The 72089-nt window shown below is 44.4% G+C and overlaps 3 protein-coding genes and 1 long non-coding RNA gene across 5 annotated transcripts in view; 1 reads left to right on the forward strand and 3 right to left on the reverse strand.

The window, feature by feature from the left end:
* LOC130117195 (rho GTPase-activating protein 42-like) overlaps window positions 1-8393 on the forward strand; it is a 32397-nt gene extending 24004 nt beyond the window's left edge. The window contains exons 12-24 of one of the 2 annotated variants that reach the window (XM_056285366.1): window positions 634-673; window positions 805-867; window positions 995-1069; window positions 1214-1298; window positions 1387-1445; window positions 1655-1760; window positions 2772-2931; window positions 3021-3171; window positions 5465-6187; window positions 6821-6980; window positions 7143-7214; window positions 7409-7488; window positions 8305-8393. In XM_056285366.1, the coding sequence (XP_056141341.1) occupies window positions 634-673; window positions 805-867; window positions 995-1069; window positions 1214-1298; window positions 1387-1445; window positions 1655-1760; window positions 2772-2931; window positions 3021-3171; window positions 5465-6187; window positions 6821-6980; window positions 7143-7214; window positions 7409-7488; window positions 8305-8393 (1863 nt within the window). The remainder of the gene's footprint in view (window positions 1-633; window positions 674-804; window positions 868-994; window positions 1070-1213; window positions 1299-1386; window positions 1446-1654; window positions 1761-2771; window positions 2932-3020; window positions 3172-5464; window positions 6188-6820; window positions 6981-7142; window positions 7215-7408; window positions 7489-8304) is intronic. The other variant, XM_056285367.1, reaches the window with a different exon arrangement.
* Window positions 8394-10406: 2013 nt separating this feature from the next.
* trpc6a (transient receptor potential cation channel, subfamily C, member 6a) lies at window positions 10407-59025 on the reverse strand. Its single transcript, XM_056285365.1, has 14 exons — window positions 58766-59025; window positions 23107-23435; window positions 22474-22606; window positions 21353-21653; window positions 18990-19175; window positions 18388-18552; window positions 17377-17632; window positions 16982-17209; window positions 14057-14321; window positions 13505-13700; window positions 12156-12356; window positions 11786-11842; window positions 11606-11681; window positions 10407-11289 (listed from the first exon to the last, which is right to left on the reverse strand). The coding sequence occupies exons 1-14, from the start codon at window positions 58903-58905 to the stop codon at window positions 11162-11164; spliced, it is 2661 nt and encodes an 886-aa protein (XP_056141340.1). The 5' UTR covers window positions 58906-59025; the 3' UTR covers window positions 10407-11161.
* LOC130117196 (uncharacterized) lies at window positions 36920-45907 on the reverse strand. Its single transcript, XR_008810625.1, has 3 exons — window positions 45862-45907; window positions 38408-38487; window positions 36920-38247 (listed from the first exon to the last, which is right to left on the reverse strand). It is a non-coding gene; the product is annotated as an uncharacterized LOC130117196 (long non-coding RNA).
* A 5101-nt stretch (window positions 59026-64126) lies between the features above and the next one.
* The window catches only part of angptl5 (angiopoietin-like 5), a 21436-nt gene continuing 13473 nt past the window's right edge, over window positions 64127-72089 (reverse strand). Inside the window, exons 5-8 of the mRNA XM_056285326.1 lie at window positions 65257-65360; window positions 65006-65126; window positions 64672-64857; window positions 64127-64569 (exon numbers count right to left, since the gene is read on the reverse strand). Of these exons, the coding sequence (XP_056141301.1) occupies window positions 64250-64569; window positions 64672-64857; window positions 65006-65126; window positions 65257-65360 (731 nt within the window). The 3' untranslated portion in view covers window positions 64127-64249. The remainder of the gene's footprint in view (window positions 64570-64671; window positions 64858-65005; window positions 65127-65256; window positions 65361-72089) is intronic.

The raw sequence follows: 72089 nt of genomic DNA on the forward strand, positions 1-72089 counted from the left end.
TTCTTTTCACCTGACAGTGAGTGAGGAGTTTCGGCAGGGAGACGTAGCATGTGGGAGGATCACGCTATTCCCCCACAGTTCCCCCTCCCCCTCGAACAGGCGCCCCGACCGACCAGAGGAGGTGCTAGTGCAGTGACCAGGGCACATACCCACATCCGGCTTCCCACCCGCAGACACAGCCAATTGTGCCTGTAGGGACGCCCGACCAAGTCGGAGGTAACACGGGGATTCCAGCTGGTGATCCCCGTGTTGGTAGGTAACAGAATAGACCGCCACGCCACCCGGATGCCCGAAAGTATTTCATTTTAAATAGCTGATCACTTCATGGACACCCAAGGCTTCTCAAATCCAGACAAAGAGACACAGTGATGCAAATGTGACACCAAAATCAAAATTAGATTCCTCTATCCAGAGCTAAAGGTTCTCGTGTGCTCATTTCAACTTAGAATCTGTATTTAAGGGCAGCATTTTCTGAAATAAAATTCCCGTCTTCCCCTCTTGATTTAATACCTGCATGTTCTTTCAGAGTTGCATTATCTGTTCTTAAACAGTCAACGTTGTATTTTCCGATGTATAAATCACTGCGGTGCATAAAATGTTTGACAGTCTTTGCTCTTCTCTGCCTTTTTTTAGATCTACACTCTACCTTCTTTGCTCAGTAAGAAAGAGGAAAGTAAGTATGTTGATTTATTCTCCCCTTGACAGTGGTGCTTTTGTTGGTTCAGTACAATGTAGCTCTTCAAATCCTATGTTAGTTTCTCATACTGTATCAGGAATGATGGTAGATCTGTATGTGTATTTCAGCATTTCTTAATGAGGCAGGCTTCAACTTTGTCAAGAAGTGTATTGACCTGGTGGAATCAAGAGGTAGATTTCATTTTTGAATTATAAATGAATCTGATTCTGATTGAAATGCTTTTGTCCTTAGTGTTTAATTTGATTCAAGTTGATAGATCATGATTGTTACGATATTTCTTGTCTGTGAATGTGATAGGAATTAACACGCTGGGATTGTACAGGACAGGAGGGGTCAATTCCAAAGTGCAGCGGCTGATGACCTCTGTATTTGGTAAGTAACACACACTCCCTAGCCTCACTATGATACCACACCCTGCAGAGTCATCATCATGTGGGTGTAGATGCACCAGTCATTGGTGACTGGTGCATCTACAGTCTACACTCTACACTGGTGCATCTTGGTACTTTCATGCAGGAGCCACAGCTTCCCCTGATGCAAACCTGGATCCAGAGACCTGGGACAACAAGACCATCACCAGCGGCCTGAAGAATTACCTCAGGTGATATTTACAATGGAAGTTTTAAACAAAACTGGTTGTGAACAACTAACTTTGGCACAAGATGCTTAGAGTTTGTAATGTTACGCAGGTGTCTGGCAGAGCCTCTGATGACCTACAGACTTCATAAAGATTTTATCAAGGCTTCAAGTAAGATCCCTTTTTCCATATTTAAGATAATAATACTCCTCTGAGCTAAGCTCAGAAAAAAACACAGGCATTAGATTATCAGTTTAACATGCAGTCATACAGTTGCAAGTCATATTCACTTGTTATATTCCAACTCATAATGGATTTAGTGCCTAATCCTGTATCTGCTGCAGAAACTTAACTGGACCTGTATGCATTTTGTTTCACAGAGTCTGACGATCACGGATATCGCGTGAGAGCGATTCATGCACTTGTCCACAAACTACCAGCTAAAAACAGAAAAATGTTGGACCTCTTAACCAATCACCTGCTCACGTATGTACCTTAAAACAAATTAATTTGCTTATATTTATTGATTCTTGAAAATTTTGTCCGGCCACTCTTGACTTTAACCAGACTTTGCGTTTGATAAAAATGTGTTTTTAAAAAGATGTTCCTCTGTCCTTTTTCTTCGGTGATGCAGTCAGATTAGACTAAAACATCAGTTACCTAGTTATTTAAACACTATATTCACTATATTCACTATATTCAAAGCAAGTTCCACCTACACAAAAAACCTCCATGGAGATTCGTAGTAGACACTTGATACCAGAATCAGTGGTAGGTGTAGAATTGTAAATCCTTCAACTACAACCTAAATTGAAACGTTGCGCTCACACCAAAAGTTACATAGAATCCCCCCCCCCCTTTCTCCCCAATTGTATCCAGCCAATTACCCCACTCTTCCAAGCCGTCCCAGTCGCTGCTCTGCCCCCTCTGCGGATCCGGGGAGGGCTGCAGACTACCACATGGCTCCTCTGATACATGTGGAGTTGCCAGCCGCTTCTCCTCACCTGACAGTGAGGAGTTTCGCCTGGGGGATGTAACGCATGGGAGGATCACGCTATTCCCCCCAGTTCCCCCTCCCCCCCAAACAGGTACCCTGACTGACTAGGGGGGGCGCTAGTGCAGCGGCCAGGACACATAGCCACATCCGGCTTCCCACCCCGCAGACACTGCCAATTGTGTCTCTAGAGACGCCCGACCAAGCCAGCGGTAACATGGGGATATGGGGATTCAAACCGCTGATCCCCATGTTGCTAGGCAACGGAATGGACCACTACACTACCCGGACGCCCAGGATTTTTTTTTTTTTTTTACATAGATAAGAGAGCCTTTGGGGTGAACTATCATACCAAAGATCACAATGAAATGGATTTCTGTCACTGTAAAAATCCTGAAAGCCAAACTGTCTTGAGATTACTGATTTGTTTGAGCAGCTGTATCAGTTTGTCCAAGTTATTCATTAATCTTACTGTATGTAAAAATATGCATGCCTTTGTGCAGTGTTTCCACTCACAGTGACCAAAACCTGATGACTGTTTCCAACCTGGGAATGATCTTTGGTCCTACATTAATGAGGTCACAGGAAGAAACAGTGGCAGCCATGATGAACATTAAGTTCCAAAACATTGTGGTGGAGATTATCATTGAAAATCACCATAAGGTAGGTGCATATATACGTATATGGCATACACAGGTACATACAGTTACAGTTACATACGTGTTATAGAGATTTGTCTGTTGTCCTGTCAGATCTTTGGTGAAGCCCCGGACCTCTCAGTCCCTCTACCCCAGGCCCCTTCATCTCGCTCTGCCCCTCGGCGAAGCAAGGCCATCTGCCTTTCATCTGGAAAGAGGAAACCCCGCCTCTACCCTCCTACCCTCTGTTTGGCTGACAACGACAGTGAGTCCTGCTGCACCACAGAGCCTCTCGAGCCTATGTGTCTCGTTTAGTCGTGAAGACCAGATTACCTGAATTAAAGTAAACGGTATATAAGAATTGCTAAGACATAAAGAAGGTATAGCCACAGGAAATACCATGTTTCATGCCTTTGAACTCTGTGGTTCAGAAGCGTTAGAAAGGAAACTCAGAACTCGTGCAGCGACAACTCTCTTGCCCATTGGCCACGGTTGTTAACTAGTCTGTTATTTTTATTGAAAGACAATCATTGAAAGAGTCCATGCTCCCTGAGGACTTGCACTCTCTAGTCTTCATCACCTATATGTTTATTACAGTTTTTCTTAAGACAAAGCGGTGGATACGTGTGGAATTATCAGCTGAGTTTTGATAGTGGTCACTGCCCCATTGTGTAAATGGTACTTTTTAGTTTTTGCTCATGTAGCCCCAGACCTCTAGAGGAGATGTCGAAATGTTTAGACTTTAGGGTATCAATGGTGAGGAGGGTATTAGGGTTGTTGCTGTAAAGCCCCTTGAAGCAAATTTGTAATTTGTGATATTGGGCGCCTCCGCGCCTGCCACCCAATGACTTGTTTGGATCATGGATGGATGGATGGGCTATACAAATAAAATTGACTTGACCTAACTTGACTTAGGGTTTAGCATAGGTCTGGCATTTGCAAGGACTATTGACTGAATATATGAAAAAAAAATCTGAAGTTATTTTTTTTCCCAAGTTGATATTTTAGAATTGTTAACACATCAGAATATAAAGCCCAAATATTTCTGAAAAGTCAGGGAACTATAAAAAGACAAGAACATTACATTTGTAATACAGGTTTAGTTTTTATTTTAAGGTCTTGGGGCCTTCACAACTTTCTTTTGAATTTTTAAAACTTTTAATTTTCTTTTGCATTCCCACTGGAGGAAGACAAGGATCTGTATCATAAACTTTAACTGTTACCCCATATACATTTTTCTAGCTCTATTATAACACAGAATATGGCACTGAGTCGCAGCAGCAATGGCCGCTCCATTTTTCAATGAATATAATGCAATGCATTTGAGTTTCAAAATGGTCTTATTGCGCAACTCCCACGAGTAAATAATTCCGACTGAAGCTCTGTGGTTTAGAGATGGTTATGAATAGAGGCATTATTTGTAACAGTTGATTTTGAAATTTTTGCAGTCATTTCTCTAGTACAATGGAAAGGGGAAACACTGCAGGGGGCATGTACTGTATTTTCTTCTTCTTTTTTTAAAATGTTCCCCCCTTTTCTTCGCAATTGTACCTGACCAATCACCCTGCTCCCTGAGCCATCCCAGTTGCTGCTCCACCCGCTCTGCTGATCCAGGGAGGGCTGCAGACTACCACATGCTTTCTCCAATACATGTGGAGTCATCAGCCGCTTCTTTTCACCTGACAGTGAGGAGTTTCACCACGGGGATGTAGTGCGTGGGAGGATCACGCTATTCCCCCCAGTTCTCCATCCCCCCCGAACAGGTGCCCCGACTGACCAGAGGAGGCGCTAGTGCAGTGACCAGGATACATACCCGCATCTGGCTTCCCACCTGCAGACACGGTCAGTTATGTCTGTAGGGATGCCCGACCAAGCCGGAGGTAACACGGGGATTTGAACCGGCGATCCCCATGTTGGTAGGCAATGGAATAGACTGCTACACTACCCGGACGCCCCCCATGTAGCTTTATTTTCAAATGAAAATGATACTCTTTGGGACTGCAAGTGAACTTATGTTTAATTTCCTATTAAAAGTCTCCCCTACTTCAGGGCCGCTCTGGTGGCCGAGCGGAATAAACCGCCATTCTTGCAGTCCACTCGTCATGTGGCTGGGAGGTTTGTATCCCAGACTCGCCGTAACTGGTCACGGCCAGAGCGTCCATGGGGTAAGGCATTCATTAGGCCACCCTTACCCGAGGGATAGTGGGTGTAGATCGGTGTAGTGTTCAGGGACTCGTCATTCTCCAGTGAACCCTCTGGCCCATCCGGGTGCCTGCAGCCAAGCAACCGAAAGCATTCTCCCTACATCTCCTTCGTGGCCTGAAGGTAATGCAATCCATGCGAGGCTTCAGCGTGGAAAATAGCGAGAGCAGCCGACACGAGTTTGATGGTGTTACGACTATCTCCTTCCTGTGGAAACGTGAGCCAGGGGAGTTATTCAACAAGCGTTCCGGCCATATGCCATTGGGTTAATCGGGTGGGATAAGGGGAGAAATTAAGAAAAAAAAAGTCTCCCCTACTTCTGCATTTCCCTTTTCCGTGTCTGTCTCTCATTTCAGGTGACACATTCAGCAGCAGTCCCAGCACTACTCCAATGGGCAGCCAGGAATCGCTCTCTTCCCACTCCTCTGAAAAAAATGGATTGCCTAAGCCCCAACCCTCCCTCTCTCCTGCTGCTGCTGCTCCTGCATCCTCCTCCTCCTCCTCCTCTTCAATCCCACTCGTATCTCCTCCTGTGCCTTTCTCTTGCTCCAATTCCTCAAACGAGGAAGGGAAGAACAGACAGACGGACAGCATTGCCACTGCTCAACATATGCCCTCATCCTCCTCCCGGGTCCCTTCCCATCACGACTTGGCCCGACAACCCTCTTCTGTCCGTTCCTCCACATCCTCCCTGCACTCGGCAATAGAGAGCAGTCCGCCTGTGAAAGGAAACTTTGCTGCTGGTTCCCTTTTGTCTGTGAAGGAGCCCCGAGTGCCCTCCAGAGCCTCCTCCTGTGCCTCGCTGCAGCAGCCTGTAGCAGTAGAGCGGGCCTCCTCGCTCCGGGAGAGCAGACCCATTCAGCGAGCGTCCTCCACCTGCTCCCTGAAGAGCGATCCCTTGGCAGACAAGAGAGCCTCTTCCGCTGTGATGGAGGCGACAGCCACAGACGCTACCTCCTCTTCTGAGAAGCACAGGGCCGCCTATAGAACGGCCTCTTCCTCCTCTTCCTCTTCTTCGTCCTCGTTTCGCTATGGGTTTTCCACATCATCCTCTCTCACCTCTCTACACATCTCTGAGGGTGCGTACATTCAAAACATGGTTTATCTCCTCATGCGCCTACAGCACTTTGGCAAAAGGGGCGACTGAAAGGATGAGCTGCATTTGAGTCCTTGTAGAGGGTTGAAACATTGGTCACACTTCAACTTTAGAAAATAACACAATAAAAATTAATTACAAAAAGGGAAAAGAAGTACATCACTTTAAGGGGCCGTGTGTAATTTCTACCTGAGTGTCGATCTCTATCATTCAGCAATGTGAGTATCAATATTAAAATAGGAACGACAAACAATTTAAAAAGTAAGGTAGCAATTCTATGGCATGTTTTCCGATAGCTGCCTTTTTCTATCATTACCAGTAGATATCAGTTTTCTCTGATTGCTGCATAGTTTGTGGGTGCAAGCCAAGTTTTTGCTGGGCAGGGCGTCAAAAAGCAACTCAAGCCCAAGTTTGGGGAGTGGGCAAGGCTTAAGACATCTGCTTTGCGCCAATCACTCAGCAACCGCCTACTGACGTCTGTCTACCTTAATGCTTCAGGGAAGCAGGGATATTACACATAGCCCCTTTTAAAGCAAGTTGACAAAAATCAGTTTTAAAGAAGGGATTAAAAACTGATACTCATTCTGATAGCTTGTTTACCTGTGTTTTGCTCCAGATTACAAGAGCTGCCATGGTTCAGTACAGAGTCTGATGTCACAGGAGCCTCAACACACAACACTCACACATAAAGGGTCACACACTCGCAGCGGCTCCGATCTGACCTCTAAACACACTGCATCTCCAGCTAGTAATGGCTACCAGAGACCTGGATCAATGTAAGTGCCAAAGTGCCGATTGGATTTTTTGAGAATTAGCTTTAGGAAACGTGTCTGTTGCTGAAGAACTGTGTGTATGTGTGTGTTTGTGTGTGTGTGTGTGTGTGTGTGTGTGTGTGTGTGCGTGCGGCGTGCGTGCGTGCGTGCGTGCATGCACTGCAGGCTTTCAACCAGAGCACCACTGCGTGAAAGTGGAGTATTTTCCTCAGCGCTAGATATATGTGCCAGAGGAAGGTATGTTCATTCATCAGAGATGAAAAACGATAACCACTGACCCATCTGTCATGCTAGTGTGTCGTTAAACATGGCAATACACAACAACTTTAAAAAACATTAAGACTACATGTAATCTCCCAGCACTCTCTTGCATTTACACAGTCTTTGTTTTACCTGGTTTTTTTGGGGTTTTTTTTCTCCGTTTCTCTTAGGGAAGCAAAGGCCTTGTACTCTTGTGAAGCTGAACACAGCCATGAGCTCAGTTTTCCTCAGGGGGCATTGTTTTCAAACGGTGAGTACAGCTCACACACACACACACACACACACACACACACACACTCAAAAGCCTCATTTGTTGCTACTACTACTACTACTTTCGGCTGCTCCCATTAGGGGTCGCCACAGCAGATCATCTGTTTCCATCTCTTCCTGTCCTCTGCATCTTCCTCTGTCACACCAGCCACCTGCATGTCCTCCCTCACCACATCCATAACTTTGGCCTCCCTCTTTTCCTCTTCCCTGGCAGCTCCACATTCAGCATCCTTCTCCCAATATACCCAGCATCTCTCCTCCACACATGTCCAAACCATCTCAATCCTGCCTCTCTTGCTTTGTCTCCAAACCGTCCAACCTGAGCTGTCCCTCTAATATACTCGTTCCTAATCCTGTCCTTCTTCATCACTCCCAATGAAAATCTTAGCATCTTCAACTCTGCCACCTCCAGCTCCGCCTCCTGTCTTTTTGTCAGTGCCACCGTTTCCAAACCATATAACATAGCTGGTCTCACAACCATCTTGTAAACCTTCCCTTTAACTCTTGCTTGTACCCTTCTGTCGCAAATCACTCCTGACACTCTTCTCCACCCACTCCATCCTGCCTGCACTCTCTTCTTCACCTCTCTTCTGCACTCCCTGTTACTTTGGACAGTTGACCCCAAGTATTTAAACTCATACGCCTTCGTCACCTCTACTCCTTGCATCCTCACCAGTCCACTGCCCTCCCTCTCATTCACGCATATGTATTCCGTCTTGCTCCTACTGACTTTCATTCCTCTTCTCTCCAAAAGCCTCATTAATTGCTGGATTAGTTTATTTGCTTGTGTTTGCAGTGTACCCATCTGTGGAACCAGGGTGGCTTCAGGCTACATTCAATGGCAAAACAGGCCTCATACCTGAAAACTACATAAAATATATCTAACACTGTGCTGATGATCAAAGATGTAAGTTATTTATCATAGCAATGTAATTGTGATGTTAGTAATTAACATTATATATGACTGACTACTATGACTGGATATGTATGAGCATAGATATGTATCTGTATATCTGGCAATTGTATCTGTAATATGACTGTTAAACCAGCTATAAAAGTAGACATTGTGGTTAGCACCACAATCTAGCATTGGTGCCTGACAACTTGTCAATTCAAATATGTTTTTATCCTTTTGTCAGTTTTGTCTTCTCTGTTTGCCATATTTTCCGGGTCCCTTGGACTAGTAGGATAAGTACCCAATATTAATGGTGTTCCATAGTAAGTGGTTGTTTCTATGACTGTAAACCATGTACATACATCAACGAAATTGCAAGAAAGCAACATTTTCTGTTAACTGTGGCCAGTGTGTGTGTTTAACAACATTAAATGAATCAGTTTTGTATTTGCGTTTTCCAGAGATGATATATTTTGTTAGAAGAGCTGTCTTTAAACTCACATATTTTTGCTGACCTGGGATTATATCTTTCCAGGATGTTCTCCCCCTACCCTCCCATGTTTCCCCTCTGTCTCCCTCTGTCTCAATAAAGGATAAACACCAAGGAGAGTGGACTAGCCATTCTCCTTAAAAAAAAAAAGAAAAAAGAAAACCGCTCCTTTTTTATCGGTACATCGAGTATATGTCGTATAACTACGCGGGATGGGAAATTTCCTGCCTTTCTGCCTATTTTGGGTATTACATGAAAAGAATTTGCTGGTCAAAGCAAGTTTGCGTCCAGAATGTTAGAGTTTTGTTTTCTGGACGTTCTTGGAAAATTTGGTTTCAAAGGTATGTGAGAGCCACTTTTTCCCCTCTTGAAACACAGCAACATGCCCTGAACAACGCACCTAGACCTCATCTGTTTTAGCATTAAGACTATATGAACTGGTGAGTAAAACCAGAACATTATATTTCAACATTGATTCTGAAGTTTGGTGTATTGGTGATTGTGGGTGCATTTTGTGTAGTCTGACAAAAATAGGTTTGATTTTAGACTCATGGAAATGTGTTAAAAAGATCTGCACTTGAACACCAAACTCTACCCTACATTTACATTCCTGTATACAAACAGCGTAGATATTACTCAGACACACATTACCAGATTATGATATACATCTAAGATTTGGGTTGATTTTTCAAGTGTTACATTTGCAAATATTAATATCCAAGTGCAAGTAACAAAATACAAATGAAACTCTTTTTACTTAGACATTTGTGGGTGATATATGATATCTCATCTTAATATGTTTTGTATTGTGATAGCAATTTAACAATATAATGTTATTTGTGAAACCTACCTAAGGTACTTACAGCATTTCATCTCTTATTTTTCTCCCAAACGTAGAGATGTGAATACTTCCATCAAAGTATTTATGTGGGTGGCAAAAGTTCTGCCTGGAAAACTTCTTGCTGACCACTGATCCAATTGGCTTCAGCCACATATTAACCACACAGCAATGGCAAAGGGTGTGCTATTTACCTGCAGGAAACCAGCTCTCATTCACTGTATGAGAGAAGGTTTTACTTCATTTTCTTTTATTTTTTATTTTTTTATTTTTCCCCCTTTTTCTCTCCAATTGTACCCGGCCAACTACCCCACTCTTCTGAGCCGCCCCGGTCGCTACTCCACCCCCTCTGCCGATCCGGGGAGGGCTGCAGACTACCACATGCTTCCTCCGATACATGTGGAGTCGCCAGCCGCTTCTTCTCACCTGAAAGTGAGGAGTTTCATCAGGGGGGCGTAGCTCGTGGGAGGATCACGCTATTCCCCCCACTTCCCCCTGAACAGGTGCCTTGACCGAACAGAGGAGGTGCTAGTGCAGCAACCAGGACACATCCCCACAGCTGGCTTCCCACCCGCAGACACGGCCAATTGTGTCTGTAGGGACGCCTGACCAAGCCGGAGGTAACACGGGGATTCGAACCCGAGACCCCCGTGTTGGTAGGCAACAGGATAGACTGCTACGCTACCTGGATGCCCTCTGCTTCATTTTCTTGATATATATATTAGTGCAGTCTAGCTGCAGAGCTGCAGCATATTAGCAGATCCATTCACTACCCAATTTCCCCTTGGGGATGAATAAAGTATTTCTGATTCTGATTGCCAAAGCTAAAAGTCATCTTGCTACTCAAATGCAATAGCACATATTTTCCAAATACACAAGCTGTCCTGACGGCACTGATAGATTAAGACACCACGTGTAACTGAGAGGGAGCCCAGCGATTATGAACAAGCCTGTGAATACACAATTCAGTCACTTCTCATGGCCACAGACATGAGAATAATAAACATGAAATATATTAAAAAAAACACAAAACGTTAACATACAACCAATGAGCTGTACTCTAATACTACACTTTTTTAAACATTTGGCAGTTTTTTTTTATCATGCTCATATTTTAATCAGTATTGTTTTTTTTCTTAAGTTACAGAGGGGGATGGGAAACTTAGAAGTGACAATGCCTTGATGCCTCCTCGATAATGTAGGTGTTGAATCCCAGGAAAGTCGAATCGGTTTATCTGGAGACAAGGTTGTCCAGATGAACTGATTCAGCTTCCCTGAGGTTAGAAGTGAAGAGTTGTTGGGAGGTGTACAGGTTTGTGTGTGAACGACTCTTGAGGCGTTGGATAAACAACATCAGAGAACCCGGTATTTCTTCTGATAGGTAATGTCCTTTATTTTAAGGTGCACACTGGAGAAGGGTGGTCGCTCTACTATGAAGATAAATTCATCCCCCCTAGTCTCCTCAGCAGTCCCTCGAGTGTCTCGGCGTTTTGGGATTTTTCCTCCAGCAGTTCATAGCGCAGACTGGAGATGTCTTGCTTGATCTCCTTCAGCTCCCCTGGAGGAAGAGACACAAAGGCTGTAATAAGTACAAGTACAAATATTTGTTTGACAATGACAAATCCACTATTTGAAAAATGACATCCACAATGATAAATGATTTCTGGGCTGAGACAGGTAATGTGTGGAAAATAACATAATTGCTTAAAAAAAAGAAAAGGGGGTGTCATCTGAAGGCCTTTGCCTACTAAGCAGTTCAGTTTTTAGAACAAAGTAGAATTAACTGTGTTTTCTGTAGTATGTACACTTGCATTGTATGTGGGATGAAACCACACAAATACTTCCAAGTTAGTTTGGTCATATTGAACTCGTACCTTCGGTGATCTCGTCGCTCTCTTTGTCCGCCTGGGCTTTGATGATGTACCGCTTTATCAGTCGTTTCATGATTTTCTGCAACGTACCATTGTCAGCAGCTGAGTATTACATCAATCAGCCCGATAATGTGTACTGACAACCGTCTTGATGCACAAACAACCACATGTACATTAATTTACCTGATAGCGAGTAGGCGTCGAGGAACCACTGTATCCTGAATTTTTAACCTCACCAATCTAGAAAATAAGGCGATTTTAACCTCAGTGAATATACTTCAGGACCCGTTTGATATTGAAAAAGGCAAAACTATCAGCAGCATCCTGCAGGACCGTGTGGCGCAATGATATTACCACCGGGAGGTGCTCAAATCCTGTCTGCCACAACAATGGTACTGGCAAATTAAGATATTAAGAGAGGCCTCTTGATGTCTAAGTAATAGTGGTTGTCTTGACAGGACAACTGATACTTTATGAATTGAGTTGGAAGATATTCTGTTCATAGGTTGTGAACGCTATATGGGATATGTATATCGGTGCTGTTCAGTTGTACCTGGTTAAGTTGCGCTCCATCTATGCCATGGCCATGCCCCGCTACGTATTGCAGCAGCAGAGATTTGATGGCGGTAGACACTCCTAGAATAGCCTTAGGACTGGGAACCAGGTTGAAGGGCACAGGGAGCGTCCGGCCCTCCTCAAAGTAGGAGAACCACAGTTTGGCACGAGCAAACTTCCACTCAACATCAGCATCGTCCTACCGCAAGGAGGAAAAGATAACAACAGTTGAGAGATGAAGCAAAACCACAAATTTATTTCACACATTTTCACACACCGCGGTAGATGTACCATGCCTATCTATGGAGAGCTCCACTTCAGTATACACTTTTGTTCATTTTAATGTCTCTCCGAAATCTACACAAAGAGCTCCAGCCTTTAAAATGGAAAGTAAATTGAAAGACATATTAAAGGAAGGCATTAAAATTTTAATAATAAAACAACTTCTTTTTTTTGGTGGATTTTTCCCCGTTTTTCTCTCCAATTGTACCCAGCCAATTACCCCACTCTTCCGAGCCGTCCTGTTCGCTGATCCACCCCCTCCGCTGATCCGGGGAGGGTTGCAGACTACCACATGCTTCCTTTGATACATGTGGAGTCGCCAGCCGCTTCTTTTCACCTGAAAGTGAGGAGTTTCACCAGGGGGACATAGCTCATGGGAGGATCATGCTATTTCCCCCCAGTTCCCCCTCCCCCCCAAACAGGTGCCCCAATCGACCAGAGGAGGTGCTAGTGCAGTGACCAAGACACATACCCACAGACATAGCCAACTGTGTCTGTAGAGATGCCCGACCAAGCTAGAGGTATTCGAACCGCCGATCCCCGTGTTGGTAGGCAATGGAATAGCCCGCTAAGCTACCCGGACGCCAATAAAAACAACTTTCAAAAGATTTGCTTCACTTAGGCCGATACTCATAATCCATATCAGTGGTCTACTTTAATGGCGTTCGCGCTGGTATTTTCTCCCAAAATTGGTTTTATTTATACATTTCTTGCTAGCAAATCTCAAATCTGGTCGCTCAATATCTATTTGAATCCACCGGGAAACTGGTGGTTTATTACTTTTCACAGAAACTCTAGAAACTTATGATAAATGGCATAATTGTAGCAAATTAGCTCGAATGAATCAAGAGGATTTACGTTTTAAACCCAGTTTTTTTTCATTATTTTGATTTTATACCTTCACGTTAACCCCTAGACATTCCTTTCGGCTTTAGTTTTGCATATTTCTCAAAACACAGGGCAGAAAACGTCCAGGTTGAGTTGAGGGAATGTGTTTAAAGTGAATGCAGCACATTTGTCATCTTGACTATCTAACCCGGGTGGTTTGTAATCTGAGTGACGCACCTCAATCTCCTGGAAAGAACTGTTGATCATGGCAATGAGCATGTTGAGTAACACTATCACCATGGTGACGTTGTAAACTCCATAGAGGACGTAACCGATGTTCTCGATGAATTTGTGTCCGTTGTTGATCACGACAGACCTGACCTCTGACAGGCCAAATATAGCCCAGAACAGCGTCTTGAAGCTCTCCTCCAATCTGGCCAGTGGCACAGATGAGGACATGTCGGCAACATTAGGGGAGCAGAAAGGAGGAGAGGATAGAGAAAAAGTTATTTTTAAACTCAAATGGAAACAAGTCATCACTGTAATTGTGAGGCTTTTGTTGAGAGGGAGGCCACTGTGATGAAAATGCACGTTCAGGCGTACAGATAAATTCTGTGCTCGTGCATCATCATGAAATTCAAGTTTACAAAGTGTTACAATTCTGTACTTTGCTTCCATCTTGTGACTCTAGAAAATTAACAAAATGCTGAAAGTGTTTACTTGAGTGAATGTGCGTGGATGTGTGCACAGGTGTATAAGCATATTTGCGTGTGAACACACGTGTCTTACGTGGTGAAAGCATCGTTCTGTTTGGCTCCAAGGTAGTAGGAGTAGAGATTGAACATGCCAATCATGAAGGCCAGGAAGACCAAGATGAAGATGACCATAAACTTGAAGATGTCCTTGACCGTTCTGCCGAGGGAGATCTGCAGGGGACCGAAGCTCTCATTGGCTGGGAGGATGTAAGCAATCCGAGAGAAACTCAGCACCACTGCCACTGCATATAAGCCCTCAGATACAAGCTGAGGGTCCGACGGCAGCCAGTTGATGCGAGCTGCAGGACGAGAGCATGTATCAGTAGGAACTATTTTACCAATATGTCAGTAGAATTCTACATACGTATATATATATATATATATGTGTGTGTGTGAGTGTGTGTGTGTGTACTGTATTGTTATAGAATTCTACATACGTATATATATATATATATGTGTGTGTGTGAGTGTGTGTGTGTGTACTGTATTGTTATTTATATGTACTGTATATTACAATATAGTACACATACAGTGCTTCCTGATTTCCTCTATTTTTGCATATTTGTCGCACTGAATGGTTTCAGATCTTCATACAAAATATAAGAGAAGGCGAACCTAAGTAAACACAACATACAGTTTTTAAACTATCATTTCATTTATTGAAAGAAAACAGTTTTCCAGAATCCAGATCACCCATTTGAAAAAGTAATTGCCCCCCCCCAAACTTTAATAACTGGCTGTGCCACCTTTAGCAACAACAACTGCAACCAGACACTTCCTATAATTGGAGATCAGTCTTTCACATCGCTGTGGAGGAATTTTGGCCAACTCGTCTTTGCAGAATTGCTGCTATTCAGTGACATTGGAAGGTTTTTGAGCATGAACAGCTTGTGTAAGTTCCTGCCACAGCATCTCAATGGGGTTCAAGTCAGAACTTTGACTTTGGCCACTTGAAAACCTTACTTTTGTTTCTTTTGATCCATTCTGAGGTGGACGTACATTTGTGTTTTGGATCATTGTCCTGCTGCATACCCTAATTATTCTCCAGCTTCAGCTCATGGACTGATGACCGGACATTCTCCTTCAGAATGTTCTGGTAGAGAGCAGAGTTCATGGTTTCTTCATTGATGGTTGAGTCTTCCAGGCCCTGGGACAGCAAAGCATCCACACACCATCACACTACCACCAACATGTTTGACTGTTGGTATGATGTTCTTATTGTGAAATGCCGTGTTTGCTTTACGCCAGACATAACGGGACCCATGTCTTCCAAAAAATTCCACTTTTGGCTCGTCTGTCCATGGAACATTCTCCCGGAAGGGTTCGGGGTCATCAATGTGACTTTTTTGCAAATGTGAGATGAGCGCTAATGTTTCTCTTAGTTGGCAGTGGTTTGCACCTTGCAACTCTTCCATGAATTCAATTTTTTCCCCCAGTCTCTTTCTGATAGTCAAATCATGGATGATGACCTTGGCTGAGGCTAGAGAACCCTGCAGTTCTTTAGATGATTTCCTGTTTCTTTTTTTCTTTTTCTTTTTGTGACTTCCTGGATGAGTCATCGCTGCACCCTTGGAGGAATTTTGGTAGGCCAGCCACTCCTGGGAAGATTCACCACAGTGAAGTTTACTCCATTTTGGAGATAATGGCTCTCACTGTGGTTCGCTGGAGTCCCAGAGCCTTAAAAATGGCTTTTTGTAACCCCTTCCGGACTGACATATCTCAACAACTATTTTTCTCATCTCTTCCGGAATTTCTTTTGATGGCAGCATAGTGTGCTGCTTGTTGAGACCTTGTAGCCTGCTTCACAATGATGGTGAGGTTCTCTATAAGTCATGTTTAGATTCAACAGGCTGGCAGTAATCAAGCCTGGAGGTGTCTGCTCTAACTGAATCCAAATTTGGTTAATTGGTTGACTGAGTAACTAGGGGGGCAATAACTTTTCACACAGGGCCAGTTGGTGTTGGATACGTTTTTTTCCTTAAATGATTAAAATTATGGTGCCCTGGTGGCCGAATGGTGACAGCTCATGCCACATAGCCGCAATGTCCCTGGTTCAATTCTAGCCAGGGACCTTTGTAGAATGTCATACCCATCTCCCTCTCTCTCTCCTAATTACCCGTCCTCCGCTTCACTGTCTGCTACCCAATGAAAACAAAAAAAAATGCCAAAAGAATAAAATAAAATAATTATTTTAAAACCAAATTTTGTGTTTACTCAGGTTCTCTTCATCTTTCATTACAATTTCTATGAAGATCTCAAACAATTATGTGTGACAAATATGCAAAAATAGGGGAAATCAGGAAGGGGCACATACTTTTTCACAGCACTGTACATACTGTGTAGTGCAGTATATGTGTTAGTATAGTGCATATATTACAATATAATATAATATGTGTAATATACCCATGTACATGTTAATACCATTACATTTTAAAATAATGGAAATGTAAAGTTATATCTTGTGTATCCAATATACTTAGTCAGCCGATGAAAAGTGTTGCTTTAGTGTGCAGACTTCTCCATAGACCCTCTGCATAAATAGACTGAGCATGTTTTAATGAGTTTATTGTTCCCTTGATTGCATGTATTAGCAGCCTCATATGTAAACTATTGATTATACACAGACACGTTTAAAAACTAACTCTGAAAAACCCGAGACAGACGTGCCTACCGTGTATCAAGGCCTTAAAACCGGCGAAATGCTGCACTTTTTATCTATTACCGGTAGAATGGCAGAAATGGTACAATATGTAACTTAAATTGTCCAAATATTATATAGGCTTGTAATTCTGGAAATGTTAATATGGTGTTTCAGTTGAAGCAAATGTGTATGTGTGTGTGTGTGGGGGGGGGGGTATGTGTATATCCCTATCTGCCTATACCATCATGTTTGTGTGTGTATGTGTGTGTGTGTGTGTGTGCGTGCGCGCAAGTGCTTTTTTCTGTCTTGTGTACTCACCCAAAGTGAAGTAGTTTATCTCAGGGGGTAACGTCACATTGATGAGTGTGGTGTAGCGTGTGTGCACCAACGTTTGGGCTAACCGGGCTTGTTTTAAAGCAGAGAAGCGGCAACTGAAAGAAGCCAGGAAGATGGCCAACATGCCAAAGTCCAGAAAGTTCCATGGCTCTACCAGGTATTCTCCCGGCCCTTGACTCCAGATCTCCTTAACCTCTGCCCAGATCATACCTGCCAATGCATGGGGGGCTAAATCAGACCACATTCTGCTGAGAAAATCCCATGCCATATTTAAAATGCAGAGGAAGCGTTTGCCATTAGTTCCCATAATCGAAATTGTATTGTTTTTTTTTTAAAACTGGAATCCAATGAAGCAATGGTAAACATCACATTCTCACCTATAACCCAGGATATGATCAGGATCTCCATCCATGTGAATGGCGTCGTGGTCATTCGGTAGAGAAGCAGTGGGTCGGGCTCGGGACCAGAGCTCAGATGGTTTCTTGCAGGAAGCTCTAGATGGGTCATGTTGGGGAGCAGAGTGGTGCCCGCGAAGCGGTCGGCAGCATTTAGGACAAGGAGGCATAGAAAGATTGTGAAGGAGGAGGCATGCGCCACAAACTTCATGAAGGGGCTTCGCATCACTTTCCCCACCTGAGAGAGAGAGAGAGAGAGAGAGAGAGAGAGAGAGAGAGAGAGAGAGAGAGAGGTTGTGAAGTAAGGGAACATTGAGGAACAAAGTTGATTATGGATAACAAAAAGAAATGTGCAAATGTACCGTGCTAATTACTTGAATGTTTTTTCCCCTTTTTTTATTTCGCCACTTTTCTCCCCAATTGTATCCAGCCAATTACCCCACTCTTCCGAGCTGTCCCGGTCGCTGCTCCACCCCCTCTGCTGATCCAGGGAGGGCTGCAGACTACCACATGCCTCCTCCTCCGATACATGTGGAGTCGCCAGCCGCTTCTTTTCACCTTACAGTGAGGAGTTTCGCCAGGGGGACATAGCACGTGGGAGGATCATGCTATTCCCCCCAGTTCCCCCTCCCCCATCTGAACTGGTGCCCTGACCGACCAGAGGAGGCTCTAGTGCAGCGACCAGGACACACACTCACATCCAGTTTCCTACCCGCAGACACGGCCAATTGTGTCTGTTGGAATGCCCGACCAAGATGGAGGTAACATTGGGAAAGTTGGTTTTTAATGACAAAGTACAACAATAAACAGTAATAATAACAGTTATATAGCAGCAGCAGTAGAAGTACTCATATTATCATCGGTGTTTGTTGTTGTCGTCTTTTTTAGTCAGTATTTCTACAAAAAGTATGTCCTAATCCATGAATTCCTATCAGCTCCACCACCAGCACAGCGTCAATGGATGTGGGCTATGTAAGGGTAAGTAGCACCCACCCTGCTGCAAGGTGCCATCCAGTAAGCCAGAGCCAGTCCAGGAAGTCCAACAGCCACTGCAAATACCACCAGTACTTTGACAGCTGTAGTTTGTTGTCTGAGGCCTGGCAGACTCTCATACCAGATACTCAACAGCTGCTGCTGGCAGTTCGGATGCGCCACAAACTGCGGGCCAACAAGAAGCCGGAGGTATAAAAGGGGAGGATGGGAGGGAGGGATTAAAACAGAATGGTTGGAGGGAGAGAAATGGGGGGAGGGGCAGACAATGTTTATAGCTTCTGTGAATTGGGAACATAAACAGTTTTTGAGGCCCAAACTCTTATCTGATCGTTCCTTTGGACGAGGAATGGGCCGGTGAAACAGCAAGAGTAAGAAGCCTTCAGATGCAGGATAGCATACGCAGGAGAAACAAGGAAGCCATGTACTGAGACAAATGAGTTTGCCCTGGGCTGTCAGATGTAAATTTGCACTGTCCAAAACGCTTAAACTACAAATTCCCATATCGTCACTTGTTGATGTACATCTGTCATACGGATCCTTGTGTGATAATGCAAGCACAGCTTATCTCTGGATGTGATGTGCGTCGGTGAGCACATGCTGACCTTCTTGAGTTCATATTTGATGGCTAGTTTGAGACGTGTGAGTGAAGGGCGTCCTGGTAGATCGTAGCTCTCCTCCATGTCTGTTTCTCCGCTCATGATGGCCTCCACCTCCTCCGTGCTGCGACACAGATCCAGCAAGCCCACCACGTAGTCCTTACACTGGCTCGACAGACGACAGTAGTCATTCTGTGAACAGGGTAAGGAAAAACGGCATCACTGGCATCAGTAAGAGAAACTGCATAAAGTGTGTGTGTGTGTTTGTGTTTGGGTGGCTGGCTGGCTATTAGCGTCACTGAGGTCATTTTGGATTTTTAAAAAAAATCTATTTTCATCTTATTTTCCCCTTTATCCCTTGACAAAGGTGAGCCTCTTCTAAAACTCGTATATGTTTTCTCAGTGATGGTTTGTACTTCACTCAAACTGTGCATGTGATCTTTATATTGTTATTGTAAGGAGTGATTGCTTGTTGTTGTAAGGAGTGATTGATTAGGTTTGGGGCCCACCATGGCCGATGTTAGGAAGGTTCAAGTGTCGCCTAAACAGACCTGGGTTGAGTCCCAGAGATGGGGATTGGATTCCCACCAAAAAAGAACCCCGGATTTTGTTGCCCCAGAGGAAGCACGATCTCAAGACGTCTACCTACTGGAAACGTCTGCTTGGCCAGATGTTCTGGTTTTGCCTTTCTGTTTTTATTCATTTATCATCACCCACTTTTTATCTTTGCACTTCAGTTCAACGTGTCACGGCAGGAGCAGGAATTGAGGGCCCAAACACAGAACAGGTAACAGGTGAAACAAAAGGTTTACTGGTAGGCAATATGAGGGTATCAGGAACACACATGGCGAGAACATGGCAGAGACATGCTAACATGGTGGTGACACCATACAGACATGGAATGCTCTGACAACCAACGTACTAAACACACTGAATAATCAACAACAGCTTTGGGGCAAATGGGTACAAGGGGAAAACTGGACAGGATTCAGGACTGGGATGGTGTTGTCAGAGCAGGACAAGACATAAGACATGGAAACCGGGGCTGGAGTGGCCGGAAATGGGAGACACAATGTAAAGTGCAGTGCATTGCGTACGAGATGTGCTACATAAATGAAGTTTGATGGGCTGATTGAAACTCCACCAGTCACTCTCCAATAAAGCATGGAAGCTGAAATCAATTTCCAGAGACTAGAGTGTAAAGTATAGCTAATGTGATTGGCTGAGAGTCCAGTGCATCGAGTCTTCCTCGCCGTGTGACGAGCACATGTGACGTCATAGCATTCACACCAGCGATCTGGAGGGAGTTCTTTAACTGCATTCATGAAACCGGCGACGAGGCAATTCTGCTTAAAGAGGTCCTACACACTCAAACGTGCACTTAAACGTGTTTTTTGAGCTGTTAACTAAATAATATGACTGTATGCTGAGGAAACACAATCTACGTAATGACCTTTTTTTTTTAAAAATGTTAACACCCTCTAATCAGAGGTGGGTTACCCACCTCCCCAGTCCCGCCCTTGGGCGTGAGTCTGTGAAACCGTGTCATTTTATATATGTTGATCGAGACTCATCATTCACAGTTTGCACTATTTATTATTTATCGCTAACCCTGCATCTTTATTACATTTTCTACCAACCTTTTGAATTTTTCCCAACTTATAGTTAGTATAGTAGTTAAATTATTTCATCATTTTCAATTTTGGCGCAATGGCTCAGGACTTGTGCTCTTGGCGGCTGTAGAAGTACCACCGGACAACTGGGTGGTGCCACTTGCACCCCAGCCCGACCGACCCCATGACTTGCTCTTCTTGCAGATCTCCCCATCTATTCCCACCTCACACATCCACCACCCCCCGCCCCCGTGCTCATGGTGGCCAAACACCTAAGACGCTTGGTTGATTTTTCCTTTAATCTGTAACCCATCTGTATCTCAGCAATATGCACTGTCTATTTTCATCACTCCAAGAATCATTAGTTTATATCATGATGTATCTTCATAACTATATTTTTACCATGTATTTACTGTTCCTTTAAATCATACATGTTCAGACATGGTGGTGATTATTCCATCATAAAAGTGTCAAACACAGAATGCCAATAACGGTTGCATAGTGTGCCCCCCCATCCTTTTCTGTTTCTTTGCTTCAGGGTCATAAAACGTTTATGTGTTCAGTGTCAGCTATTACCAGCAGCCGCGTAGCATAGACAAGACAAGTAAACTTTTTGTATAATGATATCAGGCATGCATAGTTTACAGGTCAGGTTTATGTGCTTCATATTTTGCGTCCCAGCATTTTTCCTGTCGATAACTCAAATACATGTGCACCTCGCCTCTTGTGTTATAGGTTCTCAAAGGGAGCACAAACCTTAAACTCTTTCTCAATGTTGGCCAGCATAGCCAGTTCATTGCTGAGTTCCAGAGCAGCCAGCACCGGGTCCTCGTTGGACAAGGAAAGATAGGCAGGGCTGGCGAGGCCTCTGTAGGCATTGATCCTTGACCGTGAATGGCTAAAAGAGTCAAACTGCTGCTGGTAGTTACAGGAGTCGCAGCCGCAGAAGTAGTCGTGAGGGGGGTCAATGCGAGCTCCTTTACCCAGTAGAGTGTGCACTATCTCATATTCTTGGCAATGTGCGGCCAGGATGACTGGGGTCACATCGTGAGAGAACCTATGGTGGAGTCCACAGACACATAGTACACATAGTACACAAACAAAGCAGTAAAACATCATGAGGTTACGTGTATCCAAGAGAGTACATTCTCAGAAGCCCCCAACAGGAATATGTGAACAAGATTGGTAAGTGGTAAATGGACTGTATTTATATAGCGTTTTTCTAGTCTACCGTCCACTCAAAGCACTATACAACGTATGCCTCACATCCACCCACTCACCCACACATTCATACACTGATGGTGGAGGCTGCCATGCAACACGCCAACCTACACTTCAACACACTCTCTGGAGGAGCCGGGGATCGAACCAGCGACCTTCTTATTACTAGACAACCCGCGCTACCTCCTTAGCCATGCCGGCTCATAATGAAGAGATTTGATTTTTTTGGGGGGGGGGGTGATTTCACCGGGTCTCTGTAAATATATAAAGATTGGCAGTTTGGACTGATGCCTACTCACTTAAAAGCACACCGTATGTCTTTGTTAATGACACGAATGCATTTTTAACAAATAAATGCAGTGTATATTTGTATTAGCAAAATAGTAGTCAATGAAAAGGCCTTTGCAACTTTTCTGTCAGTGCAAAATTGCTAAACTCATAATTGCATTTTTCCTTTAAATAAATAAGTAAAATTGTCTATTGCCATGCAGGACAGCTGTGCCAAAACTTTAAATTTAGGATACAGTAATCCCACAATTAATAAATCAATAAATAAACAAAAGGGTGTTAGATCCAGACAGGACTAGTTAGTAACAGCCTGACAGAGAATCACAGTGGTCTATTCCAACAGGAAATAAATATTTATATTCTTCTACCGTGTGCCGTCCTCATCATAAGCATAGAAGTCATCCAGTATGTCTGCCTGGGCTGGACTTGCTGTCAGACGATGGGCATCTCTGAACGATGGGTGACTGAGGAGGGCCTCTGTGATACGGACATATCCCTTACCTGTGACACATAGACAAACACGGAGTAAAAGTGGAGTTTGGTGTTGGATCACCTTGACAGCCTGACTTGTGAATACCACTTAAAGGGGCATTCTGCCTTAATGCTATTTTGACTTCAACTCGATGGCACTTTAGGCCCTCGTCCGAAGGCTTTCTTTTGACCTTAAGTCAATAGTTGGATATTTAGCTGCATTCAGATGTTTGTTTTCTTTTGGAATCTTAAAAATTCCATGCAGTCTTCTGGGCAAATATAACTCTATCAATAACTTCAACATTAAGTCATATATATGTCTCAAAAATTATTCCAAATCTGCACAATTTCATTGAGCATCAATAGACAAAGATTTTACACTCACAAACTGTCAGATATCAGCTACCAGCTCTATCAACCTTCTGATGTCATTCTGTGCCCTTGGCACAGAGGATATGTACGTACTAAAACGTGCATGTGCACACACGCACACACACACACACACGCACACACGCACACACTCATCTTACTGATGGCTAATAGGAGGGCGTCACCCACTCTTGCCAAATCCGCCCTCCCCAGCAACAGCTCTGTCACCTCCAGATGCTCATTAGCCACAGCCAGCTGCAGTGCGTTCTGGCCCATGTAGTCCACGGCGTTGACGTTTAAATCGGGCATATGAAGCAGCATGCGCCGCACCTCTGGAATGTTTCCATATTCGGCGGCTTCCAGGAAGCGCTGCTCGGCCTCTGACAGGCTGCTTGAGGGAGTGGAGAATATGTAACATGGGCTGCGGAGGGCCTGACGGCGCTTGACGGCGGTCAAACGTGCCATGAGTTGCCTCTCAGAACTGCTGTGGCTGTCACAAAAAAAAACAAAATAAAGAAATGATGTGAATTTATGCATGACTCTTATAAAATGTTCATAAAACCATCTTATCATATGATTTTCCTGTGTCTTGATGCATGCTCAACAAGGAAATCACAGGAAGTTGAATCAGTTCATCTGGACACAACGTTCATTGGGGGAAACGTTACATCACTCATCTAAGGTGGTCTGAGCTATGTTTTCCTAGTTGTGGTTCGCCTTGTTTCCTTGTGTAATAATGCTTGTATAGCCTTAACCCTGTAATACATACATCTTCTTTTTTTTACAGAACAAACTGGGCTATCAGACTATGCATGCCGCAGTGATGTCACATGACTGAATAAATAGTATATAATCATAAAGACAAGAAAAAGACAGAAAAAAAACAAATGGACATTGAATCCCACGTTAACTTTATTCAGATCACTGAAAACAACAATGAGCAAGATTTTTGATTTTGGAAATAGTTCTCCCAAGTCTCGGCAGGGGGAAAAAAATGAAGAATAAAAATTCTAGCCAACACATATCAAAAACTGTTTACAATTGTTCATGAGAAGTCCTTCCATTTTTCCATCGTTTTTATTCAAAATGGAAGCTGTACAGGGACATCCGGGTTGCGTAGCAGTCTATTCCGTTGCCTACCAACACGGGGATTGCCAGTTCCAATCTCCGTTACCTCCAGCTTAGTCGGGCTTCCCTACAGACACATTTGTCCGTGTCTGCGGGTGGGAAGCCGGATATGTGGGTATGTGTCCTGGTCGCTGCACTAGCGCCTCCTCTGGTCAATCAGGTCGCCTGTTGGGGGGGGGGGCTGAGGGGAATAGCGTGATCCTCCCACACGCTTCCTGGTGAAACTCCTCACTGTCTCATGAAAAGCAGCCAGAAGGCATGTGGTAGTCTGCAGCCCTCCCTGGATTGGCAGAGGGGGTGGAGCAGCGACCGGGACAACTCGGAAGATTGGGGTAATTGGACAGGTACAATTGAGGAGAAAATGGGGAGGGGGGGGATTAAAAAAAGTTAGCTGTACCATGCCTGAAAGCAGAGATGCTAGGCTCTTCATCCTGTTGATAATTATCAATAAATAATATTAGATCATATACATCAGACCAGTAAGTGTTTTTGTATGTTACATCTCACACACTATATATGTTGTTGGCTTCATCAGAACGCGACCTTCAGCGTGCACTGGGGCGGTTTAAAGCTGCGTGTGAAGGGGCTGGGATGGGAGTCAGCACCTCCAAGTCTGAGGCCATGGTTCTCTACCGGAAATTGGTGGATTGCTCCCTCTGGGTTGGGGATGAGTTGTTGCCTCAAGTGAAGGAGTTCAAGTATCTCAGGGTCTTGTTCACGAGTGAGGGTAGGATGGAGCGGGAGATTGACAGGTGGATTGGTGCAGCATCAGCAGTAATGCGGACGTTGTACCGGAACGTTGTGGTGAAGAGGGAGCTGAGCCAGAAGGCAAAGCTCTCAATTACCAGTCAATCTTCGTTCCAATCCTCACCTATAGTCATGAGCTTTGGGTCGTGACCGAAAGGGTGAGATCGCGGATAAAAGCGGCTGAAATTAGTTTCCCCCGTAGGGTGTCGGGGCTCAACATTAGAGATAGGGTGAGGAGCTCGGACATCCGGAGGGAGCTCCGAGTAGAGCCGCTGCTCCTTCGCATCGAAAGGAGCCAGTTGAGGTGGTTCGGGCATCTGATTAGGATGCCTCCTGGGCACCTTCCTTTGGAGGTTTACCGGGCATGGCCAACTGGGAGGAGACCCCGGGGTAGACCCAGAACTCACTAGAGGGACTACATGTCCAGTCTGGCCTGGGAATACCTTGGCATCCCCTAGGAGGAGCTGGAGGGTGTTGCTGGGGAGAGGGACGTCTGGAGTACCCTACTTAGCTTGCTGCCACCACGACCCGACCCCGGAGAAGCGGCTGATGATGAACACACTATATGAGAACGATGGCTGAGATTGCTTGATACTTTTCCCACAGCCCCCCACACAGAAACGTGTAGTGTAGGCCTACATGGAACCCCATCCCCCACAGTGAATTTGTGGAGTACAGTCTACCTGGAGACAATGGCTAAAGCCCAACCTCCCACACTGTGTGAAACAGGTGACCACAATGAACAAAGGACCACCAAATGTACAAATGAGTAAAAAAGTGCCCACTTGCATATTATATTCTCATTTCTATTTCACATATACTGATAGTAAATATAGCCCACTCCCTTTGAAGCCAATATTAAAAATAGACTTGGTCTTTTTTAATCTGTTTGAGAATTTTAGATGTTGTCTAACCATAAGATTTTTAATTATATATATTCCCAAATACTTAACGGAATATTTTACTGGGATATTTCCAATTACAGAATCGTTACAGTCATGCAGAGACAACATTTCACATTTGGCCACATTGGGCTTTGGAAACTGGTTAACTAAATTAATAGAGTTACTCAAGTGGTTCTTGTCCTTTAAAACAAAGTAGTGTCATCTGCCAGTTGGGAGATTTTTAACTCTCTACCAAAAATCGAAATTCCTTCCAAACTTCTATGATTCACGATATTAATTGATAATAATTCAGTAACTAAAACAAATGAGTAAGGAGCAATAGGGCAGCCTTACTGGACCCCTCTGTTAATCTGGAATCTTTTAGAGGTATTAAAATTAATTATAATAGAACTATTAATATCTTTGTAAAATATATTGACAATGTCAACAAAGTTATTTCCAAAACCAAATGCCTTGAGGGACTGTAAAGGAAATTTGTGTTCAATTGTGTCAAAGGCCTTATAGAAGTCTAAGAACAAAATAAGTGCTGTAGAATTTACTGCATCTGCATAATCCAACAAATCTAGTATGAGTCTTATGTTACAGTTAGTATGCCGTTTTTTCATAAATCCAGTTTGAGTTTCGGCTATAATAGAGTCTAGCCCTCTCTTTAACCTGTTCGCATACACTAATGCCAAAATCTTATAAACAATTGTTAAAAGATCGATGGGACGCCAATTTTCGATTGATAAGGGGTCTTTATCGGGTTTGGGGATAAGCGATATAATGCCTTGCTTCATTGTAGCCACCATCTCTCCCTGACTGATGCATTCTTGGTACATAACAGTGGGTTTTGAATACGTTCCCAAAAGTGAGCATACAATTCGACGAATAACCCGCCGATTCCTGGAGACTTTCCTTTTTTCACTGAAAATAACGCATTTTTAATTTCATTAGCTGATAGGTCAGAATCGCAAATAGCTTTACATTCTTCATCAATTGAGGGGATATAAGTAAGGTTTTTTTCCAGGAAACTCGCACAGTGTTTAGCATTAACGTTGCATTTATATAGTTTTCCATAAAACTCAATGACAAAATTAGAAATTACCTTTGGATCTTCAGAAGGAGCTCCATCAATATTGAAGGCAGTTAATGACTTCTTTTTAAAATTTCTTATTTCAAAAGCAAAAAAATAATTTGTGTTCCTTTCCCCCTCCTCTAGCCATTTGGCTCTAGATCTGACAAACACTCCTTTTGCCATGTCCAGATAAATTTGATCTAGCTGTAGTTGGATGTCCCTTTAAATCAAGTTCTTCTTCAAATGATTTTTTTCTTTTGTCAGCAGAAGGTCAAGTTTGTGCATCAAGTCAGTTTCTTGTATACCTTTTTCTTTTTTTTAGGTCTTTTACTTCTTTTAATAGCTACATATCTGACTTTATATTTAAAGAATTCACATTTTTTTCTTATAGCTATTATTAGGCCATCATTGAGGATTTCCTCTGCAAGTTCTTTAGTAGTGTCGTTGAATGAAACATCTTATAGAAGAGAATTGTTGAATTTCCAATATCCTCGCATACTAGAAGTTTCCTCCTTAGCATCTAACTTCCAAGATTATTTGCTTATGGTCTGATAATGGGGCATACAAATGATTAACTTCTTTCACAAATTGAAGGGTAGAAGAGGAGATTAGAAATAGATCAATTCTTGATTTTAAAGTTAGTCTTCTATTACACCAGGTGAATTCTTTTGTACTAGGGTTAAAGAAACGTCATGCATCAGTCAAGTAGAGGTTGAAGCAGAGCAACGAGACAATGTTATTGTTCTGTGAAGTTTGATTTAGTCTAGGAGGGTATCTATCTTTCGTATCATCAGGACATTCATTAAAGTCACCGCAAAGAATTATATATCAGCCTTGATACTTTACATGTAGTTCCTTCAATTTGGATGTTATTTCATTAAATAAGCCCTTGGTGAAAGCTTGGGAGTTAAACACATAGATATTACAAACAATAAAGGTAGCGTTGTCTTGCTCAATTATTAGAACAATCCATCTACCGTCACAAGAGGGCACTGTCTCAAGAACATCCCCTTTAAATGTATGTAGAAAAATTAAGACCCCAGCTGAATGATTAGTGCTATAGCTGAAATGAGCCAAGTTACCCCATTGTGTTTTCCAGAATTTTGTATCTGATTCACAAGAATGCGTTTCCTGAAGTAAAATTAAATCAGCCTCAGTTCTTTTACGCAACAAAAAAGATCACTTTGCCCTTGGTAATATCCCTAATACCCCTGGCATTTAAAGACATGACATTAAAAGAATTAAACATAAAACCCATAGAACAGAAAAAGAACGAAACATTTAAGAAAAGAAATTTACTTGTAACCGATTTTACACTAAGAAACCTTGGAATGTACTAAAGGAAATCCACCAAAAATGAGGTGGTGATTAACAACCGTTTGAACTGGCTTAACGCAAGAAAACAGTAAAGGTGATTCTGAATTTAAACGATTGTGGATTTAAGATAAGGATGTGGTTCCTGCTTTAGTAAAGTAGCATTTGCTTATGTTATGCTGTTACCACTCACGCTTCTGAAAATGGTTTCCCGGCATTCGGAAGAGTTTTGCCTGAAGTCCCCTCCTATAAATGCCTAGTCTTTCCAATATATCTCAATCTGATAGGCATTGACTTCTTATATAACTGACAGAAGCCTCCATTCTTCACAAACATGTTTTCCCTAATTTCCTATATTCTGAAGAAAGGAGTCCCTCCACTAACCCAGGTTTAGTTCCTGGATTCAGGCAGGAAAAAAGTCTGCTTCAATCGTCCCCAGGTTGAGGTTTCCCCACCAGTGCTTGGAATCCTGAGTAATCCAGTCAGCAGTTCCTTCTACAGCAGCTCTAGGGAATGGCAGCCATGATGCATGACTTTGTGTCTTCATCACCACCAGTGTTGTTGCCGTCATACCGTGGTCAGCTCAAATGTCCATACTTGTCATTAACATATGGCAGTAGATGAATTCTGACAGTACGGTGGCGCAGTGGTTAGCGCGGTCGCCTCACAGCAAAAAGGTCCTGGGTACGAGCCCCGGGGTAGTCCAATCTTGGGGGGTCATCCCGGTTCATCTTCTGTGTGGAGTTTGCATGTTCTCCCCGTGTCTACATGGGTTTCCTCATGGGGCTCCAGTTTCCTCCCACAGTCCAAGACATGTAGGTCAGGTGAAGTGGCCATCCATACTAAATTGTGTGTGTGTGTATGTGAGAGATGACCTTGCGGCCTGTCCAGGGTGTCTCCCCGCCTGCCACCCAATGACTGCTGGGATAGGCTCCAGAATTCCTGAGAGCAGGATAAGCGGTTCGAATAATGGATGGATGGATAAATCAAGTGTTAGTTTAGGCAGAAGCTATTATATAAGAGGAACAAGGTTTCAGCACCCCCCCGAAGGCTAAAACATTGGCTACTATTGGATAATTAAAAACTACTGGATAAGTAAAAATGTTAAAAAAAAATAGCTTACTTCAGGTGAATTGACTTGGGCAGCAAACAGAACATGACCGTCAGATTAAATGGCAGTGTAAATGAAATCAGGGTGGAGTTGGATTTTTTTTTCTACTATGTAATAGGCCAAACGAAAAGACGTGGTAATAGGTAGAAGAGTAAAGTAAAAACGTGCCCATAAATATAGTCCTTGAGATAGTCTTTTTTCGCTTTTCCATGTCTGTGAATGTATTCCCTTGAATAGGCTCATACAGTTCCACATTGAAGGTAAGGGAAAAAGATAATAAAAAGTTCCTAAGTAAAATAATTACGTAGTTTCTTATTTAACCGCATCCAAAAGGTGCAATTGGAACTATTGTAAGACAGTGTGCTCAAAAAACCAAGCACATATAACTTCAATAAGCATTGATGAGCTTGCACTACTCAGCTAGGCTGAGTATTTATGTTACCTCTGAATAGTCGATCTTTTTTTCCATTTATGAAGACAAAAGGGCCGTGAAAAGAAGCCTTCTTCCCCTCTTCCCTTGCTTTCTTCAATAAGGGCCACAGCTTCTCTCTTGCTGCTTTATCCTCGGGGGACAGTGCTTCTGTGATCCTTAGCCTGTTGTCAAGGAAAAAAACGTTGAGCCTTTCACCTCCTTCCACACGGCATCATGGTGGCGTCTCATTGCAAACGGGACGATGGTTGATCTACTTGAGCCGTCTTGACGTCGTTGCCCGACACGATGGACGATGCTGACCCCCTCCTTCAGGCTGTCACGGATTTTTGGAGCCGTTTTCCCCAGGATATCTATGATCTTGTTCTTGATGTCTTCTGCATCTTGTTCCCTCAAACTGTGAATATTCAGGGACCATCTTCGGCTGTAACGCCAACGTTTTACATGCCATCCAGTGTTTGTTTCTGCTTGTTAACGTCCTGCGTTAGCTTCTGGACTGTCTAGGTTAATTTCTCCATCTGTTTTGAGGTTGACTCCGTTGTTTTTTTATGGTGGAGATTGTTCGGAAAGTCTCATGTGTTTTTCAGATAGCACACTGATAGCTTCCAGAATTTCAGTATTTTCTTTGTTTGGAAGTTTTGGAAAACTGTTAAATCCTTATCTGCTGCTTGTGATAATTCAACTGACCTTCCTTCATGTATAATCAAAAATTATGTGGCTGTCTCTCATAAGTTTGAAATGTTTAATTGTTTTAATGAGCATTTTATTTCATTGGGTTTCTTGTTGACACCCCTTGTTGTACTAAGGAATCTGTCATCGATGACAATACTGTGGTTGTTGACCACACTTTTAGTTTTGCCCTTTTTACTGTGGCTGAGGTCCACAGAGCCTTAAAACAACTGAATCCTAGAAAGCTGGCTGGTCCGGATCATTTGGATCCTGTGTTTTTTAAATTAGCAGCAGATATTATCGCTGAACCTTTCACCCATCTTTTTAATCTCACCTTGGTTACAAATGTAATCACTAAGGTTTGGAAGGCTGCCTATGTTTTACCCCTTTTAAAAGGAGAGGATCCAACCGTGCTAAAGAATTACAGACCAATTTCAAAACTTTCTATAGTAGCTAAAGTATTGGAATCCCTAGTTAGTGAACAGGTGAAAGAGTATTTATACCCTCAATTAATACTATCCAATCACCAAGTCAGGGTTCAGGAAGAAGCATAATACTGTTACTGCTGCCATGAAAGTTGTAAATGACATCAGCAGTGCGTTGGATAAAAAGCAACTCTGTGTCTCTTTTTACTGACTTGTCCAAAGCCTTTGATACCGTGGATCACGATATTCTGATACAGCAACTTGTTAATACTGGCTTCTCTCAACAGGCTGTAGGTTGGTTTATTAGCTACCTTACGGATAGGACTCAGGCTACCCAGTTTGAGGGGCTTACTTCTGAAGTCCAAACAGTCTATAAGGGCATCCCTCAGGGTTCTGTCCTGGGTCCACTTTTATTTACTGTGTACATAAACGGTTTGGGAGAAAATGTTCAAAACTCATCTTTCCATTTTTATGCAGATGATACAGTTATTTATTGTTATGCGGCTACTCTCAGCAAAGCTTTTCAGTATCTGCAAAATGTTTTTAACAGAGTGCAAGCTCAGCTGTATCAACTGAAGCTTGTCTTGAATGCTGAAAAAAACAAACTTGTGTTTTCAAACACTAGGAAGTTAGGGTTAAATCAGAGCATTATTACTACTCAAGGTAAAAAAAAATTGAGGCAGTCTCCACCTACAAATACTTGGAATTTTTAATTGATGACCACCTCTCTTTTAAGCCCCATATACAGAGTCTGGTGAAAAATTTGAAATTGAAGTTGGGTTTTTATTTTAGGAACAAGTCTTGTTTTTCTCTCGATGTCAGGCAAAGACTAGTTGGAGCAACATTCTTGGCTGTTCTTGACTATGGTGACTTACTGTACATGAATGCATCAGCCCATTGTCTCCATAGATACTGTGTATCATGGAGCATTACGGTTTGTTACAAACTGTAGAGCTCTCACTCATCACTGTGTCCTTTACTCCAAAGTCAATTGGCCTGCTCTACCAACACGGTGACTTAGTCACCGGTATGTTTTTATCTATAAGGCCATTCTGGGTACCCTCCCGTTATTTTATCTATCTTTTGGTCCATAAAACATGGCACTTATGGGTTATGGTCTCAGGACACCTTGCAAATGACTGTTCCTAAAGTTCAGACTGAGCTGGGCAAGAAGGCCTTTATGTTTTCTGCACCATCTGCCTGGAATAGCCTGCAGAATAGACTTAAATTCCAGGACGTGGTTACTCTATCCGAATTTAAAGGTATGGTTAAGTCTATGGAAATTGGAAATGTTTCAATTGATAACAGGTTTGTATCTTTTCCCTTTATTTTTATGCTATTTTGCACTTTGAGCTATTCTGTTGTCTTCATGTGGGTGTGTGCTGAAACTGATGTACTGCTGACATTCTTTGCCAGTTCTCTCTTGTAAAAGAGATTTCAATCTCAATGGGACTAACCTGGTAAAATAAAGGTATACTAAGTAAAGAGTCAGTGATGAAGAACATGCAGCAACTCCTACCAGCCAAAGCCTATACATTCTTCAGCACACAGATGCGCCTGAGTCAGCGTAAGGTTCCTGGTTTCCACTGGACCATCCAGGACAAAGCCTTTTTCCTGTCCCTGCTCCACGCTAGTCCGAAATGTTACAGGCTACTCTTCAAAGTGTTCTTGATGCCATCTGTCCATACCCTGCTGAGGCTTATTAAAACCACAGATTTCAAGCCTGAACCAAAACATTCTGGCTACTATGAAGAAGGCTACAGAGACCATGATATGCCCATAGATAAGGTCTGCGCTATCATCACAGATGAAATGTCTCTGAAAGGCCCAGTTCACTACAATGAGTCTGATGAAAGGATTGATGGACGTGAGGATTTTGGCAGTGGTCAGAGCACTCCATATATCGCCAACTATGCCTCTGCATTCATGGTACGAGGGCTGTTCCAGAAGTGGAAGCAGCTGTTTGAATACTGTTTCACCAGTGGGCCCATACCACATACCCGTCTTCAATCATTGCTGCTAGTGGCAGTCTGTGAGTTGAGAGCAGCAGGGTTGGAGTGCATGGTTTTCATCTGTGACCAGGGTGCTGGTAACCGAGCAATGCTTGGTCGTCTTGGAGTCACAAAAGAGAGGCCATACTTCCATGTCGATGATGCCAGAGTATTCTATCTTTGGGATCCACTACAGTTGATCAAGAACATATGCAACAATTGACGCAACCATGAATTCTGACTGGATGATGGCCGCATCACCGGGGGCATTCTGGAGGATCTCTTTGCCCATGACTCCAAACAGGGCATTTGAATGTGCCGCCGTCTCTCCAGAAAGCATGTTTATCTTCTGCCGTTTGCTTCCATGAGAGTCAGGTTTGTTACTCAGGTCCTGAGCCACTCAGTTGCTGTGGGGATAAAAACCTTAGCAGAGGTCAAAAAACCTCACTGGTCAAACACACAGGAACTACATGGCAGCTGCCTCATTCTGTGAGAATTTTGATGGCATGTTCAACTGTTTCAACTCCAAGCAGCTCAAGGACTCCAACAAGCTTAGATCTGCTATCTCAGAGATGTCAGCACATTTCCCCTTCCCAGACCAGTGTATGGAGTGGCTCCCCCGCCTGGAGATTAGTGCCCGCCCTGCAGCCAAGCAGATCCCATGTGTTCAGGGGTGGCAGCTCAACATCATCTGCCTGAAGATGATCTGGGGTGATCTCCATGAACGACATCAGGTGTCATACCTTTTGACCAATCGCCTGAACCAAGACTGCCTTGAGAATGCCTACTCAATCATGAGGGGTATGTACTATAACATGTCATGTAATGTGATGTGATGTGATGTGATGTGATGTAATATAACAGATTATATTTTTATTATGGTTGTGTGTGTTTTTCAGGGCATGGTGGTCACCATGACAGCCCTGACTCTGTACAGTTTGAGTGTGAATACCAGGCTCTGGCTACTGGTCTGATGTTCAACAACTTGGAGAAGATCAACTGTGAGGAGGACCTTGACACCTTCCTGTTGCAGATCGGCACATACACCTCCCAGAAGAGTAACCAGGTCCTCATCAACACTGAGTTGATCAGGGAAGAGCACAGCTATGCCAGGAAGACTTCTGATGGTAGAGCAGCCGAGGAATGCATCCTGCGTGTAGATCCAGAAGTTACAAGTGACTCTGGAGTCAAAGGTGACTAGGTGGAGGAGCCAATGGACTGGTCAGATACTGACAGCATGGGCGTTCTTGGTAAGTTATCTTTGGTACCTCTACTCTTACAGTACATTGATGGAGAAGTTACTCTGAATAAATGTTTTACACCATACACTGTATAAGCATTGCAATAAAATATCCTATGTGTCTTTTTACCCATCAAGAAGAACCAATGGACTGCTCCATCTCCCCCCCTAGTAAACCTCAGAGAGCAAATCTGAGTGGTCAGGGAGAGTGCTCAGCTGCAGCCAGGATCAGCTATCCAGGATATCAGGTGACAGGAGTAGCATGTCAGGGAGAAAAGGCTTCGGTGCTGAACTGAGTAAGTTATATGAGAAATAATAAAGTTGGACTCTTTGGTGTTAATAAATTCACACGGTGGAGCAAACATCTGTTTTGCAAACTGATGTTTGCAAAAACTCATGTCAGGGAGAGTGCTCAGCTACAGCCAGAAGTAGATATCCAGGATATGAGGTGTCAGGAGTGGCATGTCTAGACAATTATCACCCTAACAGTAGCACCCTGAGGAACCTCTACAGCAGGGCTATTCAACTCAGGCCCTTTTGTTGGTGCTATTGTTCAATTAACTGCCAGGAAGAAAAGAAAACCGTATTTTGACTCTAGGTCTTTACTCTTACCATATTTATGAATGTTGATATAACTTACGATTGTATTTGTCATCATAAAAGGACCAATTTTATTTGTAATAGATAAACTAAATTTTAACTTGAGAATTGCATGTATTTTGTTCTTTCAGAGCAGTGGTGCTGTGCTGCAGTCCCATGTTAGTCCCCCTGAGGGTGTCCTTCCACAGTGTGTGCTGGACATGCTGAGTGTGATGGCGCCACCGATATCAGTGTCTGGAATGGATCATGATAGCAATGTACTGGTTTATAGAGCTGGGTGCAGTAAGGTTGTACAGAAGTATAGTCCCGGTGGTCACTGCAAAGAGTGTAACATCTTGACCACAGATGTCCCTGACAATCCACGGTACACATTTCTAAGCTACAAACAGTACACTGATCTCAACCGAGGAGAGAAGGGCCTTAAAGTGCCCAGCCTGGCACTGTTTGATCTAATCACAGCCCTGGAAAGTAACTTCAGAAAGAACATCACGTCAGTTATCCTCCGAGATGGCCTGGGGGGAGTTATTTACCAGTAGCATGCAGGTTGTGAGTGAGTGCAACAGAGTGGGGTGTGACAGGAAGAAGTGCCAAGAGGCACTCATCTACATGGTCAAGTACCTCTTACGCATCAGAGTCCATCACATACTGCGGGAGGAAAACCGCCATATCTCTCAGCCAAACCAGAAGAGAAACAGAAAAGTTCTCAAAATCAGTCATCAATAGATAGATAGATAGATAGATAGATAGATAGATAGATAGATAGATAGATAGATAGATAGATAGATTTTTTTTAACTGTGCAAGAACATAACAGACAATACCAAGTGAACAATAACTACATAACGAACACTTAAGGAGATGGCACTAAGACAGGACGTCAAGACAGGACATTAGAACAGAGTAGGCCTATAACTGATAATAAAGGACAATAGACAAATGATAACAATAATACAATATTGATAGACAGATTTTATTGTCATTGCATTAAAATGAAATGTAAATAATGTAATCAAAATGACATGTAAATTTCAATGTAAATTTGTGTTTCCAATGACAAATGTGAATAATAATACCAAGTGAACATATATCTAACGTTTCTGTCTTGAGGTGAATTATTTATTTCTTCTTGAATTTTGAGTGTTATCTTCAGTGTCTGCAGAATTGCAAGTGCACTTCTTTCCATTTATGATTTTGATCTATTTGCATCCACAGTTCAATTTTTTGAGTATTCAGTACTGTTCACACATGCATAGTTAAAGTGTTGGCAGCAGTTTGTGCACTTGATCATTTTGCCAAAGCTATGCCTTTTGCAGTACAGACATTTGATTTCTTCAGCCAGGTGGGGGTCTTTGCAGTGGCTGATAAGTTCTGGAAGGAGGTGGTCCATGAAGAAGACTTCAGCTTTGGGAAGACTTTCAAGAAGAAAACACTCATCTGTCTTTAGCCGGCAAATGATGCTGCTTGTCTTTGGTCCACATCATAAAGAGATCTGTTTTTCCAGTCCAGTCCAATAATGGCAATGTCATAAAAGTGAGATTGTAATAGTGGAAATTAGGCCTTGATGTGTTTTTCTTTTTTATAATATCAACATAGCTAGAATCAAAGCCCTTCTACGTTATTACGAATCTTATTGAAGATTCTTTAAGTGCTTTATTTCTTCGTAATATCTAGAACCCATCAGCGCCGCACAACTGCGGTCGTTGCACAGCAACATAATCAAGTTTCAGTCCAAAATGGCGGCGGTCTGGCTCAGCACTGGAGCGTAGGTGTTACATGGACGAGCCAACGGCGCGTCCGCTGTTGTTATCTAAGCTCTTTGTCATCGGTTCGAATCCCTGTGTTGCCTGACGTAGTTCCGATAAAATCTATGCCACCTTGTTGACTTCCGCTCCGCTCCCGCTATCCACACTGTTCATGATTTTTGCCAAAAGAAGTTTAAGTTTCAATGTACCGATAGCACAACAGCTGAACATTGCTGTGTGCCTTCATGCCAAGCAGATACGTTTGCCTCTTATGCGGAAACCAGGCGAAAATCGATTGTCACTATCTGGATGGACAACTTCACAAGTTGCCACCGCCTCCATCTCAAAAAGCCTACCAGAGGATGTGTATTGTCTTGAGGACAAAATGTCAATCCTGTAAATAGCAATTATGTGTATAAACACTCCATGAAATCTGTTATATTGTTCAAGTTATTGAATATTGGTTGACTGAAATACATTCACTTTGTTCAATTTAAGTGGTACTCAGATTTTTTTTGGTCACCCACACCTGTAAGTTCTGCTCATTTACCTTTCTATAACAATTACTGTAGTTAGTACAAGACACAACATTCCAATGCTAATCGTTTATCTTTATTACACTGAGTTAAAACACTCCAAATGATCATCACTATCAAAACACTCAATACAGAGAAAAAAATGAGACATCCGCAGAGCGAAACAGATGAAGCCGCAGAGGGAGCTAACAGATAATTAGAATAGTTGTAATTACAATTAAAATAAGTTCTCTTTCTAATCAAACATATGAAAATATGAGGAAAGTATTGTTCTTGCAACTGCACTTATCACCTTTTTTTTGTTTCAACTCAAACTTCATTTAACCATGTTATGTGATCTGCCACTTCAGTACACTTTAACAATAAATATTAGTGCACTACAGAAAATTACACATAAACATTTAAACAAACAGTATTACACTATATACACTACCTCTGATAGTCCCTGTAACAAACTGAGCTGAGTAAGGCAGTGTGCAGAGCAGTTCTCTATTGCAGGGAAGCATAGAGGTAAAAAAAAAAAAACAAGTCAACATTTTCTTTGATTGTGACTGTGATTTCTTTGTCTCTGGGAATACTCTGAATGAACATGTCTTTCTGTGTGTAGACAACAAAGTCACACCTTTATAGTTCAGAAATTAACAGCTGACCCCGGATCTGCCAAAAGTACGAATGGGATTTCCTTAGTGTATGTGTGCCCTCACTGATCTTAATGTATGGGCAGTCCATATAACTCGAAACATTTGGGCATTTAATTTCAACAAGGCCAAACTCTGGCTGCCCGTTTGGATCATACACTATGCCATCAGGTGATGACCCCATCCAAGGTGTGTCAGGATGGATAAGAAACCCACAAGGATATGCTAATGCAGGTTCCATGTCCAGCCCCCTCTTCATGTCTGCAAGTCTGATGGCTGGGTCTCAGAAGCCTTTTCACCAGATTTTCAGCAGAGGTCTGTCGCCTGGTGTGACAGATCTCTCTGAATTTGGTGGAGGTGATGTGGGACCGCCTTAGTTGGTGCCACTCTACACAGGAATTCTGCTGTTTTGTGCCGTTCTCAATTTTGTGAGCTGTCTCAAGTGATGTTGCCAGGGACATCATGTGGAGCTGCTGATGCTCAGAGCAGATGAAGGAACAGGTAGATGGTCCCCGACTGTAACCAGAAAGTGGCAGCTGTGGAGGAGAAGGGGCATCCGAATGTGGACGGGTTTTCGGCACTGTCTTTGTTCGCAAGTGATAGGACAACGCATTTCCTTCTTGTACTTTACCGAACTTAAGATTCTACCAGAGGCACATTATCGGCTATGGCCATAGTTGTTATGACAGGAGCCACATCACTAGAAAGGTCACTGTACACCTCGTCCACCCTGAGCATGGAAAGAACTAACTCCATTATACAAGTTGCTCCTATGAAAAAGAAATAAAAAAAGATGACTCATTCTCAGTATGAATACTACCAATAAATGCTCAAATAAAATGTATCCTATAATTTAGCAGATGATTACGTTATCTGATATCTTACTGATAAGATTACTACAAAAATATATATTTTAATAATAATAATAACCTTATGCCTTCTACTGGTCTTCTTTGCCAAAGTCTGGCTGAAAGAATCACCATGTCATTCACCAGACCAGGTTCAACACCCTGCATTTAAACAAAAAAAAGTTTTCAATAAACATAAACAAATATCCATAAATAAAATAAAAGTCCATGTTAAGAAAGTTAGTTACTATGGTTCTTGGTTTATGCCACTTCTGTTCAGTTTCCACGCAGCTGTGTGCTAGGGGGACAGAGGTGATCTTCAGCTAGGAATAATGTGCAGTGTGGTAAAGAAGTGCTGCCACATGGTTGCATAAAGCTGTACCTGCCTCTCGTACACATTCTCACTCCCAACTCGTCACATATGGACGCTTGTTGAGGACGACCTCTTTGTCACTGTTCAACACTCTAGGTAACCCTTTAACATTAACTTTCAAAGTGGAGGGTAGTTGTAGTATTTCAGTATTTCAGACCACTTAAATTATTGGGACAAGTTAACATTATAAAATAAAATATTAAAAAGTTATAAAAGCTAATAAAACAAGTCCACTAATTTAACTGTAATCAAGTGTTCATAAAACCATGAGCGGGGGGTGAAATGCAATCAATACTTTGTCCCGGTGCTCCCTGGCCAGTCCGCTACTGACAGGGTCAATAATAAAGCTAAACACTGAAAAGCTGTACTTTAACCTCATATGAAATTGTTTGATTTCAAATCTGAATGTATGTAGTAGCCTACATAGCCAAATGAAGAGAAATGGGAAACCTTATGCTGTGTGACAGCTGACACACCCCCTCAACTAACCGATCAATCAACTCCCTTTTTTTTCCTGTCCTCGGCAGTCCACGACACTGCAACCATATTTTTAGTTGCAGGTTACTGTGCACCTCAATCTCCAATGTAAACTTTGCACCGGGAACATCATTCGGGGTTATTATTATCGGATTTATGGCAGCATATGCGTGAGTTGGTGTTGTAAACACAGCCATGCTGCACTGTCTAACGTGCTCCGCATGTCTGACTTCCTGTGACGCGACCATAGCGACAGCGATGCTGTGACATCACTCGGACGCTGCCCCAAAACAGGTAACGACTAAAGTTAGCTAACAAAACATGGGAATTGTGAAGGAAGCTCCGGTAAATAGTTTAATTAAGTATTGATATCACATATTGTAAAATTAATTATTTCTCCCCGATATTGCTGCAACGTTAACTACGAATGAACAGAGGGTTTTTTTTTTTGTTGCTCTAAATTAGCTAGTTAACGTTATCTAGCTAGCGGATGCTGTTTTGACGTTGGCTCTAACGTTCCTGGTTATATTGTGCGCATCTTTGATAAAGTAAGTTAATTTACTTTTCATATTTCATCTCATTAGCGACAGAGGTTCTGTATGTTAGTAATACCGCATTTTTTTCTCATATACGCGAGTATAACCGTTAATAAATAATGTCAAACGTCCCCTCGTGTAGGCTACAATTGGTTATCTGATCAGATTTAGCTAACATCAATGGCTTTTTGCGTAATCAGGAAAAACGATCCAATAATAACCCCCAGTAAGTTTAACTTCGAAATATTATTTTCTATTTACTACGCAATTGAAGAGGACTGTTTTGGATCATATGTTACAATCTGCACTTGAAACGACGGGCGCGTGGCACGAGCGACTCTAGTAGTGAGGTAGAATCGAAAATAACAGAATTAAAAGTCTCGCCGTAGTAATGAATGCCCCTTGCACTCTCTACTGGTGCAAGGGGCATTCATTCATTCATACTGTCTTACATTGAAGAGTAAATACACTGATATTCACCTCTCCTCCCAGACTTATAAAATGGTTGTGTTATGTCTGCACACATCGACAGTGCTGCATTTGATTTGGTGCTGTTCTATTGTGCTGGGATCGATTGGTGATGCCCGCGGGCTCTGGGTTATTTGATCGGGTCTGCCTGTGATGCTGTGTCAGTCTAAATACAGAATGCAACGTAGCGGTTGTGTCGAGCGACAGCGATGTGTCCTGACGTGATTTCTAAATACAATATTGGCGACGAGGATGGCTGATATCTCTCTCCCACCACCTGCCCCCTTCCTGGCATTACCTGGCGAGCCTCCGGTACCATGGACTCCATGGACTCGCTGGCTACATAGTTTTGAAAATTACATCATCGCCTCAGGGCTCGACGACGTGAGCCAGGCTAGGAAGACAGCTCTGTTGCTACACTGCTTGGGAGCAGAGGGTCATCGTGTGCTCGGGACTCTGGGGAACGTCACAAACTTTGACGAAGCTGTGGGACTTATGAGCACCCATTTCGCTGCTCCACAGAGTGCCCTCCTTCGGCGATTTATATTCCGTCAGCGACACAAACTGCCTGGTGAGTCTGTGCAGCAGTATGTAGCTAATTTGCGAGGGCTAGCTAGCTCATGCAAGTTTGGCGCGCTTCAAGACGACATGGTTCGCGACCAGCTAATCGAACACACCAACAACGCAAAGGTGCGTGAGACTCTCCTGCTGGAAAAAGACGATCTGCTGCTGTCCAGAGCAATTACCATCGCACTACAGGTTGAGGGAGCAGCTGAGTGTGCTGCTATGCTAAATACACAGCAAGTGGCCACCTCCAGTCAAGCTGCCAACGACTCCTCCCTCTACTCACGGCTGCCCCTCGAGACGCAACCCAGCCAGAGCGAGGCGGGCGCCGACTCCACTGGGGACGTCTTGCAACTGCAACGACGGCGTTCTCGGCCCCACTCTCAACAGTCCTGTGGTAACTGTGGATCTCGGTCTCATGTTTCAAGGGCTCAGAACTGCCCTGCCCGTGGCCAGACATGCCGTAGCTGCGGTAAGCAAAATCACTTTGCCAACGTCTGTTGATCTTCCCCGGCTGGGTCAGAGGGCCACACCCCCCAGTCTTCAACCGCCGTCATTCACAAGGTGAGCTCTGGGCCAGTGTCATTCAAATCATGCACAGTCAACATTAATGATGTGTGCATCCCCCTGCTGTTGGACACCGGTGCAGGTGTGTCTCTCCTGAATGTTGATACCTACAGTCAATTTTTGGGTTCACTGCCACTGTCCGCACCCTCAGCTGTCCTCTGTGGGTATGGTGACTCCAAAATCGATCTGGTTGGCTCTCTCCAAATGACTGTCCGCTATGGAACCAAGCTGGTGCCCAATGCAGTTTTTCATGTGGCATGCCGTGGGGCCAACCTGATGGGCCTGGACCTGTTCTCCACTCTGGGGTTCTCCCTCTTAGACACAAGGGGGGCAGCAATCCTGACTGTTGCCACACCTTGGCAGCAGAAGTGGCCATCGCTGTTTATGGGGCTGGGCTGCCTCTCCGCCTTCGCCCATCAACCTCTCCTCAACCCTGCTGTGAAATCTGTCATCCAACCACTGCGCCGCATCCCGTTGGCTCTCCGTGATGGGGTCTCCACCGAGCTGCAACAACTGCTGGAAGCTGGCATCATTGAACCGGTGGACGCGTCACCTTGGGTCTCAAACCTCGTGGTGGCTAAGAAGAAGTCGGGGGGCCTGCGTGTCTGCGTCAATCTACGTGCAGTAAATAAGGCAGTGGTCCCTGATAAGTATCCACTGCCCACCTCAGAAGAACTCACTGCTCAGTTCTATGGCTCTGAGGTGTTCTCCAAGCTCGACCTCAGACAGGGGTACTTACAGGTGCCCCTCCACCCCAGCAGCCGAAACCTCACAGCCTTTGTGACACATGCAGGAGTGTTTCGCTACACCAGGATGCCTTTCGGTCTCAGCTCCGCCCCTAGCTGCTTCCAGAAAATCATGGTCTCCGTGCTGGCTGGCATACTGGGCGTGGCCATTTATCTGGACGATATAGTGGTACACGGGCCCACCAGTGAAATCCACGACAAGCGCCTCAACATGGTCTTCGCAGCCCTGTCCAAGCACAAGCTAACTCTCAATGCTGAGAAATGTGTCCTCTCTGTACCAGCCATCGAGTTCGTGGGGTTCCGGCTGTCAGCGAGCGGTGTAACTCCACTACAATCCAACGTGGACACCATTCAGGCCATCCCTGAGCCCAGCTCGGCCACCCAGGTCGCCTCTTTCCTGGGTATGACAAGTTACTACCTGAGGTTTCTTCCCCTGTACTCTGCGACCACAGCCCCCTGCGCCAGCTGCTGCGTAAGGACGAGCCATGGGTGTGGTCAAAGGCATGCAGTGACGCTGTGTGTGATCTCAAGACTCAACTGACTTCACCACCAGTGTTGGCTCACTTCGACATCTCCAGCTCCACCTTTGTGACCTGTGACGCATCAGCCACAGCGATAGGGGCTGTGCTGTCTCAAACTCAGAACGGTGTGGAGATGCCCATCGCCTTCGCCTCCCGTGCCCTCAACCTGACCGAGCAGCGGTACTCCGTGAGTGAGTGTGAGGCGTTAGCCTGTATCTGGGCTTGTGAAAGGTGGCACCTCTACCTCTATGGCCGCTCCTTCACCCTCAGGACAGATCACCAGGCCCCGACAGCGCTGCTGTCCACATCTGGGACAGGCCACAAACCCCTGAGGTTGCACCGCTGGTCTGACCACCTCTGCCAGTACAACTTCAGCCTGCAGTTCACCCCAGGCAGAGACAATGTTGTCGCTGACCTGCTCTCTCGCTCTGTCTCCACCCCAGCTCCACAGACGGACACTGACTGTGTGGAAAAGGACATTGTCCAAATGCTACACACACCCCTTCAGGCCACTGTCTCTCTGCAGAAGCTGAGGGCAGCCTCCGAACAGGACCCTGTCCTCTCCCAGCTCCGCACCTACATCCAGAACGGCTGGCCTCACAAGGTCCCAGAGGAGCTGGCTGCGTTCGCCCGAGTCAGACAGGAGCTCTCCTGCTGGAACGACACCTGCGTGGCACGTGGGTTTTGCACAGTGGTCCCAGCTGCTCTCCGTGCATGTGTTTTGAATATGGCGCATGAAGGCCACCTGGGCATTGTGAAACTGAAACAGCGCTGCCGAGACCTGGTGTGGTGGCCGGGGATAGACAGAGATATTGAGGCTCTGGTGAAGGACTGTTCTGCCTGCCTTGAGAGTGGCAAGACTGGCCACCAGGCTCCCCCACCCCTGCAACCTCTCGCCTGGCCCTCTCAGCCCTGGGAACAACTGCAGTTGGACATTTGTGGTGAGATCCATGGAGTTCCCCACCACCAACGCTTCATGGTGGTCGCCTACGATCTACACTCAAAATGGCCTGAACTCACCACTTCTGGCACTGTGACCTCACAGATCATCATCGACTTCCTGGACTCTCTTTTCTCTCGCTGGGGCCTCCCAAAGACCATCACCACTGACAACGGCCCTCAGCTGGTCTCTGCTGAGTTCGCCGCTTATCTCGAAAGCAAGGGCATCCGTCATATACGCACTGCGTACTACCACCCCCAGGCCAATGGCGGCGTTGAACGTTTTCACCAGTCACTGAAGAACGGCCTCAGAGCACACATGGCCCAAGGGTGCTCTTTCATGCAGGCCATCCGTCACACTCTGCTCCACTATCGGGCCACACAGCACTCGACCACAGGCGTCTCCCCAGCCTCTCTCATGCTAGGCTGGGAACTGTGCATGCCCCTTGACAGGGCTCCGCCGCTCCACACCCCAGGCACCTCCCTCTGGGGTCAGAGCCTCAGTCACTCGTCAGCAGATGCGGATGAAGCAACGGTTTGACCAGTCAAAACGGACCAGGGTGCCAGACATCAATGTGTCAGACTGGGTCAGGGTCCGCAGGCCCCACAGGGACAATAAAATGGCTTCATACTGGTCCTCTCCTCTCCAAGTCACCCGTCAGCTGGGCCCAGCCACTTACCTCCTCAGCAATGGCACTCGGTGGCACTCCAGTCATCTACAGAAGGTGTGAGCTCCGCCACACACAGCTGGTGACACAACCTTAGCCATTCCCTCGGCATGGCGAGACGCCCCGGGGCTTCATGCAGCTCCTACACGGGCCCCGGACATTCCTGGGCCTCAACTTCCCCTGCCTTCTCCCTCCCCACCTCGGCCTGCCCAGCCTCAGGCCGCCCCGCGACCTGTTCGCACACGTTTATGCCCTGGCCACCTAGAGGACTTTGTGTCAACCTTTCATGTTTGAAATCCTGCCGGGGGGGGGGGGATGTTATGTCTGCACACATCGACAGTGCTGCATTTGATTTGGTGCTGTTCTATTGTGCTGGGATCGATTGGTGATGCCTGCGGGCTCTGGGTTGTTTGATCAGGTCTGCCTGTGATGCTGTGTCAGTCTAAATAAAGAATGCAATGTAGCGGTTGTGTCGAGCGACAGCGCTGTGTCCTGACGTGATTTCTAAATACAATAGGTTGCATTGACTCAAAAGACCTTTCAAAAGACAGCATAATTTTAGCGCTTTAACACCCCCTCCCCCCAACCGCACCGCAAATAGGGGACCCCCCATAACTGGTCACTCAATTCGAGCACTGTGAAGGTTGTACTACAAGTACTATTCTGGTCAAATATTACTTTCTATTAACCATTTTTATTTTGTAGATTTCTTTTTACTCAAAGGTCAGCTTTGTAACTCAAGCTAAACAGCCGCTCCCCCTCTCTCTCTCGCTCTGCTCTTTCATGTATGGGATCTTTTAGGCGTAACACTGAAATCAGGCTCTCCACAATCTCTGGCTTTTTTCATTGAAGTGATGTCTACCTCACAATATTGCGCTACTGCAAACAAATCATCTTTTTTAAGCTTACGCAACTCCTTGCGCCCAAAATCACTCCCACAACATTCTTCTACATTGAACATTGCCATGGTTATTGTTATCAAATTCTCACAAAAATAGGCTAACGAAAAGAGACAAGACTCTAACAAAATTACCTCTAAGGTAACTATTACAAAATTGCCTTACCAACGAAACATATAACCTACAACAAAAGGTAGCTCATAGGTCACTATATTCCCAGAAATTGACACGAACAGGCCACACACAGAGCGCTCACAACAATGCTAACGTTACTCGCAAACCGATACACTGCAGTACACACCAACAAAACACCTGCCACCATTAGCTAAGTAGCTGTTATTTAACCAGCCAAACCAACCTGTTATCAACCTGTAGACCTGTGTCCCAGTTTTTATCCTCAACATACACGATAAATGCATTCAATAACTTCCTTTCTGGCTAGCTTAGTTTGACATACATACACAACCATCTGTTTTAAGTGAGACGTTAGCACCGTGCAGCTATTCTGCATGTAGCTGTATGTCCGTCGCCTACTTTTAAACCTAGCAAAATATGGTTTTTCCCCCGAGCAGAATCCAACTCAATCACTAACCAGTGAATAAATCCCAGACGACCCCCAAATTATGTTACAGACTAGTTGGGTCTAGGAGTTAAAGGTTAAACATGCAATGCTAGTGCTAAGCTTGAGTGTGTCGAAATGACGAAAAACGAGAGAAGAAACAGAAACAAGGACTAATTTCCAAGACTAGAGAAATAGCCGGAAGTTGGGCTAGCTTACCGAAGTAGCAGGCTAGCAGTTAGCAGGTCCCTCCGACAAGGCCTCCACCATATGGGTCTCAGCTCCCATAAGCAGCAAACGCCATCTTGGTATGTTAGTTCAGTTTAGGTTGATGGTGTTGAGCTGGAAATGTGTGAACCATTAGTGTCCGGGACAGCATGTTCAAAGTGGCGTATCCCAAGGCATATATGCAAACTGCCCCCATTAACTAACTCCAGGGGATGCGCAGGCACCGCACAGAGACGTCCTCTTATAAACACAGCTTAACCACGCCTCCAATCATTTCTCAATGAAAACCAATCCAAGTATGTGTAAGAAAAGGAAGAAGGGAAAAAGGCAAATATAACCCCCATGTCACTTCTAACGTTACGGTAGCATTGGCTAGTACAAAACATGCTAGTGCTAACATTACACATCCGGATCTTACCTTTGTGATTGTGGATGTAGCTTGAAATGTAAAGTTTGAAGCTCTTCCCCTTTCTGGAAACTGAAGTATGGCATGCTTCTTGGATAATGCGACTAACGTGAGTTTGGGTAGATCTTGAAGAGACCGAGTGAAAAACGCCATTGCTTCACTGTTGTTGTCAGTTGTCTGTATCACTTCCGGAACTGCCTGGAAATGATCGAGCTGGCTGAGTTGGAATGTGGAAGAGCGTGTGCATATTGTCCATTGGCCGTATATGGGAAGCCGGATGTGGGTATGTGTCCTGGTCGCTGCACTAGCGCCTCCTCTGGTCGGTCGGGGCGCCTGTTCAGGGGGGTGGGGGAACTGGGGGTGTGATGTACCTGTTGAGTTTCTGTAGCTATGACGTAGCATGTCGTAAAGTGTACACTGTCGTTCATTCAGTAAACTGACACAGGCTGAACTGCAAGCTAGCTGTATGTCTCGTCATTACAAAACTATATTGCATGGTGTCAGAAGAAACTTGGAATGGCACAGTTACAGCCACTGTCGAGTCAGTCTAGAGGGGAATCTGGCCGAGATTTGTAAAGTTTGGATCCTGAAATTCGAGTTGTTCTTGGTCGCGAGTGGTATCGCAGAAAAGGATGAAAAGGTACAGTGTGCAACGTTCCTGCGCGTCACGGGAGAGGAGGCTATAAAGGTCTACAATACTTTTACTTTTGTGCAAGCTGAACGAGGAAAAATAGCTGCACTAAAGACGAAGTTTCAACTGTATTGTCAGCCAAGAAAAAAACCTACCTTACATTCGCCATGTATTTTTCACAAGGGCGCAGGGTCAAACAGAAAGCATTGATGTCTATTAGTCCATGGGCCAGACGATATTTCGGTACACTCAAGGTGGCAAAACTTACTTATAATTTTTGAAAGGATCCATGTCTGTAGATGATATTTTGGTATGATAACCATTCCTGAGTGGCAGCTGTATCACAGTCATCAGCTCATGAAGTTAACCACCCGCTAAACTAAATTGCATTTTAGACGCTGGTGCATATCCTGGTTTAGCCTCATGGTCAGGACATTTTTCAATGTTCTATAATATTGTCTTTGGTATCATTTTAAAGGGGACCTTCTTAGCTTTCATTCAAGCCCTGTTGTGGATATTTCTCACAAATATAGAGGTCACTTGAGCTCTTCAACCCGTCAATAACACACATCTTCCTGCAATGTTCCCCTAAACTATATACTTTCTTTTAGCCCTGTGGCATCTAGGAATATCAGGGACACAAAACACAAAAACTGGAATACTCACAGGACTGTAAAGATTCAGGAAATGTATAATATACCCATACTATTTCATTGTGTGAGGTGATTGTGAGCCTTAAATGAGAACTAGACCAAAGCCAGTTAGGTCCCAAACTGGTCTCTATACATTTGTTTAAATACACAATCAAAATACATGATAAAAAGGAATACCATAGTGAGGTAATGAACTATTTTAATATTTTAAACAACATTGACATTTACATATACTTAGTCAATGATACATGTAATCCCATATCATTAGTGGGTATATGTAATGGTAATGGGTAGGGTAATGGGTATATGTGAATATGGTTACATTATTGTTATCAAGCTCTGGGTAACCAAGTCCAGAATCAACATCCTGTGCATCAATAGACTACTACCACAGTAATACCATCAGAATCATCACACTGTCATTCATCAAACTGCTCGTTTCTCTCATCATCTGACTCCCCAAGTTCAAAGTCCAGTTCTGGACCATCCTGCTGTTTTTGGTTACTGCAGGTCTGTAACCTGCACATGTCTGTGCATGGAAGTCCATTTGACAGGCACATGCAGCTTGGCATTTTGCATGAATGCACACACTTGCATGTTAGCATTTCCAAGACCACATCTGGTGCAGGTGGGGAGCGCATCCAGTAAATGGCCAGCTTGCCTTCATCGTCTGTCCATCCATACTCAGTAGGGCTTGGCACCACAGGGTTAGCCTGCAGACAGCACTTCCATATTGCTGCCTGATAGTTGGCTCGTTGAACATGCATAAAGAGACAGTCTCTACATGGTGGCAGCTGGCTGGACTCAACCTCTCCCCTTTTGGTGCAGAAGAGCTGGTAACGCAGTTTGTTCACCTCAGCAGTGCTGCTATTAGCAACATACATCCGACAGGTGAACTGCTCAATTTTCTGGAACAGCTCATCACTCACATTCCATGTCTGTCCCAGTTGACTAAAAGTCTCTTGGCAGGAAGTGTGCTTTCTCACTATCTTCAGGGCATTCAGCTCCCCTCGACCAGCGAATGCACTGACAGTGTCGCAGCCTGTGAAGGCATGTAAGCCAATTAGGCTGTCACAGATGCTGTCTCCAAGTGAACTTGCCAGTTTGGTGATGTCGACAAACCGTGTGCGGTTCTGAGTCCCACACTTCTGGTAGATGGGACAGGTGATGTCCTTCTGGAAGCCAAGACAAAGCACCATGACATCAGTGTCCTCAGCTGTGATGATAACTGACTTTGAGCCCGCATTTGCTGCATGCAATGCATGCAGGAGCAGACGGGTGTCAGCTTCTTCATGTGTGGAGTGCAGTTCTGCTGCTTCCTCACACCCATCTTCTGTCAACTTGTAGCAGGTTTCCTCACAGGTCATGTACAACACCTTGCCATGCAGCATAGCTCTGTATCGTGGGAGTTTCCACTCTTCCACCAGAAACTTGATGAGACTGGTCTTGTTGGAGGAACTGTACAGAAATTTTCTCCACTGCTGGACGTGGTGTCCCCCTGCAAGATTCTTGTACTGGAGAGTGATGTCTCCACCCCGGTTCAGTCGTTCAGCATCTTTGATCGAAGTCTGGTGATAGACATCAAAAACAACATCAATCCTCCCACTCTGTGCTCCCTCATGGAGGACCTGGGTCAAGGCTGACTCTGCCACCTGTGCAAAGGTTTTGTTGTTGCCATTCATTTTTTGGACCAGGCTCATCCCATCAATGATGGAAGTAGATGGGATTGGGATGTCTTCTGCAGGAGATACATTCTTTTCAAGCTCTCTGGCAAGTGCAGCCTTGTTTGTTTTTCGTAAGGACCCATCAGCATTTGCCAGTGCCCATGGTAGTGGGCCCAATGGGTAGGCAAGGACATCCTTCAGATTCACCTTCCTGCTTTCAGCCACCAGGATCATGTGACTGAAAAGGTTTCTATCTGCCTTCAGAACCACATCCTGTGCTTTCTTTCCATGAGCTTGTTTTGTGCTGACATTGGAGAATGTTTTCAGACTTTGCTTGGTCATCTTGTCGTGGAATTTCACAGGTGGTGGGTCTGCATCTAACCTTGTTTGCTGGAATGCTTGGTAGGCCTCTTCTCCTTTCTCAAGAGCTCTCAAGAGATCTATGGTCACATCAGGTGGAGCCATGTTGCCAGTGGAGAGGCTAACCAAATCAATCTCATCAGGGGACATAGGATTGAGCCAGTTATTCTCCATAAGGTCCATGAGAGACTGGACATCTGCTTCATCTCTCTTGATCCTTGGACTCTGTAGATCTGGATAAGACCATTTGCACCTGCCTTGACCTGTCAGGTCTCTCAGCTGTCTGAGGTACATGCTTCTATACTCAGCTGTGAGATAATATTTGGTCACAGCTCCTGGCTTCAAGCTGAATCCCTTTGTCCCTCCAGCTGTTTGGGTGTCTTTGTTCACCGTTTCTTCTATAGCTTGGTCAACAGGGATTCGGCCAAAGGGATTGGTGGAGCCCAGCTGGATTGAGAAGCCTCCTTCCATGAATTCTGTGTACACATCTGGGTGTGTGATGGGCAGCTCAGACATCTGGGCGTAGTAGTAGGGGAGGTAGCGTGCATAATTCATCCTGTCATAAGCAAAGCACCATGGGATCATTGCTCGAATGCTAGCCAAGTGTAGCATCCAGTCTCCCTCTCTGGATGCTCGGATGAGCCCCAACAAGATTTCAACCATGTCCAAATAGGACATCCAGAAGTTCGAGAGGCTGCCGTTTCCACCTCTAAGGAACTCACGGTAGACTTCAAATAGATCCATGATGCGTGTACAAGAGCTGTTCTCGAGGACCTCCTTCAAAGCATGTCGTGAGACTTCTTTCCCAAGGCTGTCAATGGTCTTCAGTGTCTCATTCAGGTGAACCATGTCATTCCTGTGAGTTTCTTCCAACCAGGACAGGAAACCATTCAAGGTCAGTCGCATGAGAGCCTCATACAGGAGCTTGTGTAGTCGCACTGCCCTGTTGTACTTGCGGCCATCCATAACACCAGCAATTGAGCCTTCTGCAATCATGCCAGACTCAATGCAGAGGTCTTTGAGTCCAGCATCTTGGAAACGCTTTCCTATTATTGCCAGCAGTGTGCAGATGGTGTGGAATACCCCAAGCCTAACGATGATATCATGGAACTTGTCATGGTGTTTCCATGTGATCTCGACAGCCTTCGCATACAGGGCTTGGTCAAAGACACAGACAATCTTCCTCAGGCCTAAGCACTGCATGATGCTCAGTGACTGGTTAAGCACCTCGTTGACAGTAGACATTTGTGTCGCTGGAGCATTGATGGTAGGCAGATAGCCTATATTGTCGGGGATGACCGTCATCTCTCCTCGAGTCAGGATGTTGAAGCCTGTCCAGCTGCTGACTGACTGTTCTTCTTGTTGTGACATGCGTGCTAGGACCCAAAGAAGGTTTTTCTCTCTGGCAAGCTTAGTATTGGCTGCAGTATCGGCATCTGACTTTTTGCTTTGTGGTGGCCCTACCCGTTGTCCAGCATTGTAAGTTGGTAACATTGGTGGGGGTCCATCAATGCTTCTCTTCTTTGTTTTGGGAACAGTGGGCATGGGTTGGACAGGAAGTGGGTTGACTGGCTTTGCTTGCACAGCAATCCCATTGACTCTGTGAGATGTTCCCTCACCACTGACAGTTTCTTCAAGACGGTCGATATTGTCCCAGGCTAAAGTTGTGAATATGCCAGGATGGATGTTAGCTGGAAGGGCAGTGCCACTCCCTGATGATGAGAGTTTCTGGAGACACAGGGCAGTGTTGATCTCTTCCATCTGTGAATAGGACACACTGTGACCAAGTCGGTTGAGGATGTTTATCAACTCTACATTTCCTGTCAACGATTTGACACTGAATGGCAGAACAATGTGCTTGGAAGGCTTGGTATTTCCACATGTCACTGCATATACTATGTCATGGCCAAATGACTGCAGAAGGCACTGCACTCTCTGGGATGCATGATCAGGATCATTTGAGCCTGTGAGTAGAGAGTACAGGAAGATAATGAGCGACTCTGGAATGGTAGGACATTCTGCTTCTGGTTTGACTTCAGGCGGCCAGGTTTGAGGAACATCTTGACTTTTAATGTCTGCTCTCAATTTGATGGCTGCTTTGGCTATAACATCTTGTGCACTGACACTTTTCAGGGTCTGCAGCTCCCTTTTGAGAGACTGATTTTCTTTGACAAGTTCCCTCATGGACAAGTTATCGGGATAGAGGAGGAATTTTCCTTTCTCATCAGGGAATATCTGCAAGGCTCCAGCAAACTCACTCTCCAGGTTTCGCCTTATGTGCTTCTTGGTTGATTCCTTGACTTGGGCAATGCCTTGGGAGTTCATTGAAGCTACCAGTCTAGAAGAGAGATCAGTCATTGTCATCACTTGAGGATTGCCAAAAAGCTCCATCCTGATGAAGAGGAACAGCTCATTGTATGCCTTATTCACAGCAGCTTCATACTGGGCTGCAGCATCATCATCTTCATTGCTGGCACCCTCTCCTTTGGAAACCTCTTCTTTGGTGTAAAGTCTATAGCATGACCTGTGGTAGTGCCCTTCAGCTGCTACAAGGTCTCTACTCACAATGGCAAGGATTCTGCTGTCCCTTTTCTTTGTGGCTGCACTCCTGATCTTTGCATCAGCTCGCAGTTCTCGACACTGCACCAGTACTTCTCTCGTATTCTGTCTCTTGGAATATTTGCTGTTTTTCTGACAAAATATGCACTCTGCATCATAAATCCTAGATGTACTTGGAGCATGTCGAGCTACTCTCTTAGATTGTTTCTCTTCAGCAGAGACACAACTTTTCTTTTCTTTTGCAAGGAGGCCATCAAGAATTTGCTTCATAGTGAAGATACTGCGACACTTTCTGTGGTAGTAGATTGCTGGAATCTGTCCCTCAGGAATGTCTTTTGCCAGTTTCAAAACTGGTGCATGATTTCGTATCTGAGCTGCCCTGAGCAGAGTTCTTCATGAGTCGACACTTTGTAGTGAAACCAGCTTATCTGTATCATCAGAACAGTGGATAATGCACTCCACCCGTGGGCGCTTTGGTATGGGGTAAAAACTTGCTTGTTCACCAGTGGCCATATTCAGTCAGTTTTCACCTGCCACATACAAACAAATACATGTAACTTAGGTGTATGAACACTACTAAAACAAAGTTTACTTTGCTTCACCAGCGTCATATTACCATTATTTATCTTACATAGCCACAAATAGATACATTACCTAGTTGCTATGCAACAGCTGTATTTTGTCCACATGAGGCCGCTAAAATCAACACAAGATGAAAGTTCCTCGTAGCCACTTTAACTAATCACATTAACATATACATTAAAAGAACATGCTAACATTATGGGAAATTAGCTTACAATCTTCTCCAGAGTGAGACAAGAAGATAGATACCAGTTTCCTCTATATGTGTTTAGTAGAAAGCTATCTGGCTGCACATTAGCCTAGCTTAGCACAATGAATGGAAGTACACAGTACTGGTTATCCTTGGTTGTTGGCCAACTAAGAACTGTCCCAGAGTTTAAGCTGGGCTAATCAGTACCAGGGGTGTTGAAATGCTATATTTGTAAAAATCTGGGCAAATACACAATCGTGAGAGGCACAGAAACAGGTTTCCTGAAAGAAAAATGAAATAGCTGCTCATTTGGAAAGGTTATCATGTATTATTTTACTTCTGTTAGTGTACCAAATAAAATGGCACCAGTGAAGTTGTGTCACCTTGGGTGATATCGATATCTGGTCTGACCCATGGACTAACTGGCTTTGGTCTAGTTAGCTTCTTAGTAATAATGCCCTTCTAATTTAAGGTTCACAATCACCTCACACAATGAAATAGTATGGGTATATTATACATTTCCTGAATCTTTACAGTCCTGTGAGTATTCCAGTTTTTGTGTTTTGTGTCCCTGATATTCCTAGATGCCACAGGGCTAAAAGAAAGTATATAGTTTAGGCGAACATTGCAGAAAGATGTGTGTTATTGACGGGTTGAAGAGCTCAAGTGACCTCTATATTTGTGAGAAATATCCACAACAGGGCTTGAATGAAAGCTAAGAAGGTCCCCTTTAAAATGATACCAAAGACAATATTATAGAACATTGAAAAATGTCCTGACCATGAGGCTAAACCAGGATATGCACCAGCGTCTAAAATGCAATTTACTTTAGGGGGTGGTTAACTTCATGAGCTGATAACTGTGATACAGCTGCCACTCAGGAATGGTTATCATACCAAAATATCATCTACAGACATGGATCCTTTCAAAAATTATAAGTAAGTTTTGCCACCTTGAGTGTACCGAAATAGGAAATTTTGGGCTCTGGCCCATGGACTATATGTCACTGATCTCAAGAACAAGGCCAAAGACTGCGAGTTCGGTGAGTTGCATGATTCCTTAGTGAGGGACAGACTAGTGTGCGGCATAAGAGACGATCAGCTGAGAGCTAGGTTGTTGAGAGAGGCGAACCTCATGTTTAGCAGAGCCATAGAAGTCAGTCGTGTCAGTGCAATTTCCTTTAACCAGCTAAAATTGCTCAATGAAGAAGTTGAAGTGCACAAAATAAATGCAGTGAAAGATAAGAAGATATGACAAGAGTAAAACAAAAACTGAAGATGAACGAAAAATGAATGTAGACTGCAACAGATGTGGTTACAAACACGAACAAAGAAAATGCCCAGCTTATGGTCAAACGTGCAAAGTTTGTCAAAAAAAGAACCATTTTGCAAAAATGTGCAAAAGTACTCAAAGCCACCCGAAAAAAGTGCATGTAGTTGAACAAGATGAAGAAAATGACAGCATGTTCATAAGCACAGTAGAGGTAGAAATGACTGGAAAACAGATAGATTAATGCTGTAGTCAAAAAAGAGATGGACAGTGACAAAGAAAAATGGACTGAGAAGCTGAAGATAAACAACAAAGATTTGACATTCAAACTAGACACTGGTGCAGAGTGCAACGTCATGTCAGCAAAACTCTTCAAAGAACTTGAACTGAAAGAAAAGTTAAAACAATCCACCTGCAAACTACTTACCTATTCTGGCCACAAGACGTCACCGGTAGGTCAAAAGCCCATCACCTGTGTTTACAAAGGACAAAGACACAAGATTGAGTTCCAGATCATTGATGAGGATGCTCCAGCAATACTGGGTCGAACTGCATGTCAAAAACTAGGCTTGGTCAAGAGAGTGTACGAAGTCACAGCAAAAGGGGATGACATTCTGAAGGACTATGATGATCTGTTCAATGGCTTGGGTTGCATTCCAGGACAACACCACATAAAAGTCGACAACACAGTCTCACTGTTCGTCCATGCTCCAAGGAAAGTTCCAGTTGCTCTAAAGGACAAAATAGTCGAGGAACTCCACAGGATGGAACAAATGGGAATGATAGTGAGACAGGAAGAACCGACAGACTGAGTCAGTAGCATGGTAACAGTGGTCAAGCCAAACAAAATCAGGATATGTATAGATCCACAAGACCTAAACAGAGCGATCAAGCGTGAACACTATCCACTGCTCACAGTCGAAGAGGTTGTAGCAAACATGCCAAAAGTAAGGGTATTCTCTGTCCTCGACACAAACCAAGGGTTCTGGCAGATAGAGCTAGACGACGAAAGCTCCAAGTTCTGCACATTCAACACACCCATAGGAAGGTACACGTTCCTGCATTTGCCCTTTGGCATCTCGTCTGCATCAGAAGTGTTCCACAGAGCTGATGCTCAGATGGTCAACATCATTGATGATCTCTTAGTCTGGGGAGAAACAGTGGAAGAACACGATCAACGACTCAGCAACCTGCTGCAGAGAGTGAGAAAGTACAATCTAAAACTAAACAGAAAGAAATGCAAGATCAGGACATCAGAAATAAAATATGTCGGTCACATACTGAGTGCAGATGAACTGAAACCAGATGAAGAAAAGGTGAGAGCTGTGGTGCAGTATCCTCCACCTGAAGATAAAGCAGGACTGTTGAGGTTCATGGGCATGATCCAATACCTCGCCAAATTCATTCTCAACCAATCAGAGGTCAGTGCCCCACTCAGAAAGTTACTAGAGGACAACACAGCGTGGCACTGGGAAGACAAACAAAAGGAAAGCTTCGAAAAGCTCAAAGGATTCCTAACAAATGCACCAACACCGAAGTTCTACGACATGAACGAGCCGCTGACACTATCAATGGACGCCAGCTGAGAAGGCATGGGTGCAGTCATACTTCAAGACAAGAGACCTGTGGTATATGGGTCACGAGCTCTAACAGACTGTCAGCGTAGGTACGCACAAATTAAAAAGGAACTGCTAGCCATCGTCTATGGTTGTGAAAAGTTCCATATATGACAGAGAGGTACACGTCGAGAGTGATCACAAACCACTCAAGAACATATTCAAGAAACCGCTTCACTAAGCCCCGCCGAGGCTTCAGAGGATGCTGTTGAGGCTTCAGAGGTATAGTCTCACAGTCACATATAAACCAGGCAAAGCGATGCACATCGCTGATGCACTGAGTTGTGCTTACCTCAACAAACAAAGCGAAGACCTACTGGGAGAGGAGTTGGAGGTCAACTGGATCACACCTCAGCTGCCTATCTCAGAGGAAAAACTACAAACTTTCAGGAAAGCAACACTGGAAGATCCAGAAATGCAACTGCTGAGAGAGACCACAATGAAAGGATGGCCCAACAAGAGATCAGCTGTTACGAAAGAAATCCAGGCATACTGGTCATTCAACGAAGAGATCAGCTTCTCATCAGGCTTACTGTTCAAGGCTGCAATGCTGAAAGTGCCAAGTCAACTGAGGCAAGAAATGTTGGAGAAAATTCACGAATCACACCTGGGAATCATCAAATGCAAAGAAAGAGCCAGGGACATTCTCTATTGGCCAGGTTTGTCAACTCAAATAGAGGGCATTGTACCTCAGTGTGCTGTCTGCAAACGAGAACAAGGACAGCAACCCTAGAGAACTGTTAGTCTCACACTCACTACCAGGAAGACCTTGGGCTAAGATAGGAACGGATCTCTTCCACTACAACGGCTCAGAGCACTTACTGTGTGTAGACTACCACTCCAAATACCCTGAGATCACAAAACTGTGTGACACTACAAGCCGTGATGTTATCCCAGCAATGAAGTCCACATTCACAAGACATGGCATCCCAGACGTGGTCATTTCTGATAATGGTCCACAATATGCCTGTGCTGAGTTAAATGTTTTGCCGACAGCTGGGAGTTTCAACACACCACTTCCAGTCCTGGACACGCGCAGTCAAATTGACAAGCGGAGAGAACTGTACAAATGATCAAGAGTCTCCTCAAGAAAGCACAAGGTGACCCGTACATCACTCTCCTTGAGTACCGCAAACTCCACTAGATAGTGTGGGTTTCTCTCCGGCTCAACTGCTCATGGGTCGTCGACTGAAGTCAAAGCTGCCTACCTCCACCACACTACTCACTCCTGAAAGCAAGATCAATGTACATGACCAAGTGAAAGAAAGGCAACAAAAACAGAAAAGCTACTTCGACAGACAAAACAGCAACCAGAACTACAGACGGGTGAAAACGTCAGGATTCAACAAGGAAAGGTATGGCAACCAGCAGTCGTGCTGAACAGGTATGAACAGCCCAGATCCTGTGTTGTTTGCACGCCTGATGGAACCCAGATACAGGAGGAACAGAAAACATCTGCTGAAAACTTCAGAAAGAGCACTCCCAGCAGAAAGAGCTGACACAGAGACTCATGTTCCAGAGACTGAGCAGTCAGCAGACATGGCTGTTACTCACAGTCCAAAGCCGGTCGCGTCCCCGCGCTTCAGCATATCAGCTCCCTCACGCGTCTGGGCGCATACGCTTCCGATGGCCTTACGGTCTCACCATCCCACTTCTGACACCAATGTAGCGAATTCGGGGGGCAGTCCGGGAGACCATCGCCACAGCCGGGACCCGAACCCATGTCTACCACTCCGCAAGCGACAACGTTAACTGGTCGACTAAAGGGTCCGACCTGTTAGTCAATGACCAACGTGTCTACTTATCCATGCACATTACAATACATTGGACACGCCATTTACATACCGCACCACACATAGAGTTAATACTTACACATAGCCTTGACACACAACCCGCTGGTCATCACACATCCCACAAACAAGACGAACAACGCACTATACACAATACACTTGTGTTTTTCCTTGTTTAATTTTGTTAATAAATCCGCCCTCCCAGCGGCCAAAGATTCCGCTGCCTCTTTTGGTTCCGCTTCAGCCGTTGCCATAACATATACTGTCTAAATATTATATCGTGTTTCATACGTTGTAATTTAGAGTATTACTTGACTTGCTGAAATAGTTTCTTTCACTTTTAACTTAAAAATAATTTTAAAGATGCGAATCCCGAAATTGTCACATTTCTACCTGTCCAACCTTTAAACTTACCGGTTATTTTCTTACCCGGTGCGGGACTCGACACTGGATGTATTGCACCACAAGTCGACATCACTAACCGCTCGGCTAAAGGGTCAGACCCGTTAGTTAGGGACTAACGTGTCTTATTAGTAGTTTACACTATGTAAAAAACTTTCTCCGTTTCACGGTCAGTCATAATAATACCCTCCTCTCATCTTGAGTATTTGTTTTCTATCAGTTTTGTCTCGAGGTTTCAACACCTTAAAGACAAATTTTGAAGGGGTTTGCAAACTCGAGTCTGACATTAAAGAGTATATGCATAGTGTCATATTAGTATCAAGTAAAAGTAGGGGGGTTGTATCATTTGGTTCTTTGCTCAAAAATTCGCGATTAATTACAACAATGATTGATTGCAAAACAGGCTTAAGTTGTCCCCGAAAGGCTTAATTAGGTTTGATAAAGTATACGGCTATCTTAGCAACTTTGCAATCGAGTGATGATGTAATTTTACTGGTTTTATCATGATCACCCGTTTCCTAATTGTATCCTCAATGTTATCTTCTACTAACAAAGTGATGGAGTTCAACGTTGAATGTGACTGCCGTTACACGACAGATCTGCCATGACATATTTCTTTTTCCCGGCTCCCGTACAACTTCAGTTTTGCCACAAGTGCTGTTCTGGTGACAAACATCATGAACAGAAGAGCAACACAAAACCTGTCGATACTGAAAGTACACCTTGCCGCGGCACACATCTGGCTGAAAAGTGACCGTGAGGTAATAGCTCACCCGAGGCAATGTCCAGGGCAGCAGTTTTCCTCTCCGAAATCATCGCACGTCAGTAAGTTGTCACGACTCCTGACCCTGCGGTTGTTGGTATAACCTGTGGGTGAGATGCTATCGGGCTGGGATACCCGTCTCTGGTTCATCCTCAGGCTGCTCAGCAGACGATTTCGCTAACCAGCTTCCACAGGCGAGCTGCTGGAACGAGTGCTTGACGCATCGCTCGCTCTCTTTCTCTCTCGCGCGCGCGCTCTCTCGCTCTCTCTCTCGCGCTCTCTTTTTTTCTTTTGCCCCCCCCCCCTCCTCCTCCATCCTTCAGAGACAATGTGTTCTTCTGGTACTTGACTCATTGAGAAAGACTGTTCTGAGGGGGCTCAGCGGTGAGAGTAATAAATGCAGTAATTTAGCAACTTTTTTGTAGTCCTGTGAGCAGCCCATGTCTACTGCTCTGTGGTCATTGGCCATGTGAAAAGCCCCGTTTAAAAGTTTTCACCTAGTGAATATGTAAGTATGCTTGCACGCTGTGCTGACAGTTTTAATACTCTCGTTGTGAGTTTCTGTTCTGAATGAAACTCAATTATTTTTTTGTGTTTGAGAGAGGGAGAGAGAGCCTGTCTGTGTCAATATATTTCAGTATCACGCATATAGATGTGTGAGCATACGTGTGTGTGTGTATGTGTGTGTGTGTGTGTGTGTGTGTGTGTGTGTGTGTGTGTGTGTGTGTGTGTGTACGCGAGTGTTCGAATGACCCAGCTGATGAAGAGCAGATGAGATTCCTCAGGGTTTAAATTCCCAGCAGATTCTTCTTCCTGTGTGCCCCCCGGTCCACACCACTGATCCCTGCCCAGTGTGGGAAAATTACTCCCCCCATTACGCGCGCGCACACACACACACACACACACACACACACACACACACACACACACACACACACACACACACACACACACACACACACACACACACACACACAAGACGGCAGCACAGACATATACAAACATTCAGGCAAATACTTTCGCAATCAAATTCAGTGACAAATTCAGCAAACCCCCCCCCCACACACACACACACAGCTTGTTATTTGCTCGTTATCTTTTCAGAATTTAGCATTTGCTGTGGTGGTTTATAGACATGGCAACATAACGATGTCAGAGGTGAGTTAAAACTGATTTGTTGAGGATGGGGCGCCATTCTGGCCTGCACCTATTTACAGACCACGTAAACAAAAGTAAATCAAATAGTTTTTGGAACATGTTTTTTTTGGTCTTGGGGGGCATCCTCTTGTTTAATGCCCCCTATTTCAATAGAAATCAACAATTTGTTCAATATTAGAGGGTCTTCTCCTTCCCTTTTCGGTTGATTACGTCTTGTTTCAAGTTTACAATATTTTCTACCAACACGAGGATCGCCAGTTCGAATCCCCTTGTTGCCTCCGGCTTGGTCGGCTGTCCCTACCGACACAATTGGCCGTGTGTGCGGGTGGGAAGCCGGACGTGGGTATGTGTCCTGGTCGCTGCACTAGCGCCTCCTCTGGGGAGTCCTCCCACGCGCTACGTCCCCTTGGTGAAACTCCTCACTGTCAGGTGAAAAGAAGCAGCTGGCGACTCCACGTGTATCGGAGGAGGCGTGTGGTAGTCTGCAGCCCTCCCCGGATCGGCAGAGGGGGTGGAGCAGCGACCGGGACGGCTCGGAGGAGTGGGGTAATTGGCTGGATACAATTGGGGAGAAAAAAAGGGGGGGGGGATAAGTTTGCAATATTTTATTTTTCCCCACACGAAGCGTGAAATGAAATGATGAAGGGAAATGGAAGGAAGTGAAATGATGGATTTACTCACAGCGGTTATGCCAAGTGGATGCATGCTACTGTGTCAAGTAACCTCTGAGCAACTTGATCTGTTTATACTTGCTCAAGGAGTTGCAAAGAACCATCTAACATTCTCAAGTAAATCCAACATTTGTTTTTTTTTTGCGGGGGGGGGTACATGGAGATGTAAATGTTTACACCAGTTGAAAATGGAGCTCCTCGTATCTGTTCGAGGACCAAAACTCGGGTTTATAAAGCTTCATATCTGTGGGGAGTAAGGTATGGGAAGAAGGCGTTTGCAAAGTCTTCTCCAGAACAAACAGACCCAAACCTCTAACGGTAAACACTGTCATCTCAAGCTTACACAGCCTCAAGAGCCTGTGTCTGTGTCTGCGTGTGTGTGTTTGTGTGTGTGTGGGGAGGCTGAGTCCACATTCACCTGGATGGTTTTGTATATCTGTGTGTGTGTGTGTGTGTGTGTCACACACACACACACACACACACACACACACACACACACACACACACACACACACACACACACACACACACACACACACACACACACACACACACACACACACACACACACACACACACAGATATACAAAACCATCCAGGTGAATGTGGACTCAGCCTCCCCACACACACACAGGAGAGAGAGAGAGAGGAGAGAGAGACCACCCACAGAGCTGGAGCTTCCACACGGACATAACCACAATCAGCAGGGCTAAAACAACCTGACTGAGCTGATAACGACATGTGTGTAAATACACATACTAAGCATTTAGGGTGGGAGGTGTCAAGTGGGATTTTTTTTAAGAGGAGACTCTGGGATGTAACCACCCATGGCATAAACATAAACAGAGAAACTCATGGGTGATGATAATGCAAAAAAAAAAAGAAAAGAAATGCCCAAGAAAGATTAATAAGATATGTTTTGCCGGTCATGAAGGAGTGTGATGATGAGGCAGTGTGTTCAGAGAATCCCTCATCAGAGATATGATGTCCACATTCAAATCATATCCCAGATAAAAAAAATTGCTGTGGGTCCGGACCCATCCCACACCCGACACTTTCATCCGGCCCACATACCGCGTAGAATGATGGCACTTGGGCAGTCTGCTCCTGTTTGCCAGATCTGGGCCAGAACCAAGCCATAGCAATGCCACACGTGCCACATATTTGCCAAAGGTGGCCCATATTTGTTTTGTGATATTTGGGCCGTATTCACCATTTACCACACGGGCCACTTAAGGGTCACATCCAGATTACATGTTGTACCGCATCTTTGCCAGAAAAGGTCCACATTTGATTTGGCATATTTGGGCAACATTCGCTATTATACATGTGGGCCACTTCAGGCTTACCTCCATTTTGCCAGGGCCAGAAGGAGGCCATCAGTGCCGCATCATTGCCAGAAGTGGCCCATATCCGGATGCTATCTGTTCAACCCACAGGGCTTTTGCCAAATTTTATACATCTTTATAACATAAATTCATTATGGTATACGGAAGTATTCAACCTATGCATGTAACACAAAGATAAGGTCTTTTAAAAAAGAATAAAGCTTTTCTGGGAGTATAATTGATTGATTTTCATCTATTCCTACACCATAAACCATAAATAGGCCTAGATGTGAAGTTGACACTCACACTTACAACACTCACACATACACACGTACACATACATACACACATATACACACATACACACATCCCTTCTCATGTCCCTACACTGGCTGCCAGTAGCTGCTCGCATCCAGTTTAAGACTCTGGTGCTAGCCTACAGGGCAGTGAAAGGAACAGCTCCTTCCTATCTCCAGGCCATGGTCAAGCCCTACGCCCCCACCTGACCACTTCGCTCTGCTGCCTCGGGACGCCTGGTCGCCCCGTCGCTCAGAGGCCCCTGCTGCCAATTGACCCGGTCACGGCTCTTTTATGTCCTGGCCCCGCAGTGCTGGAATGAACTCCCCACTGATGTCAGGACAGCGGAGTCGCTGCCCATCTTTCAGTGCAGGTTGAAAACTCACCTCTTCAACTCTACTACTCTGTTACTTGCTCTTAGTACTTACTGTATTCACTCATTTATTAAAAAAAAAAAATTCCCGCGCTTTTACTTTAGCACTGGTGTTGCTCTTAGATGCTTGTTTAGAGAGAAGATGCACTTATGACCCCTGATGACTAGTAGTTCTCCTGATTTCCTACGGTAAATGCACTTATTGTAAGTCGCTTTGGATAAAAGCGTCGGCTAAATGACTGTAATGTAATGTAATGTAATGTAATGTAAAGTGATTTAAACACGCACACGCGCAACAATGTGCCTGAAACTGTCTCGGTTTGGATTATGTTGAGAGATAAACAGCACCATCTACTGGAATGAGTTGATAAGGAGTGTCATGGGCTCCAGCTACCCCCTTTACGAGCGCAGTACCAAATATTTATGTTAAGTTATTCATTACAGGGACACAAGCTTAACTTGTCCCCATTCAGATGCTTCAGATCTGAATAGCAACGAACAGTAACAGAACAGATTCATACCTGCTTACACTTTAGTAACAGTTCGTTCAGCATCTTGGCTTGCATCCAAGTGGCCAAATAGCAGGTATTGTTCATACATCCTTTCCTTTGATCAGACATGGAAAGGCCCTCTCTGCATCCTCTGCGGTGGTTCTGATGGACCACTTCCTGTTGTATCCAGCAAACATGGCCCTGCACTGAGACTGGCCCCACAGATCCTTCACATCAAAACCTTGTGGGGGAACACAGCGCACGTCAGCTCCGCCTGCCTTATTTGTCCACCAGATCCACAGACGACGGCCCTCTTACTCTCATTGGCTTCTTCTGTCTGGTCTTCCCAGGGAACAGTAAGCTCCGGCCTGACCACCTGTCTTGATGTTTCAGAGAGAAACACAATGTCTGGCCAAGTAATCACTAAGATAGTTTCTGGACACTTAAGCTGCCTGCCTCAGTCGTTCACCAGCTGCTCATCTAGTGCTGTTCCTAGAACAAATAAAAGTCCAGCGGCGTCTGGTACTTCTACATCACTTTTGATGAAAGAAGTGGCCTGGCTTGCTGGACACAGGGCCGTGTTTTGAATGAAGATGCAATGGAAAATGTCAGACAAAGTATTCTGGAGCTGATTGTAGTCAAGAAAAGGCATTGTGGACAGATTGGAACATTGTGTTAATAAGCTGACACGGCCTGCAACACTTTTTGTTGTATCAGATCGTAAGGAACCCTTCTTTGTATCCATGAGTCAGAAAACCATTTCGTCTTGGCAGTTAAATACATATTTTGAGACATTCTGATGTACCAACACAACCTCTGGTCAGTTACTCTGACCAACCAGCTTCTTGTTTCTTGAAGAGTTTGACCTGTAGATGGATAAGCTCTTGGAAATTAGAAAAACTATTCAAACTTCAAATGAGGATCTGTTTTCCACCTATATTTACAAAAAACTGCATATGTAAACATCCCTTGTCAAGCTTCAAAATGCATAGGAAATTTGCCTGTAGAATGTATTCTGAACAGATGATTAGCAAGAGGAAGGTAAAGGTGAGAGAAGGTGTCCGTTTATTTTATTAGACCATTTGACTGTACACAATATGCAGTGCAATGTGTACAATTTAACTTGCCTTCTAATCTTATCTGCCTTTTCTTTTCTTCCCTACTCCTTTCTGTCCATTAATTATTGGTGGTGATTCTCCTAATCTTCATTGTGACAGATTTGATGCTGTGTGGCAACCCATTTTGTGTCCACGTGTTCCAGAGTATGTGAGTACTTTCCCCTTTGTTCTGCTCCGGGTCTTCCGGAGAGCCGTTGAGGTTGGCCAGGCCGCACTGGTTGAACCACCACCCTGTCTGGTTGTGCAGCATACTGCAGCTCTCGACCGTCTGGTTATTGATAGAGCAGAAAGGAATGCAGCCATCGTTGTCCACATCTGATGCACTGAACGGGGCCGTGTCCTGGTTCTGCTCCTGTTCATAACCACGGAACGCATCTCCTGCACAGAAACACCACATACACACATCATGTATGTAACAGACAATATATACTATATATATCTGCATGGCCTTGATTCAAGGAAATGCATCTGTGTTTATACCTGCGCTGCCTGCATATCTTCCCAGGTGTATACTGTAGAACAGTGTTTCATTGTCTAGACGAAAGTCATCATACGATGCATAAGAGGTTGTCTCGTCATGCGAGACAAGGGCAATGTGAAGTTGGAATCGAGTCTCTTTCTGGTTAACTATGTGGAACACCTTTCTTAAGCCCAACCAGTGTTCTCCTACACACACACACACACACACACACACATTAAAACAATGAGAGGGACAGAAGCGTAGTAACAATTAACAGTGATTGGGCAGGTGTACAAAACCTGAAATTCAACGGGTCCAGAATTTGATAAAAGCCAGGTAATTGTGGTATATGACCTGGAAGGTGTCCAAAGCCATCTACATAGTCTGCCCAGGGGCGTCTGAAGTTGGTTAACCCATCCATCCTCTTCTGCATCACTGTCCAGCCACCTCCCATGTAGTCCATCTCACAGAATACCTGCACAAATTGTGTAAATGTAGTGTCAATGCACGAGTGACTTGAGAAATTCATTTACTGAACAACTTGCTGGCTAGCAGACGGGATTGTTGACTGACTGTGAGTGACTGACAGAATCGTGTGTGTTTACCTCAAAGGAGGAGTCGGTGTTTTCTGGGTGCACAATGTAAATACCACTGGGGATCTTGGGGACCACAGAAATCAGGTTGTCTTTGATGTCACTGCAGTCTCGCCCTGACCAGAAAAAATGCATTATATTCATGCTTATGGAATAATCTTTTCATAGCATAATGTCGGCAGCATTTAGTAACGATCAAATGGCCAAATAGGTTAACGCTATGCGTGGAAAATCCCCTCACACTCTAACCTTCGTCTACCTGCCTTACTGCTTCCTGGGTGGGCGGAGCCTCAGAATCAATATAGGCAGCCACTCACCTGTGGCAAACTTTTGAGATTAAAGAAACTGGCTAGCATCACGTGGATGCCTCACCCCTCCCAATAGTTTGATCTGTGTAATTGGTATGTAAGTTTCATCTGGTTTAAAATGCATTTATAGCAGCTTTAGTAGTTTGATTTATTTGCTGTACTGATTACATTTCAGTATTGGTAAAGTTATTTCTTTATTCCTAGGTTTACACAGGGATTGTATTTGTGTTTGATTGTGTTTGTGTTTGAAGTTAAATTATTTTCTTTGGATTATTTATTATTAAAATTGGGATTTATGATGTCGAGATTAATATCCTCTGTTATTCCTTTTCTTCTGTTGTCAGATAAACCAGTTTAAACATATTCTGTAATAGAATATTGGACTGGAACTCCTGCCTTTGCTCATCTGTCCTAACAGACAAGCTGGTGATATCCCTGGAACCTGACAATCCTTAGGAGATATCAATATTCCTTCAAAATTCTACATGGTCCTTCAAGCCAGAGAAGATCAATTCAATGGATAAAGCACAACTATACAAACGCCAGTGGCCAGTACATTCTCATAAACCACCCGGATATTTGGCAGAATAAAAGAAATCATATCCAAGCTTGCCTCCAGAAGCTGTTCCTGCTATTCCTCAACCTTCAGATCCCCATACTATTCCTCAACCCTCAGAGCCTCCTGATGAAGCCAACAAGATTCATACACATTCGGCTGAAAATAGTTTAGCTACAAGTGTACAACTAGCCTCACCTCTCAAACTTTCCACCACTGCAAAGGAAAGACAAGTAAAGGGAGAAACTGCTAGTATGGATATGAAAGATATGAGAGGAGAAATAGAAAAACTTTAGGTCAGTCTTGGATCAGGAAAAAATAAATGCCAGCTCTTGGGGAGAGGGTTGAGAAATGGTCATATTCTGCTTCTTCCATTTCTTCTTGTTCATCAATTTCATTAAACCCTAGTGATCACTCCCCAGGATCTTGTGTACAGCACAATCCTCCCTCTATAGTCAAAGAACTGCATGACAAGGTATGTGAGCATAACATCCCCATGAGTCATCGTGACTTTAATATTTCTTTGTCACCTGCACAAAGTCATCTTTGCTCCCTTTCACCCCCCTCCCCCTTTATTCTCTAATGTCTACACCACAGTCTGTAAGGCCAAAGTCAGCCCAGGATACACAGGCCAGAGGGCATTCTAATTTGCAACAACCATACCTTGAAGCTTCAAGTGAGCATTCTGGTATGCAGGAACCATATTCAGGAGTCTCAACAGAAACATGTCCATGTCATGATGTCATGTTGAGCTACCTTTCTATTTGTCAAATAGACAGCATGGCCATTATCAGCATTATTACACCACTGTAAGAGTGAAAAGTCAACTGTCTATGCCCTTTCCTGGGTGACATGACTCCAGAGAGGCTGACACACCCTCTCTTCAGAGGTGCGAACCTTTCCAGGGGAATGCACTTTCAGGATCTCGCACCATGAGCTCTGCTCCACATTTGCTCCAAGCTTCTTTTAATCATGGTGTACCTCTTGGTGGACTGAGAGCATTGTCCGCTATGAAGCATGCTGTGCAAAGAGAAACTAAACTTATACCAGCTCCTCGCTCTCAACCTCCTCAGCTGGCAGTGCCCCTGCCCACAGTGAACCTCACTCAACCTCCAGCAGTTGAATTGGTTAATCCTTCCTATGCCCATGCTCCTTGTGTTCCTCCTGAAACTGCTGGGAATCATCCTGAACCTCCTTATATGCAGCCTCATGCTCCTTTGAATAGTCACCAGCTGCCTCCAGTTACTGCATATTGACCTTCCTTACAGCCTCAGGCTGCTTCGACTGATCATTTGTGTTCTTACACCACTCCTCCTTCTCTGAATGTACAGAATGCAGAAACCACTCACCAGTCTCATTCAATTCTTCACTACCCACCGCAGCAATCAGAGGTCAAACCGAGTCTCTCATGTTGCAGCCCCCCCCCTTTCCGTACTTCACTCGAGATGATCCCACACAGTTTGCCCTGCTTAAGATGGCTCTTTCAAATCTTCTCCCCCATAAAGAAAACAAGCAGTTTAAAAATCATGTATTATTGGACCATTTAAAGTTGGACACAGCCTGCCGCCTTGCTTTGGTCTATGCACATCATCCACTTCTTTACACCAGAGCTATGTCAACCTTACAGCAGACGTATGGCCAGCCACAGCAGCTAGTACTGAGGGAAATTACAGCCATCCAGAATCTTCCCTCTGTCAGTCCTGAGGATTCCAGAAGCTTCGGTTACGTTGCTATCCAAGTCAAAGCTCTTGTAGGTATGCTGGAGTCTTTGGAAAATGGTGAAGGAGATGCGGAGTTCACTTGTGCCTCTCATGTACAGCAGATCCTACGAAAACTTCCTTCTGAGCAGGCTGCTAACTTTACCAATGCTACAAAACCAGATATTCCCTATAACCTGGTTGACTGCTCTAACTGGTTAGAATAGGAAGCAGAATGTCAAGCTATGGCCACACAAATGCATGACAATCGAAAGGGTCAAATGGAGGAACAGAAACCTATACAATCCAGCTATTTATAATCCAGAAATCCTGTGGCTTCTATACTTAATGGAACTAGTCATCCTCAAAAACATACTCAGCAACTTGTGATTGAGTCTGCTACATGTCATGGACAGATGTTCTATTTCTGGTGTCCCTGGTCACCACTTAAGTGCCTGTTCAGATTTTTGTCAATTATCAAATGATGCAGTCAGAAGTTGGATCCAAGAAAAAGGGCATTGCTGGAAATGTGCCTGTGAGCACAGAGCCTTGTCCTAAATGCAATACAAGCTTTGCCCAAAGTGCAAAGGAAAACACCTCAGAGTCCTTCATGGAGTAAGCCAACCACAAACGGATTCCAGCACTTATCTTCTTATTCATTCTAGCTGCAGTTCGAGTCCTTTTGAAAGTAGTCAGAGTTCTACTAAACTACAAGGGAAGAATCCTTGAAACGTATGCAATATTGCATGATGGTTCAAACTATGCTATTAGCAACTGCAGCCATCTCTCTTGGGCTTGGTGGGGCTCCTGAGTCTCTTGTGTGGAAAACTGTCTGCCTAGGAACTGAGACTCCAACTGGTAATACAGTCGTATTCAACATTTCCTCAGCATCAAATGCAGACAAGAAGTTCATTATAAGGCAGCGGTCGGGAACCTATGGCTCGCGAGCCATATATGGCTCTTCCGGTGACGGCATATGGCTCCCAGACAATTTTGAGTTGAAAATTATTTTTTTTCAAAAAAATCAGTTTGGAACTGATTTTAAAATACTTGTGATATTTCTTAATAATACTGTGTCATTTTAAAGTAAACAGAAATTAGTTTTGAAGATAAATTTCACGGGTCACGGGTCACCCGTGGGTCGGGTCGGGAACCAATGGCTCGCGAGCATGTCCGGGTCATTGTAAAGGTGAAGAAATCAATTTTATCAGATAGCCAACTAGTTTATCCGCTTCAACCCTTGTAACGGAAAAGATGGCGAAAAGAAAAAAAGACGATGATTACCGTGCATTCCAGGCTGCGTGAACAGAGGAATTTGCATTTGTGGAGAGAGCAGGATCTGCGGTATGTCTAATATGCAATGATAAAATTGCATCGATGAAACGGTCAAATATAAAGCGGCACTTCGATACGCACCATGCTTCATTTGCATCGAAATATCCAGCGGGGGACAGCAGGAAAAGGGCATGCGAGGAGCTACAGCGGAGAGTGCAGACGAGTCAGCAGCAACTACGTGTGTGGACCAAGCAAGGTGACGGGAATTCCGCTAGCTTTGCGGGGGCTTTGGCAATAGTAAGGAATGGAAAGTCATTCACAGATGGCGAGTATGCCAAAACATTCATGCTTGATGTGGCCAATGAACTGTTTGATGACTTCCCAAATAAAGACAAGATAATCAAACGAATAAAAGACATGCCCCTGTCAGCAAGAACTGTGCACGATCGTAGCATCATGATGGCAAATCAAGTCGAGGAAACACAAATTAAGGACATAAACGCCGGGACATACTTTTCTCTCGCGTTAGATGAGTCAACAGACGTTAGCCATCTATCTCGGTGCAGTATCATTGCCAGGTATGCTGCAGGTGACACACTGCGTGAGGAAAGCTTGGCTGTTTTGCCAATGAAAGGGACAACAAGAGGAGAGGATTTATTCATGTCTTTCATGGAGTTTGCTAAAGAAAAAAAACTACCGATGGATAAACTTATTTCTGTCTGTACTGATGGTGCACCCTGTATGTTGGGGAAGAACAAAGGATTTGTAGCGCTTCTCCGTGAACATGAAAAGAGAGCCATCCTAAGTTTTCATGGCATCCTGCACCAGGAGGCGCTTTGCGCTCAGACGTGTGGCCAGGAGCTTGGCGAGGTGATGTCTCTGGTCATTCGAGTGGTCAACTTTATTGTTGCCCGAGCTTTAAATGATCGCCAGTTTAAAGCTCTGTTAGAAGAAGTTGGGAATCATTATCCCGGTCTGCTTTTACACAGCAACGTGCGTTGGTTGTCAAGGGGGAAGGTGCTCAGCCGTTTTGCAGCTTGCCTGAGTGAAATCCGGACTTTTCTTGAAATGAAAGGCGTCAAGCATCCTGAGCTAGACAACACTGACTGGCTCCTGCAGTTTCACTATCTCGTGGACATAACTGGCCATCTGAACCAGCTCAATGTGAAAATGCAAGGTATTGGAAATACAATCTCATCCCTTCAACAAGCAGTGTTTGCATTTGAAAGCAAGCTGGAAGTCTTTCTCAGGGACATTGAAACAGGTCGTCTTCTGCACTTTGAAAGACTGCAACAATTTAGAGATGCATGCTTAGCAAGTGACTCCACTCAACATCTGGATCTCCAGCAGCTAGCTGGCTTTACGTTCAATCTCCTGCAGTCATTCAAAGCACGTTTTGGAGAATTTCGTGCGCGCACTGGTCTTTTCAAGTTCATCACTCATCCACATGAGTGTGCAGTGGACAAAATCGACCTGACATGCATCCCCGGGGTCTCTATCGGAGACTTTGAGCTGGAAGTTGCTGACCTGAAGGCATCAGACATGTGGATGAGTAAGTTCAAGTCACTTAATGGAGAGTTGGAAAGTCTTGCGCGACAGCGAGCAGAGCTGGCGAGGGAACACAAGTGGACAGAAATTAAAAATCTTCAACCTGAAGACCAGCTGATTCTTAAAACTTGGAACGAGCTTCCTGTGACATACCACACAATGCAGCGTGTGAGTATTGCCGTATTGACCATGTTTGGCTCTACATATGCATGTGAACAGTCTTTCTCGCATATGAGGAACATTAAGACCAACCTACGCTCACGTTTAACTGATGGAAGCCTCAACGCCTGCATGAAGCTCAACCTCACCACGTATGAACCAGACTACAAGGCCATCAGCAAAACCATGCAGCACCAGAAGTCGCATTAAAAGTAAGACATATTTAATTTATTATACGTTAAAAATACTATATGGCTCTCAATGAAATATATTTAGAAATATTTGGCTTTTATGGCTCTCCCAGTCAAAAAGGTTCCCGACCCCTGTTATAAGGGATGCTTTCACTGCCAAAAATTTTGACCTTGCACCACAGTCTTGAGTCTGGTTGGGCTTTGCAAGGATCAACAATGCTCCCTAAGGATCACATTGTTGCCTTTATGTTTGTTCTTGTGAAATAACCACAACCAGGCATAGGTCCTAGACAACCATTCACTGACCAGCTCCGCATTCAGACATCTAACATCACCACGTCACTAGCCTGCCACCAGGCACATAGGATTCTGGAAAATGCAGTTCCTAACAAAGGCATATAACAACGCAGCCTTAGGTCACTCTTTTCCAGAAACCAGTTAAGAAGTTCAGTTCTTGTTTATTTCCTGAACAGCCCCAGATGCAGATATTGATTATGCTGTAGAAAGGCTGTGGAAATTTGATGTACTGCCTTATCAAAATGAGAATCACCACACGTTCCAAACAAGACAAGGAGACACTAGCTTGTCTTGCTAGCTAAACAACAAGAATGGCGTTCAATGGAGTTAGTTATTATGCAACCGCACTAATTTGCAAAATGAATGCCCCTAAACTTCAGGCTCCAAAGGAATCAGTTCTACCAGCTCTCAGACGTACTGAACTGAAGCTGACAGATCCAAAGCAAGCAGCCATTTATGATCATGAGATCAGCAAGTTGCTAGAGGCTAGATATGTAAAGAGGCTTAGCCCTCAAAAAGTGGTCTGAACCTATGAGTCATCATGGTATATACCCCACCATCTTGTGTAACACAATGGCAAACACTGTCTGGTGTTTCAAGTGCTCATTTCAATACCAAGTGCAAATCCTAAATGAATATCTTCTTTCTGGTACAGTTTAGGCCCTTATTTGATGGGTGTTCTGCTGTGCTTTCATCAGAATCTTGTTGCCATTTCTGGTGATATCAAAACCATGTACCACCAGGTTAGGTTGCTGGCTTAGGGCAGACCACACCTCCATTTCTATGGCAGCATATGCGATGGGAAGAACCAGTG

Source organism: Lampris incognitus, chromosome 8, assembly GCF_029633865.1.
Source record: "Lampris incognitus isolate fLamInc1 chromosome 8, fLamInc1.hap2, whole genome shotgun sequence".
Taxonomy (NCBI): Eukaryota; Metazoa; Chordata; class Actinopteri; order Lampriformes; family Lampridae; genus Lampris; species Lampris incognitus.

Excerpts from the sequence above, each read along its gene's own strand:
- trpc6a (XM_056285365.1), bottom strand. The coding sequence starts at position 58,905 with ATGAACCAGAGACGGGTATCCCAGCCCGATAGCATCTCACCCACAGGT. Across the intron at positions 23,436-58,765 it reads TGCCCTGGACATTGCCTCGG|CCACAGCAGTTCTGAGAGGC; the intron begins GTGAGCTATTAC and ends TTTTTGTGACAG. Across the intron at positions 17,633-18,387 it reads GGATGGCACCTTGCAGCAGG|GTGGGGAAAGTGATGCGAAG; the intron begins GTGGGTGCTACT and ends TCTCTCTCTCAG.